Below are 72089 nucleotides of genomic sequence, written 5' to 3' on the forward strand. Positions count from 1 at the left end.
AAAAAAAGTCCAGGACCAGACGGATTCACAGCCGAATTCTACCAGAAGTACAAGGAGGAGCTGGTACCATTCCTTCTGAAACTATTCCAATCAATGGAAAAAGAGGGAATCCTCCCTAACTCATTTTATGAGGCCAACATCATCCTGATACCAAAGTCTGGCAGAGACACAATACAAACAGAGAATTTTAGACCAATATCCTTGATGAACATCGATGCAAAAATCCCCAATAAAATACTGGCAAACCAAATCCAGCAGCACATCAAAAAGCTTATCCACCATGATCAAGTGGGCTTCATCCCTGGGATGCAAGGCTGGTTCAACATACAAAAATCAATACATGTAATCCAGCACATAAACAGAACCAAAGGAAAAAAAACACATGATTATCTCAAGAGATGCAGAAAAGGCCTTTGACAAAATTCAACAGTCCTTCATGCTAAAACCTCTCAATAAATTTGGTATTGATGGAACATATCTCAAATTAATAAGAGCTATTTATGACAAACCCACAGCCAATATCATACTGAATGGAAAAAAAACTGGAAGCATTCCCTTTGAAAACTGAAACAAGACAGGGATGCCCTTTCTCACCACTCCTATCCAACATAGTGTTGGAAGTTCTGACCAGGACAATCAGGCAGGAGAAAGAAATAAAGGGTATTCGATTAGGAAAAGAGGAAGTCAAATTGTCCCTGTTTCCAGATGACACGATTGTATATTTAGAAAACCCCATCGTCTCAGCCCCAAATCTCCTTAAGCTGATAAGCAACTTCAGCAAAATCTCAGGATACAAAATCAATGTGCAAAAATCACAAGCATTCTTATACACCAGTAACAGACAAACAGAGAGCCAAATCATGAGTGAACTCCCATTCACAATAGTTTCAGAGAATAAAATACCTAGGAATCATACTTACAAGGGTTGTGAAGGACCTCTTCATGGAGGAATTTCTAGCACAAATCTCACAACAAAGCAGAAGCAACAGCCTGTGATTACAACCTCCGGCCCAGGAGAGAAGATTAGAATCAGCCAGAGCCAATGAAAAATGATAAATCTATGAAAAAGACAGAGAGAGACATAAAAGAGTAGCTCAAGTAACAAAGCAAAAAGAAACAAGAACAAAAATCTCCCAATCACCCAAAAAGTTAATTCAAAACCCAATTTGCAACTTACAAAGAAATCTAATATCTAATGCTAATAAAGGCAGGTTTCCTTTTTAAAAAGTTAGATTATGACATTAGCACAAATTAAATATTTTTTCAATGTTTATATTATAAATATTCAAGTAGCCAATATAGAAAGTCACCCACATAGCAATCACATAAATTCAACCATTATTAATAATTTGTCATGCTTGTGTGTATCCACACATGTATACATAATACATATACATATATAAACACAGAGATCTATACATGTGCTTTAGTGTATATCTGTGTGTGTGTATGTGCACATATTTTTGAAGTATTTGTGGAAAAAAATTGCACACAAAATTGCTCTTCACTCCTAAGTACTTTAGCATGCATTTCATAAGCACATTTAATTTTTCCTACACAAATGCAATACTTTCATCAAATGTAAAAAAAGAAATAAGAAATCCCTGCTAAGTAACATCTTAAATATTTTTTTAATTCCCTAAATTGTTCTCAAAATATGTCATACATCTTTTCTAAAATATCAAACATCCAATTAAGTCTCTCATGTTGCTTTAGATCTTATAGCTCTTTAACACTTTTAATGTAGAAGCATCACTATTTCCCATCTTCTTTAGTATACATTGACTTTTATATGAAACCTGGCATGCACTCTAAAAAATGTTTTATCTATTTAATTTTCTGTAGACTGAAAATTATAGTTAAAGATAATCAAATTCAAGTATGTTTTCCAATAATATTAAGTAATATTATGTGTATATCTTATTGAATCGCATGTTAACACACATAAGTGAGATTTTCCAAAATTATTGATGCTATTTTGATCTCATATGCAATTTGCAACTCATTTACTAGGTAATAATATGACACTATTAAAATATCCTGTTTTCCATGATGTTATATCTAATATTTTTAACTTTCATTGGTTTCCCTTGACAGGATATATATCTATTGAAGATTATAAAGTGATAATCTATTAATTTTCTTCCTCCTTCTATATTCATTATGTGAGATTCTTCTATAAAATAGACATTCTCGTCATGACTTGGGACGACAAAAATTTCTTATAAAATGTAATGATATATACTTTGAGTGTTTTTCATAATAATAGTCTTCATTTTTCATATAAATGCAGTGAATTGCCTTCATTTATTCTATTTTAGGTAACTCTGAGTTCACTTTAAAAAACTACTTGCATGCTCTAATACAAACAAACTCCTAAAAATTATTTCTGTAATGCAAAGAAATATCCAACTTAAATTGTGGGAAAGTGTAGCAGAATATTCCTGTATTGCAGTCACTTTGGCATTGCCCACATTTCTTAAATACCTAACTTGTCTGATAACACACAATGTAAACAGCAGGTATGAAAAATAAACACTTACATATACTTCTAAAAGTTCCTTGTGGATTTCCTGTTGGCACTGGATAACTAATCAGTGTACAGCTGCAGTGGTAGGATATAAATATGCCTATTGTTTCATACCATTGTGCATATTTCGAGTTTACTTCCCACGTTGCTCCTTGCTATTACATCTATTCCGTTTAATCTCCATTGGATGAAAAACTTGGATCAATGTTCAGATTACAGAATTGGTATACAGTCAGCTAATGACAAATAAATCTGTAAACCCTTTATTTGAATAACGCAGTGAATTTGTAAATTTTACTGATTCAACGTAAACATCATTACATTTGACATGCTAGGACAAAGAGCCTATGTCCATTTGTTTCACCTTCATTCATTTTACTAAACACTTTACTTTTGGCACAAGATTCTCCAAAGTTGCTTCATACTCTTCCTGCTCCAGATTGACTCAACCATTTCTTTCTGAGAAGCCCTGGGTGTTTCATTGGATATGACATTACCAAATCAAAATATGGGTGCTAGCTGTGCTCATTTCAACTTAAGTACCATTGTTGTTAGTCTCATTTGTAAAAAGAATTAGGTGATACTTAATTTGTTACCAATCAGTTTTATTGTGATAAAATACACACATAATTTACCATCTTAACCAATTTTAAGCATATAGATCAGTGGTACTAACACATTCATAATATGCAAGCATTAACATCATCTATCTCCATAACACTTTTTATCTTGTCAAACTGAAACTCTATGCACATTAAACACCTTCTCATTCCCACCTGCCTTTAAGCCCTGGCATCCACCATTCTACTTTCTATTATTTTAACTGCATGAGGTACCTCATGTAAGTGAAATCAAACAGTACTAGTTTGTTTGACTGGCTTGTTTTCCTTAGATTAATGTCGTCAAGATGCATCCGTACTGTGGCATTTGTCAGAACTGCCTTCCTTTTTAAGATTATCTAATATTCTGTTATATTTACATACCACGTTTTGCTTCTCCATTACCCATCAGTGGACACTCAGCTTCTTTACACGTTTTAGTTACTGTGGATAACGCTGCTAAAAACACAGGAACACTTGTAACTCTTTGAGCTCTTTCTTTCAATTGTTTTGGTTATATACCCAGAAGTGAAATTCCAGTGTCATATAGTAATTCCGGTTTTTTGTTTTTTGTTTTTTGTTTTTGTTTTTTTTTTTTTGAGAAACTGCCATACTTGTTTTCCACACAGAGGTAACATTCTAGGTTCCCACCAACAGGACACAGTTTCCAATTGTTTCACATCCTTGCAACACTTGTTATTTTCTGTTGTTGTTGTTGTTTTAATAGTAGCTATCCTAATGACTGTAAGTGGTATCTCCCTGTAGTTTTGATTTGCATTTCCCTTATCACTACTGATGATGAAGTTTTTTTTAGGGGTCAATATATATTCAATTCTGTTACGGTCGGAACGTTTGTGTCCTTCCCAAATATGTACGTTGAAAACCAACCCCCAGCCGGGCGCGGTGGCTCACGCCTGTAATCCCAGCACTTTGGGAGGCGGAGGCAGGTAGATCACGAGGTCAGGAGATCGAGGCCATCCTGGCTAACACGGTGAAACCCCGTCTCTACTAAAAATACAAAAAACTAGCAGGGCGTGGTGGCGGCGCCTGTGGTCCCAGCTCCTTGGGAGGCTGAGGCAGGAGAATGGCGGGAACCCGGGGGGCGGAGCTTGCAGTGAGCCAAGATGAGGCCGCTCACTCCAGCCTGGGCCACAGAGCCAGACTCTGTCTCAAAAAAAAAAAAAAAGAAAAGAAAAAGAAAACCAACCCCCAAGGTGATGACATTAAGAGGTGGGGCCTTTGGGATATGATTAGATCATGAAGACAAAGCCTTTATACATGGGATTAATGCCCTAATAGTAGATGTCCCAGGATGATGCCCTTGCCCCTTCCACTATGTAAGGATGCAGCAAGAAGGCACTATCGACGAAAAACGAGCTAATAACAGACTCCAAATCTGCTGGTGCTTTGATCTGGGACTTTTTAACCTTCCTATCTGTGAGAAATAAGTGTTTACTGTTTATAATCCACCAAGTTTATGGTGTTTTTGTTATAGCATCTTTGTTTGTTTGTTTTTTGAAACAGAGTCTGCTCTGGAATCTGGTGGTACAATCTTGGCTCACTGCAACTTCCACCTCCCAGGTTCAAGAATTCCTGTGCTTCAGACTCCCAAGTAGCTGGTATCACAGGCAGGCACCACCACACTAATTTTTGTATTTTTAGTAGAGATGGGGTTTTGCCATGTCCAGGTTGGTCTTGAACTCCTGGACTCAGGTGATCCACCAACCTCAGCCTCCCAAAGTGCTGGGATTACAGACGTGAACCCCTGTGCCCAGTGTGTTATAGCGTCTTGAATGGACTAATACATAATCCTTTGCTCACTTGTAAATTGTATTGTTTGCTTTTCGCTTGCCAAGTGTTAGGAGTCATAGCTATATTCTGATTATTAATCCTATATCACAGATATGATTTGCAAATATTTTCTTCCATTCTGTGGGTTGTCTTCTTACTCTCTTGGTAGTGTCTTATAGTGCTAGGTTTTACATTTAAGTCTTTCATACATTTAGAGTTAATTTTTGAAAATAGTGTTAGATAATGGTCCAATTTTCTTCTTAATTGGAGGATATCCAGTTTTCCCAATACCATTTTTTTTTAAAAGACTGTCTTTTCCCCATTGAATAATCTTCTAACCCTTGCCCCAAATCATTTTAACATATACGCAGGGTTTATTTTAGGGCCTTCCATTTTGTTCCTTTACTTTCTATGTCTGCTTTTTATGCCAGAACCATGCTGTTTTCATCTGTTTTGTTATTCCCTTTTAAGATTGTTTTGACCACTGAGGGTCCTGTAAGATTCCAAATAAACTTAAGATGAGTTTTTATTTCTTGAAAAATTATTGTTGAAGTTTTGATAGAGATTGTATTGAATCTGTATATTGCTTTGGATAGTATTGAAATCTTAATAATTTTGTGTTTTTGTTCTTTAAGCATGGGATAAGTTTTCATTTAATTAAATGTTTTAAAATTTATTTTAGCAATATTTTATAGTTTTATAGTACAAATCTTTAACACGTTGGTTTAAGCTAATTCCTAATTTTTTTTCTTTTTTATGCAATTATAAATTTGTTTTCATAATTTTATTTTAGATATTTTATTGTCATTGTATAGAAATGCAACTGATTTTTTGCATGCTGACTTTGTTTTCTGCTACTTTGTAGCATTTGTTAGTTCTAATAACATTTTCCAGAAATTTTAGTTTTGTTTTTGTTTTTGTTTGTACAATATTATATCATTTCAAAACAGACATCATTTTACTTTATCATTTCCAAGTTAGATGTATTTTATTTCTTTTCCTTGTCTGGTTTCTCTGGCAGAATTTCTAGTACTGTATTGATTAGAAATTATTTATCAGAAAGCAAGCGTCCTTGCTTTTCACCTAACCTTAGAGGAAAACTTCGTAATATTCATTATTGAATATGATGTTTATTGTAGGTTTTTCAAATATTCACCTTATCAAGTTAAGGTACTTTCCTTCTATTCCTAGTTTGTTGAGTGTGTTTTTTTTGGTTTTGTTTTGTTTTGTTTTGTTTTTTTGAGATAATGCTACATTTTCCCAATGCCTTTTGTGCATCAATTAAGAGGCTCAGGTGTGTTTATTTTCCCATCATTATATAGTGCATTACATTGATTGATATTCCTGTGTTGAAACACTCTTATATCCCATAGATAAGTTCCGCTTGGTCAGGGTGTGTAATCCATTAATATCCTACCGATTTTGTTTTGGTAGTATTTTGTTTAGGATTCTACATCAATAATCATAAAGGATATTGGTTTAAACATTTGCTGTATATATATATGTATGTATGTATGTATGTATATTCCTTATCCGACTTTGCTTTCAAAAAAATGTTGACCTCAGAAATAAGCAAGAAAGTGTTTGTTCTTTTTTAATTTTTTAGAAAAGTATAAGACTGATTTGAGTTAGTTCTTTTAGCATTTGGTAAACTTAATCCATGAAGCCATCAGAGCTATGACTTTTCTTTGGACAGGAGAGTTTCAATTACTGATTCAATCTTTTTACTATTTATACATCTACATATTTAAATATCTCTATATTTAAATTTTCTATTTCTTCATGATTTAATCTTTGTAGATTTTGTGTTTTAGGGATATGTGCATTTCACCTGCGTTATCCAGTTTGCTGCCATACAGTTTTTTATTGTTCTCTCTTATAATCTGTTATTTGGAGAACTGGAAATAATGTACTTACATTCACTTATAATTTTAGTAATTTGAGCCCTCCCTTTTTGTGTTCATGTATCTAAAAGTTTGTCAATTTTGTTGATCTTTTCAAAGAAACAACTTTTGATTTCATTCTCTCTTTTTTTAATACTTCATTTTATAATTTATGTCTGTCCCAATCTTTACTATATCCTTCCTTCTACCTTTGTGTTTAATCATTTATATATTTTTTAGTTCCTTAAATTGCAAAGTTGGGTTCTTGATTTGAGATCTTTCTTGTTTATTTGTTTGTATGTTTTATGTAAGCATTTATAGCTAAAATTTTTTCCCTTAGTATGGCTTTGGCTACATCTCGTGTTTTGACATATTTTCATTTTTATTTATCTTGATGTGTATCTAAGTCCCCTTGTGCTTTCTTCTCTGACTCATTTTGTGAATGTTTCTTCTCTGATTCATTTTGTAAATGTTCTTTTTTTTTTTTTTTAATCTATTGAGATCTAATATGTTCCCTAGCATATGCTCAATCCTCTAAAATATCCATGTGGACTTGAGGAGAATATGTATGCTGTGATGTTGGGTAGAGTGTTTTATAAATGCCTCATAGATCTAGTTGGCTTATTACGTTGTTTCAGTCCTCTATTTCCTTACTTATCTGCAGTCTGGTTGTCCTATACAATAAGGAGAGTGGGGTACTGAAATCTCCAACTATTATTGTATAAGTGTCTATTTCTCTCTTTAATTCTGTCAGTTTTTGCTTCACATATTTTGATGTGTCTTATTAAGTGTATTAATGTTTATAATTATTAGTTATGCTATATTTAAATTTGAATTAGCATATAATAATAGATTATTAGTTATAGTATGTTACGTTGTCTTTTGTAAACTTTATTGATTTAGTCTGTTTTTTTCAGACATTTCAGCCACATCTGTTCTCTTTTGGTAACTACTTGCATAAAACATTTTTTACCAACCTTTTACTTTCAATCTATTTACAAGTTTAGATCTAATGTTAATTTCTTGTAAATAGCACATAATTTGATCTTTTTTTGTCTTTCGATTAAAGATTTTAATTCATTTACTTTTAAAATGATTCCAGGCAAGAGACTTACTTTTGCCATTTTGCTATTTGTTTTCTAGATTCCTTATACCTCTTTTTTTTTTTTTTTTTTTTTCCTTCATTTCTTGTATTACTGCATTACGGTCTTCTTATTTTTATTTTTATACTAAAGCATTTAAATTTTCTTATTTCCTTTGTATGTATCCTATAAATATTTTATTTGTAGTTACCATGAAGTTAAAATTGAATATCCTCAAGTTATAATACTATAATTTGAACGTATAACTTAACTTAAGCAACATGCAAAATTTCGTATTCTTTAATAGCTCCATCCTCACCCCATTACATTGTTGATATCAGAAAATTCATTTTTATATTTTTGTTCAAAACCATAAACTAATAACCTTTTAAAATGCATTAGTCTTTAGATTATGTAGGAAACCAAATGTAGAGTTATAAACCAAAATAAGAATTACAGTAGCTTTTATAAAAATAATTGTTTTATTTTTACATGCATTTTTCTCATAAATCATGTAGAACAAAAATGGAGTTGCAGGTTATTTTTACAGTAATACTAGGTTTTATACTTTCTCATGTGTTTACCTATATTGAAATACTTGTTTCTTTATGCAGCTTCAAGTTACTGTATAATGTCCTTTTATTTCACCCTGCAGGGCTCTCTGAGCACTTTTTTTAGGTCAGGACTACTGATAACTAACTCCCTCATCTTTTATTTATCTATGAATGTCTTAATTTCTCTCTTATTTTTGAAGGATAATTTTACTGGATATAGAATCGTTGTTTTCCAGGTTTCTATTTTACCACTTTTGCTCTGTCAGACCACTTCCTCTGGACTCCAAATTTTCTGAGAAGAAATCTCCTGATCTTATTAAAAACTGCTTGTATATGGTAAGTTGCATGTTGCTTTTTGGTGTCAATGTTCTTTCTTCATGCTAGGCTTTTGAAAGTTGTCTTATAAAGTATCTAGGTGGAGGTCTCTTTGACTTCATCTTACTTGGAGTTTGTTGAGCTTTTTTGGTGTTTACATTCATGTATTTCATCAAACTGGGGAAGTTTTAAGCAATTATTTCTTCAAACATTCTTTATGCTCCCTTCCCTCTCTCCTTCTTCTAGACCTATCACAAGCCATCACTTGGTCTGTTTGATGATGTCACACAGGTCCCTTAGGTTCTGTTCGCTTTTCTTCCATTCTTTTAACATTTTGTGTTCCTCAGACAAGCTAATTTCCACTTCAAGTTCACTGATATTTTCTTCTACCTACTCAAATCTGCTTTTAGTGTCTGTATTCATTTTTTAATTTAAGTTATTCTCCTTTTCAGCCCAAAATTTATTTTTGTTGGTGTTCCATTTCAGCTTTTCTCTTTATTGATATTTGTGTTTGGTTTATGCATTGTTTATTTTATCCTTTCCACATCCTTAGTTTTGAAAGCATCATTAAGGCAGTTGTTTTAAAGTCTGTGTTGTAGACTCATCATCATATCTTTTTTAGGACACTTTCTGCTTTTTTTTTTTCTTCTTGGAACGGGCCATGCTTCCCTGTTTTTTGTATGGCTTGTAATTTTTTGTTGAAAACTGGACACTTAATAATTATGGTAACTCTGGAAATAAGATTCTCTTCCTTTCCCAGGATTTGATTTTTCAGGTCTTTTCCTGAAAAGGTTTTAAGATTTTTCAGGTTTTCCCTAGTCATATTCAGTAACATTTTAATTTTCACTGTGCATACATTTGTTTTTAAATCCTAGGCTTTAATATCAGGATCCCGAAAAGGGTGGGTGGAGGAGAAAAATAAGGGAGAAGTACGGCACCAGTTCTTTCGATATTCTGGAAGTCACTTCTGCTGGAGGGAGAAGGGTTTAAAACAATAAGGGGAGGCACCACCACAGTAGCCATTTGCCTTTCTGTCTGCAACTTTGTGATTAGAAGCAAAAATCAGTGATCAGGATACAAATCCCTGATCTTGGAAAGACAGTGCCTTTTGGCCCACCCTGACTCCCACAAGCTGCATTCCTTGGATTTGAAGAACACTTGTACAGCTGTCTGCCGTAGGGGTGGTGAATGTGGACCTGTTAATGTGCTAAGATATAAACTGACCAAAGCTAACTTTGATTTATCACATAAGCCTCCTCCTAGAAGTTGAAAGTCCCAGAGTTCCAAAATTGTCACATTAAACGATTTCTGTCAACACAATTATTTTCTAGGTGGAAGGACAGATGTCTAATATTTTCTACTCTGTTATCCTCCCAGAATCTCCTCTAGATGGTATATTTTTAAAAGCATATTGATGTTGGCCTTTTTGTGTTTGTGGTTAAAGTAAAGAATTGTTGCCTGAAGTTGTTTGGCTTTACACTTACATCTCTTTTTGCTTAAATAGAAAATATTTTATGTTCTAGCATTAGTATATTTACTTGTTTTGATGCTACTATAAATTAATGAACATTAAAAAGGAATGGAACAGAATAATAATCAAACCATGATTAAGAGTGGGAATTTTAGCAAATTAATCTATGCCCATATGCGTCTCTATTCATACAAATACTATGCATATATATGCATATACAATGTTTGTGTCTTCATTGTACATAATATCAGAAAATTCAAATAAATGTTATAAAATAGATACACCTATTGTATTGTAATAATAAAATACATATAATACAATAGTTTTAATAATATTCATATTTTTCTTATGAGTAGCTCTCAAAAACATAATGTTGAGTTAAAAAAAACAAGTAACAGAATAAAAGGATATAATTTCATTTGAATAAAATAGAAAAAATATAACGTGCTACATATGGTTTGTAAATATAATATTCCTGTCTCAAGTAAGAGTATTAAATTATCTTGATATAATAGTTACCTTTATGTAAGAATGAAAAGGGCTCTACTGGTTATTAGACAAGAATGCGTATTTTTAATATGTAATTTATACACTTATTCAGACATTCATCTAATAATATTTATTGGGAGCTAAAATGCTAGTCTTGAAAGTATAATGGTTTTCAAAGCAATGTCTTACATTTTAATCTTATAGGGCAAATATAGAAATTAATACTATTGATAATAAAACTGATAAATGTCTCAGTAGTGATTGACGTAGAAGATCATCATAGAGAATACCACACATCCTCAAATATTCAAGGAAGGACTAAGAAAATAAAGAACATCTAAATCTATGCTGAAGCCAAGAATTAATAAAATTAATCAAGATGAAGAAACAATTTCCTGTCAGAAAGCAGCATGAACAAAAATCATAATGTCAAAGACAATATCAATTCATGGAGGCAAGCATTTTTATAGAGATTAATTATCAAGCAGGAAAATTTGTGGTGGGATACTTGAACGTACTAATTTAAATAATTAAAGAAAAAGACATAATTTGAGATTGTTGAAAAGGAACTTTGAAAAAAGTACTTTTATGTTGTTGAGGTCATTGATACAATAATTAGTTCTTCAGAAAAACAAATCTGGTATTTACCCAGATAAACAAGAAAAGAAAATGCAATAAAGCACATTAGGATTGAGAAAAATGATTTTAAAACCAGTGTTTTATGTAATTTAAATCTTACATGATGCTTCTCAGATAAAATTTGTATGTTTGAATAGATTTCTGGCATACTATATACTATATTTTTGAAGAATCACAATATGCATTCTCATATTAAGAGCTCTGAAGATACTTGGTGATAAAGTATATATAATAGCACATATTTGTTATGTTTATATGTTCAATTATGAAACATTACATGATTATTTGTCTTTCTGTATGTGTTCAGATAAACTAGGTCATCAGACAACAAATATAGCAGCTACAGATAATATTGTTCCAATTTCCTTACTTCTTAATTTAGCAATGTACAAGTTCTTGTCCCATGACAAAGAAGAATAAGACGCCTAGTAACCAGAGAATGAGTAAGGCAGAGAAGGATTTACTGAGAGAAAACTCTCAGAAGCGAGAGAGGACCCAAAATTGTCAAAAATGATGCTGTGATCTGGGTCTTTTATGTGGCAGAAACAAGGAAGTCTTCTGTGGGTTTTGCCTCAACAGGAGGGATAAAGTTCCCCCCAGGGTGTTACATCTGCGCATGCCTGGGGTTGGCCATAGTGACTCCATCTTGGTTATTACCCCTGATTGCCTAAGCAAAATGCATGGAGGCACTAAAACCACAATGCTAATGGTATTATAATTTCAGGGTCATTTTAGGATGCCCTTGGTCTTTGTCTGAGCCTGTGAAGGTAGCCTGAAATTCCCTTCTGAGAAAGCATCTTGGTATAAGAGGAAGATTTTAACCACATTTCATTCTACTAGCTACATAACAGGGGTGGTGCAAGTGCAGTTTTACAGGCATTGTCCCTCTCCCAAAACCCTCCCTCTCTGTTTGCCTAACCAGTCCCTATCTGCCTCCTCTCTCAGTATTATCTCTACCAATGGGACTTGTAAAAACTATCTTTATGTCAGCATCAGATGTGGTTACAGTGAATTAGAAGCCATATAGGCTTCAGTGGCAAAAATCAGGAAAAGTTCAGTTCAAACTACTTTTTGGCAAAGGTACATATGAATACATACTTAAGAATATGCATCAGAAACATTTATAGACATCTTCTACAGTAAGAAAGAACAAGAGAAGTAAAGAAAAATGAGAATGAGTCAATTAATGAATAAATAAATGTATTAATACAATAGGAGAAATTGAAGAGAATGATGATAGTAATATATGAGCACTGAGGTAGAATTAGCTCATTGCTGCATCTGAGGGCCAAAATAAAGGAGAAAGAGGAAGAAATAAGAAGGAGAAGACCAAGAGCATGAGGAGAAGGAGGAAGAGGAAAAGGAAGAAAAACAAAAAGAAGAAAAAGAAAAATAACATTACCAGTGAGTAAAAGAAATAATAATAATAATAATAATATTGCATATGCATCTTATAGGTTGTCTGCATAGGTAATAAAGAAAAAATTCCTAAGAATATATTTATATTTATATTTATTTATTTTTATGTTTATATTTATAAACATTCATTTTTGTTTATATTTATGAACATAAAAATGAATATAAAAATCTTTATTTATATATGCTTTATTCAATATAAATATGAATTTTTATATCCTAGGAATACATATAGTCTATAAATTTTTATATTTATATTATATATAAAATAAAGATAAAAAGACAAAACTACTTAATTAAAAACTCTGAAAAATAAAGCAACAGAATAATTCTGGGATACAGCATAAGTATATATGAAAATAAGTGATTTATAAAAATGGAATTATTAAATTATAACTAAAAGTAGATATTCGTTTCTTTAGAAACTAAATACATATGCAAAGAGTTAACTGAATTAAAATAAATAAACGAGGTATAAGCCACAATATTATAAGTATGCAGGTCAAAGACGTACATATAATACACATGAATTTGAAGATTTTATGAAATACAAAACATAACACCTTGATCCCAAGGAAGCCAGGAAACTCACAGTATTCAATTACTATGACAGTGAAAGTAAAAATTATCAAAGTGTTGACACTTCCAAAATCAGCTGCCCATCCAGTTCCACATATAAATCCTATCAAACATACAGAATGCAGTCTTTGATAGCTGTTTAAATTGATACAAACCATACAGACATAAATCCTTTATATTAAGTCAGAATAGCATAGATACCAAGATCTGACGAAGTACACAAAGGCAAATGACATAAAAATCTTTTTTTGAATATTGAAGTTAAAAAGGTCAGTAAATTCTAGCAAAATTTAGTACTATATTAAAATAATAATATATTTTGACCAATTATGGTTTATTGTAGGAATTAAAGGATGTATTAATATTTGAAATCCAATTAATGTCATTTAATGTATTGATAGTTTTAAAAATTAAAATTGATATTTATAATGTTAAAGAGACTTTAGATAAAATTAAAGATGCATTGATCACAAGAAAGAAATCACACTGAAAATCCTTCTCTGAAAATCATTATAATACAAATAAAGTGTGTATCTGCACATACATATATAACATATAAGCAGGCACATTACTCTAGAATTGTGGTGTAATGTTTTCCAATATAAGTGAACATTATTAAATTTCAGCACTTTCAGAACAATACAATTATATGCATAAGTTTATGTATGTAGAGTCTGGAAGGATTCACATCAGCTTTTAACAGTTGCTTCCTCTAAGGGAAGAACTGGAGACAGACCATTAAGGCACTATATTAAGTTTTACTTCAGATTGCGGAAAGTACTTCTTGTTTGCTTTTTTTTTTCCTTTCTCAGTTTGATGTTTTTGAGCTTAGATATAAATTTCATTTGGATCTTAAGAGTTAAAAAAGTTAACAAATGATAGAACTTATAACAAAGAAAAATATATTCATATGTATTTGTCTTCATTTATACAACACTAACAGTAAAAGTGTCTGTGTTAAGAGCTTTTAAAAGTTAACAGCTTTTAAAAGTTAACAGAAAGGCATAAGAAAGGTAATTGTATCCCTGACTTCAAAATAATAGTGAAAACAATTTTGGATTTTACTGGACTGTTGACAACTAATATGATGACCAACAGCTTGACAGTTTCATGAGTCGGGCAGTCTTCAATATAAGCTGTCAAAGATGAGTAGCTTCCTTGAACATTCCAGCTAGTGACCCTTCAATTCCAGTGGAATGACTGACATACAACAGTTTGTCTATAATATCTTACAATATGTTTTTTCTATGGTTGTACATTTATCAAAGCTACCTGGCAGCCTTCCTATAATCAAGTCTGCAGTTACATGTTACTTGAAATGTGATGTTGATAGCTAGAAATATAAGCTAAAAATTAATCCCAATTTTCTCATTCATTCTTAGTTGATAAAGCTATATATTTAATAAAAAAAAGTTCTTAGGGGAAATAAAGCACATTAAAATAAGTCTCAAATAGGTTTTTTTTAAACAGAGGTTCTTGGATGGGTTTCAGGTAAGTCCTCAAATCCTCAAATTTTGCATGCATAATGTTAGACATATGTTTATTGTTCTAATAAGGAATTTCATTAATTTCTATCAGATATTAAACCGTGTATCAGAAGGAATGTAAAAATATATGTAAGCAAATCAAAGACTTTAACATAAGCTTTAGATTGCATAATTTGACGTGTGTGTGTGTGTGTGTGTGTACAGACAGAGATAAGGAGACACGTGTATATAATTGACATTGCTGCTGTTCCTTTGAAGTTTTCAACTACCAAATGTATATAGTGAATTAGGTGAATATTTAAAAACTATGTATCTGTTAAGAAGTGGTGTGGGGAGAATCTTAACCATGAATGTTATTTATTAAATTGAGCATTTGTATGAAGATACAACAGGGCAACTGCAAAGATATTTCTGAAGTTGAAAAACGTGAGAGTACTTTCTATACTGATTATTGAGACTTCCTATAAAGACTTTTAAATTAATACAGTGTGGTCCTAAGGTAAAAATGGGACAATACATCCTCTGAACAACAACAACAAACAAAATGGCCAAAAATGGAGCCACACATAAACGGACACTTGATTTATGGCCATGTTGCAGAGCACTGGCGAAAAGAGACTCTTTTTAGTGACCAGTGCTGAGTCAGTCATATATACGTGTTGAAACAATGAAAGAATCTCTAAACACAAATTTACCTTCTATACACAAATTTGATTCCAGATGGATTTTATATCTAATTTTCAAAGGTAAAACCATAAAGATTTTGCAAGGAAACATATGAGCATAACTTCTCGTGTTTTGAATAAGTAAGCTATAATGAACAGGGCACAGTAAGTACAAACCATCAAAGGTAAAGAAAGAAAAGAAAAGCACATTGACCCCATGACCATTTTTCTGTCCAGACAGAAAACTTTCTCAGAAGTCATGTTTATACTTGCAATTTTACATGCTCACTTCTTATTCTCTCTCCAACCTCTTCCCATTGGTTGTTGTCCCACACAACTTCTCTAAAATGACTTTAATCAAAGTGACTATTGACTTTCATCTTCACAATCCAATCTTTATCTCCAGTCCTTACCTTATATTAAGCAGCATTTGATAATTTTGCCACTTACTCCCAGATAAAACATGTAATTCTCTGGGGTTCCAAGACTCTCTACTTGATATTCCTATTACCCCACTGTCAGCTTTTCCCAAGGGTCTTACCTGGATTATTTCACTGCTCCTGCTATAACATTAGAATATATCATGACTAATACCTGGATTTCTTTCTTATATATTTTCTTTGAGTGGTCAATGAAGTCTCATGATTTTAAAATCATCTATAGGCTGTTTATCTTCAAAAATATTTCTCTAGTTTCGGGCTATTCCCTGATATTCAGACTCACGTTTTATCACCTGGACATCACAGTCTACATCCCTAATATGCATCTCAAACCTAACATGATTGAAACAAAACTTCTCATTCACTTTATATGCCAACATGCAAAATTCACTCCTTCCCTAGCTATCTCACCTAAATAATATTTCCCTAGACTGGGAATATTCCTTGATTATTTCTTTTGCTTTAACCCTTATATTAGGTTGGCACAACAGTAATTGCTGTTTTTGCCATTACTTTTAATCCATCTTTGAGCCCTCTCAACATTGCTTCCCAAGTGTAATCGAACTTTAATTTTTCTTATCCGCCACTGAAATATTTGTATCCCAAAACAAACATCTCTGTCTGAATTACTGAGACATCTTCCTACACACTGTCACTATTTAAATGATTGATCTTGAATTTGAATGCTAACCTCTGGAATGAAGCTGGGGAATTTGTGTGGGCAATTTGCTTTCTAACTTGCTTATTCTTTCTATCTCTCTTTAAGGGATGCCAATGAGTCATAGGTTTGTTCTCTCTACATAATACTATAATTCTCAGAGCTTTACTTCACTTTTTCACGTTATTGTTTCCTTATTTTTGCCTGATTCGAATAACCAGTGTTCAGGATCTGAGATTCTTTCCTCAGTTTGGTTTATTCTGGTGTTAATGCCTCTGATTATATTATGAAATTCTTGTAGTGAGTTTTTCAGCTCTATCAGATTAAGTTTGGCTCCTTCTTAAAATGACTATTTCATCTTTCACCTCTTGAATCTTTGTTCTGCATCTTGACAATCTTCATTGCCATCCAGATTCTGAATTCTCTGTCATTTCAGCCATGTATAGGAAGAATCAATATTGTTAAAAATGGCCATACTGCCCAAAGCAATTATAGATGCAATGCCTTTTCTATCAAATTACCAACATCATTTTTCACAGAATTAGAAAAACTTATGCTAAAATTCACATGGCACCAAAAAAGGGCCTGAGTAGCCAAAGCAATCCTAAGTAAAGAGAAAAAGGCTGGACACAACATACTACCTGACTTCAAACTATACTTCAAGGCTACAGTAACAAAAACAGCATGGTACTGGTACAAAAATGGACACATAAATAGAACGGGTTAGAGAAAGCAGAAATTAAGCCATATATCTCCAACCATCTGATGTTCAACACAGTCAACAAACAGTAGCAAGCAATGAAGAAAAGACTACCCTACTGAATAAATAGTGCTGGGAAAACTGGCTAGCCATATGCAGAAGTGGGCCCCTTCCTTTCACCACATACAAAAATCAACTCAATATGGATTAAATACATAAATATAAAACCTGAAACCATAAAAAGTCTGGAAAGAAACCTGTGAAATACCAATCTGGACATTGATCCTGGCAAAGATTTCATGATGAAGACTCCAAAAGCAATTACAAAATTGCAATTACAATTACAATCACAAAAGCAATTACCTAATTAAACTAAAAAATATATGCACAGCAAAAGAAAATATGAACAGATTATACAGACACCCAGAGAATAAAAGAAAATACTTATTTCCAAACTATGCATTCTACAATGGTCTAATATCCAAAATCCACAAGGAACTTAAACCAACAAGCAAAAACCAAACAACTTCATTAAAAAATGTGCAAAGAACATGAACAGGCACTTCTCAAAAGAAGATGTACATATAGATGGCAAATATGAGAAACAGCTCAACATCAGGAATTATTAAAGAAATGTAAATCAAAACCATAAGTTATCATCTCACACCAGTCAGAAGAGTTATTATTAAAAGGTCAAAAAACAACAGGTATTGGTGAAGTTGCAGAGAAAAAGGAATGCTTATATACTGTTTATGGAAATGTAAACTAGTTCAACAACTGTAGAAAGCTGTTTGAGGATTTCTAAAAGAACATAAAACAGACCTGCCATCATTCAATCCAGCAATCACATTACTGAGTATATATCCAAAAAGATGTAAATCAGTCTCCCTAAAGACTCTTGGTAGTGTATGTTCATTGCAGCACTTTTCACAATAGCAAATACATGGAATCATCATTGATGCCCATCAACAGTGGGCCATATAAAAAAAATGTGGTACATATAAGCCATGGAATACTACGTAGTCATAAAAAGAATAAAATCATATCCTTTGCAGCAATGTGGATGCAGCTAAAGGCCACTACCCTAAGCTAATTAATGCAGAAACAGACAACTATATACCACATGTTGTCACTTGTAAGTGTTAACATGTGGTACATATGGTAGTTAAACATTGAGTACACGTAGTCTTATAGGTGGAACAATTGACATGGGGACCTAATTGAGGGCAGAGAGTAGGAGGAAAGTGAGGATTGAAAAACTACCTGTTGGGTGCTATGCTCTCTATCTGGGTGGCAAAATAATTTGTACACCAAACCTCAGCAATACACAATTTGCCCATATAACAAACCTGCACATTGTATATCCTTAGAACCTAAAATAAAATTTGAAAAAAATGCAGTCAAAAGATTTTTTACTTTTTTATCAAAAGATAAACGTAATAAATACTAGGAAGGATGCAGAGAGAGGGTAACTCTTATACCCTGTTATTGAGAATATAAATTAGTACAGCCATATGAAGAACAAAATGAAGCTTCCTCAGAAAATTAAAAACAAAACTACCATATGATCCAACAATCTCAGTACTGGCCAAAAATATAACATCTGTATGTTGAAGATATATCTGTACCCCACAATATTGTAGCAGTAGCCAAGATACAACATCAAATTAAATGTCTATCAATGAATGAAGAAAGAAAATGAAATGTGGTATATATACACAATGAAATACTATTTAGCGATAAAAAAAGAATAAAATTGTGTGAATTGTGACAATATGGATGAACCTAAAACATATTATGTTAAGTGACATAAATCAAGCACAGAAGGATAAATATGGCATAATCTCACTTACAGGTAGAACATAAAAATGTTTATCTGTTAGAAGTAGAGAGTAGAATAGTGATTACCAGAGGCTGGAAAAAGTAGAGAGAGTTGCGGAGACGTTGGTCAACTGGTATAAAGTTAAAATTAGATAGGAGAAAGAAGTTCTGGTGTTGTATTGCACAATAGGATGACTATAGTAAATAATAACACATTGTATACTTCATAATAGTTAGAAGAAATAATTTTGAATGTTCTTACCACAAAGAAATGACACGGGTTTGAAGGCGTCTATTTTTATTATCCTGATTTGATCACTACACAATGTATGTGAACATCCCTCTGTACACCATTTGTGTCAAAATGTCACCTGTACCCATAAATAGATAGGGGAAATTGTCATGTGTTATAAAAACAAAATAAAATTTGTAAAATTGTGGCAAATCCACAGGCTAAATAAATAAATTTAAGTGTCTGTACCTGGAACACTTTGATTCTAGGAATTGGACTTATTATGAATTATGACATGGAATAAAGCCACTTTCCTACTGGACAGTTATGCTATTATTATTTTTAAGTAATAATTATTACTTCTACTATATAAATGTGTGTATATATTTTTTATTTTATTTTATTTTGTATTCTTTGAGACGAAGTCTTGCTCTTGTCCCCCAGGCTGGAGTGCGATGGCGTCATCTCGGCTCACCGCAACCTTTGCCTCCCAGGTTCAAGCGATTCTCCTGACTCAGCCCCCCAAATAGCTGGGATTACAGGTGCCTGCCACCATGCCTGGCTAGTTTTGGTAGAGACAGGGTTTCACCATGTTGGCCAGACTGGTCTCAAACTCTTGACCTCAGTTGATCCACCCACCTCGGCCTCCCAAAGTGCTGGGGTTACAGGCATGAGCCACTGCACCTGGCTTTTTTTTTTTTTTTTTTTTTTTTTTCCAGAAGGAGTTTCATTCTTGTTGCTCAGGCTGGAGTGCAATGGTGCAATCTCAGCTCACTGCAACCTCAGCCTCCCAGGTTCAAGCGATTCTCCTGCCTTAGCCTCCCAAGTAGCTGAGATTACAGGCATGTACCACCATGCCCAGCTAACTTTGTATTTTTAGTAGAGACAGTTTCTCCATGTTGGTCAGGCTGGTCTTGAACTCCCAACCTCAGGTGATCCACTCGCCTCGGCCTCCCAAAGTGCTGGGATTACAGGCCTGAGCCACTGCACCCGGCCCAGTATATTTTAATTTTTATAGCTACATAATAGTTGTACATATTTATGGATTACCTGTGATATTTTGATAAAAGCATATAATTCGTAATGACAAAATTAGAGTAATTGGTATATTCATCATGTGAAACTTTTTTGTGTGTGTGTTAAGAACATTGCAGTTTCACTTATCTAGTTATTTTGAAATATACAATAAATTATTGTTAACTATAGTCACCTTGTTGTACTACCAAACATTAGATCTTATTGCTTCTGCTTAACAGTATTTTTGTATGCATTAGCCAACCCTTGTTTATTCTCCTCTTCCCACTACTCTAGGGTATGCTTTTTTACAAGTAACATAGCTATTTGTTTCCTCTTACAGTAGCTAGTCTACCCTAACCAATACAAAAATGAATACGTTTTAGTATGATTCTATAACAAATACTGGTTACATATGTAGTTCTGGCCTAGTAGCTCGTAGCCAGGTTATGGGCAGTGCAGGGTGGGTGTAGCAGATGCAGCAGGCTGGAAAGCTGGTGTTTCATCCTATGCTATGGAAAACTATTGCTTGTTTTAATTTAGAAGGCAGATCACATGCTTACCAACACTGAAAGTTGAGCCAAAACAATTGAAAAGAGCAAACATATTAGCATGTATATGGTACTTGTTGCCACTTAAAACAAAGTATTATAAGAGTTAAATAATTTACGTATGATAACATCAGTAACATTTGGTTGGCTAACAAAAAGAAATCAGAGAAAATACAGAAAATCCAAAGTAATTTGGTGACTCTATGGCTACTGACACAAGGGAATAAGTGAAATCAAAAAGGATCAGAAGTCTTCAAGTTCTTGAGGAAATTATGCTGCAAACTGACTGCAAATGTAATGAAAGTTTCTGGTACTAATCTGTCTTTGAAACAAACCCCAGGACTGCCAAGTGGCACCAAGAGGAAGCAGGCTTTAAAGTTACAACACCCCATTTAGATTATCAACTGAAATACCCATTTCAGATGTGATTATTGAGGATATAGGACAAGTAAAACTTTGCAGAGGGCAAATCATGAGCCATATAAACAATGATCAAGAAAATTCCTGCCAAGGAGAACTTTGGTCTATTCAAGAAAATTTCTTAACCATTCAGATCAAGGTGTCTTAACTATATGATCCATTTGAGTTTCATTAGTAACTGCTCTGAAAGAGTAAGGCCTGTTTTCCAGCCTTCCCTTTTTGATAGTACTTTTTATTATGTTTAAGTTCTCCTTGTTCTGCCTTTGTATATTGAGTGTTTGACAGAAAGGAGAAACATTATAACGTGCCTTTTCTTTTGTAAGGTCTCTGGCCCACAGGCAACCCACTGGGTCTGATGGAGAGAACTAAGCGTTGCCTACAGGTCCTGAACTTTTAGCTGAATATAGTAATTGAGTGAGCTTTGGATTGTCACTGTTAAGAAAACATTGCATTCATTTTGTGAGACAAAGACTGTTCCTACATATTTCATGATCAAAGGAGAACACATACAGATGGATAGTATCCACAAAAATCTGTTCTCTTCTTAATGGACTCATGGCTAAGAGACATCTGCTAGTCTCTCTCATGTCTAGGTGTAGCCATAACTTATCTTCAGTGGGATATTAACAGAAGGTTTGAGTGCCCTTTCCATGTCAGTCTTTACCTATTCAGCTTGCCCTTTGTATATCTTCTTTATCTTCCACTATCAATGTGCTGAAATTTAACATAGAAACCAGTTGATAAAGCTGGCTGAACCATTTCAAACTGTTCCCATAGCCTATCAACACCCAACCTAGACAATTACTCTGGCTGGGTGCAGTGGCTCACGCCTGTAATCCCAGAACTTTAGAAGGCTGAGGTGGTCAGTGTGCTTGAGCTCAGGAGTTCAAGATCAGTCTGGGCAACATAGTGAAACCCTTCTCTAAAACATATACAAAAATTAGTCAGGCGTGGTGTCAAGTTACTCAGGAGGTTGAAGTGGAAGGTTGGCTTGATCCCAGGAGGTCAAGGTTGCCATGAGCCAAGATTGCACCACTGCACTCCAGTCTGGGCAAGAGAGCCAAAGTTTGTCTGGAAAAAAGAAAGAAAGAGAAAAATAAAAATTACTCTAATTTTTTGTTGAGACCCTTGGCCTACCTCAACTAATATAGAGTACAAAGTCTATTATTAGCAATTTATCATGTTTTCATATAATAAAACTGCAAAGAGAATAAAATCTCTAGCTTCTTATTCCTCCTCTTCCCACTACTTTCCATATGAGGAATAGTAATTTATCTAAATGGTGGGTTTGGAAAAGAAAACCACCTATACTTGCCTCAACTCTCATTATCCTTTTATTAATTTACCTACCTCAGAGAGAACACCTACTGCTGTAATATTTAAATTAGAAAAACACACTCTACTACTTTCTGCAAATTTCAAGTAGAATTAATTCAGGGGAATGTTAGCAAGTTGTGTGGCTGCATACCCAGACGAGTCAAGTTCTCCAAAAATAGCCTTTATTGATAATAAGATGGCATTATAATCTTCATTTATGTGCATCCTTTGGCTACTTTTTAAATAACGTTAGACTTGAATAGAAACACACAGTGAGCTATTTCTCAACGTCTCTAAGAATAGCCTAAAGTTAAAACAAAACAAAATAGAACTTTACTTTTATATTTATTTCCTGAAGTAACCAAGTGCTTTTCCAAATACCTTTTCATTGTTCCTCTTCTGTCTCAGTCTGGCACTTTCACCACCCATTTAAGTAATCTAATTACACCTCCTAAGTAATCTGCAACTTGTACTTAGCATAGTGGAATTTATAAACCAGCTCTATATTTGAAGTACATCGGGACATAAGCATAGGTCTTTATCTTTCACAATATCAAAATGAAATTTCAACTAGGTTATTCTCAGGTGTGTATGATTCTTATCCACTTGTCAATTTGAAAATATATTTAATAAAATGATTCCATTTAGCATTGTAATATCACGATCAGGATGGCACAGTAGTTTATGACAGAAACATCTATAAAAAATACTACAAAGGTAGTGGAGAACTTCTGGCAGTTTGGGAGGGCAAATAAAAATTTTTTTAGACAGGATCAGCCCTATATTTTCAAAATATGATGCCAAAGATATACTAAGTTAATGGTTAAAATATATCTAAAAATATACCTAAATTATTATGATGAATATACCCTCTCTGATCCTATTTACCCTATTTTAATGGGATGTTAAGATTGATGTGGGTTTCATGGAACTGGTAAATTTTACCTAAATAAATTAAGCACAGCAAGAAAAAAATCCAAGAAGGTCAATAAAATGTTTGACATGGACAAATTCCTTTTTAAGTCTTCCCCACAAAACATCTGCAATACTATTTTATAGAGAAAATATAACTAATATTTAAAAGCCAAGTGCTTCAGATATCATGTGTAATTTAATACTTAAAACTCACAGCAAAGCATTATGTCTACATACAGGAAATTTTAAGAATCCAGAGAGAGAGAGAGAGAGAACCAGATTACCAGATTTTCATACCCAGGAGACCTGAGTCTATGGTCCATAATGTAATTCATATGCTACTGTTATCTCCACACTTAAAAGACTTAAGACTTTCCATTTATACTTTAGGAGCACCGTGATGTAAAGCACAGCAGTAGAGTGAAACAAGTTATCTGGGTTTGGAAGCTAACACAATACTTGCTGTCATTATGAGAGCAATAAATAATCTACTCAAGACTTTCCTCTCCTTTGTAAAATGGCAATAATGTCAGTCTATGCATCAAAGAGAGTTGTGAAAATTGTAATTCACTTAGTGGTTCCCAAACTTTACCTTGCATCAGAGTCACCCTGAGTTCTTATGCAATAGGGAAAGTGAGGTCTGAGATTTTGCATTTCTAAGAAGTTCTCATTGATGTTAACGTTGCTAATCTAGAAACCATATTTTGAGAACCACTGTATAAACTAATGTATATAAAGAATTAGCAGACTGACATTATAAGTGTCCAATATGCTTTGGCTGTTAATTTTCTTAGTGTTTTTTTTTTCAATCTTCATTATACTAAAAATGTAATATTTTTATTTCAGGCGATTTTTGATTTATTACCTTATACACTCCAGGAATATATACATTCAATAATTTTTAAATTATAAAGTGTCTGGGTAATAAGACTTTAACAGAGTCTTTTAACAAAAGAAGAACCCTTTATAGAGTGAATTATTCTGTTTTATCATTTTGAAGTTTTATATGTTGGATTTTCTTAGGAATAACATCATTTAAATAGCCTGATATCTTAAAATGGAAATGAATAAGGAAATTTAGTTTGGGATGGTAAGTGTTGCTCTTGGTGAGTGTTTTCTGACCCCAATGCTTTTATTATGATTTTCCTCAATATTGCTTTATTGCCATTATGTATAGGTCTAACGTTTTCCTATATAAGATTGTCATAAGGACTAAACATTTATTTCTTTCTCACTATTATATCCATGCACCAGGTAAGCAACTCTTAAGTATGATAAATGATTTATATAATACATTCTTGAAAATTTCCTGATATTGTGATGTAATATGCAAACAGATGTGTGTGCATACATACACACATGTACAATAATCTAATTCAGGACAGAAAGGGTAAAGAATAATTTACCTGAATTATATTTTCAAAGCTATAAGAGAAGAGAATTGGTGACTTGTACAAAGAGGAAGAAACACACAAAAAATAAGCCAAGTGATACAAAATCCAAATAAAGACAGAAAACAGTCAAGAAGAGGGACTTATTTCTGGTGATGATACTAAATGAATGATTAATGAAGTGACAGAAAAACAAGAAGAAATTTACATTAAAGACTAAAACCATTTCATTTTTTATTTTGTTTGTTTCACTCAAAGAGACTGCTAAGAAATTAATGATATCTACAGAAATGACAGATTACATTTTAGAACTTGAAATAAAAATGGCAGCTTGGTCAGTGCCACTAACAGTCAAAAATTTGAATTATTTGATGAAAAATATATCTTGGAAAAGTTTACCTAACTTAAAACATGTATTTTCTATCTGTGTTCTGAGTATTAATGAATCATATACCTAAATTTTTAATCTAATTTCAAAGAAAATATCTTCCTACCACCAGAAAGAAGGAGGAAAGAAAAATGTTTAGCATACAAATTAAATAATAAATAATAATAACAAATTGTGGATGACATCTACAGTTTTTCACAAGACAAAACAAAATATTTCAACTTATTTTCACTAGTTTTTTCCTACAATTGTGTCAAAGAGAACAGTGACATTTGCATTAAATAGCTTGTGAAAATTGAACAAAGACTCTGCCCTGGTAAATACATTGCCTTCTTCAGTGAGATTATTTACTTCTTTGACAGTTTCACTGTCGATGAGGACATGAGAAATTGCTTTTACTGCAGGCTGTATGATATGTGGAATTTTTATCAGATGGTTGTTATTAAACATTGTTTAAATGAAAAGTGACACAGTCTCTTTTAATGGGCTGAATGTTCAAAAGATTAGCAAACAAAAAAGGCTTCCAGCATGAACTGAATTTTTATGACATTTTTCTTGGCACACTGCCATAATATGAAAGTTTTCGATGATTTTAAAAGCTACCTGGACTGGTCTTAACTCTCAGTCTTCCTAGGAAGCTCCAAAATACTAAGGATTGTCTTTGACTTTTTCTTGGGAAACTTCACTTCTTTCCTTGGCCTTTATGGATCTTAACCATCTCCAGAAACACACAGTTTATACCAACAAATACTTGCAAACACGAAGTAAAAAAGAATGAGTGATAAAAGAAAAGGCAATTAACTATAACCAGATGAAAAATCCAGACTGAGGAAAATGCTGTTTTTCAAGTAAACAAAAACACTGATACTTTATTTATAACTCCAACTATATTTCCATTTCTTGCAGGACCTTAAAAAACACATTCCACTGTGTAAACCGGAATAATTTCATATAATTTTTACTAAAAGATTATATAAATATTAGGATATTAAAAATAAGAGAAACACTTCGTAGTCATATGCTATTATTCTTTAGTGAATATCTATTTTAGGTAGATATCGGTAATTAAATAATTATATTTGCACAAAAGAGGAGGATTAGGTATAGAGTTACGTGTTAGTGAGTAATACGAAGATATTGAAATAGTTACTGTTTCAAATATTTTACACTAAGCCTTTGCAATGCAGCAGGACGAGGGGCAGACAAAACTCCTCAGACACCGAGTTAGAGAAGGAAGGGGTTTATTCGGCTGGGGGCATCAGCAAGACTCCTGTCTCAAAAGCTGAACTCCCCGAGTGAGCAATTCCTGTCCCTTTTAAGGGCCCACAACTCTAAGGGGGTGTGTGTGAGAGGGTCGTGATTGATTGAGCAAGCAGGGGGTATGTGACTGGGGGAGGCAGGCACTGGTAATTAGATGAGAACAAAACAAGATAGGGATTTTCGAACCAGTTAGGTCAGGGGTTGATCTTTAACTACCAGGCCCAGGGTGCGGCGCCGGGCTGTCTGCCTGTGGATTTCATTTCTGCCTTTCAGTTTTTACTTCTTCTTTCTTTGGAGGCAGAAATTGGGCATAAGAAGATATGAGGGGTGGTCTCCTCCCTAAGCAGTATCTGCAGCAAAAAATAAGTACATAAATGTCTTCAGAATCTGGCACATATAGTACTTATTTATATATTTATATTTTCTAGCACAAGTGTGGTAGCTAATTTATTAATAAATTACAGAAACTCCTTATTTTATTTACTTAAGTTACTTACATTTTTTTCTAACTACATTTAATCATAAACTGATGTTATAAATCTAAATTATCTTTTGCAATTCTTCTTCTGCTTGTCTGATTGACTACATTTGACATAATTAATCATGTTTTCTTTGACAAAATCTCTTTACTGTTGTCTTGCATTGTAACACAACTATATATTTATTCGTGTGTGCATATATATTTATTTAATATATATTTATATAAATTATATAGATACAAATTTCTATAGATATAAAATCTTTGTTAGGTTTGTTTGAATAGTCTAGATTACTTTGTATTTTATCTCCAAGTTTTTCTCTGTTTTCTCCTCTATTATCAATTTTAAGTTGTAATTACTCAAAATTCTGCCAAGTTTCTTCTCACTTTTACGTTCTTTCTCTAATTAACATCATCTAATTTATACTGAGGGTCAATGATAAGCCATGAACCAAGTCATCTCAAAATTATCACACCTCTGAGACTACTAACTCAAACTTCCAAATCTCCAATTCTAATTTTTTAATCTGTGAAACCTCTATTGATAAAGAACTGCCACTCAAACTACTATATGATTTCAATGAGATCTCCATTTTGATGCCTTTACTTTTTCCGCATTTTTTGCCTAACAATAGATCAATATAGCAAGCTATATAATTGAGCTTTTGAATTGAAGTTCAATGAATTGAGTGTGTCCAACCCCTATCCCATTACACTTCTCCTGTCACATCAAAATACATGCCACTTCTCAAAGGTTTCTTCTCTCATAAGAGATAATATGCAAGTTCAAGTCAGAATTCCAAAAGGTCATCTAAACTTTCACATGCGTTTGTGTGAAGAGACCACCAAACAGGCTTTGTGTGAGCAATAAAGCTTTTTCATCACCTGGATGCAGGTGGACTGAGTCCAAAAAGAGAGTCAGCAAAGGGAGATGGGGTGGAGCCGTTTTATAGAATTTGGGTGGGTAGTGGAAAATTACAGTCAAAGGGGGTTGTTCTCTGGCTGGCAGGGGTGAGGGTCACCAGGTGCTCAGTGGGGGAGCTTCTGAGCCAGGAGAAGGTATTTCACAAGGTCATGTCATCAGCTAAGGCAGGAACCGGCCATTTTCACTTCTTTGTCATTCTTCAGTTACTTCAGGCCATCTGGATGTATAATGCAGGCTTGGACTCAGAGGCCTGACATTCTTGTCTTCTTATATTAATAAGAAAAATAAAACGAAATAGTAGTAAAGTGTTGGGGCTGTGAAAATTTGTGGTGGTGTATGGAGAGAGAATGGGCGACGTTTCTCAGGGCTGTTTTGAGTGGGATTGGGGGTGGCGTGGGAATCTAGAGTGGGAGACAGTAAGCTGAAGGAAGATTTTGTGGTAAGAGGCAATATTGTGGGGCTGTTAAAAGGAGCATTTGTCATACAGAATGATTGGTGCTGGCCGGGATACGGTCTTGTATAAATTGAGAAACTAAACAGAAGACACAGGGTCCTAATAAGAGAAGGAGAAAAACAGGTATTAAAGGACTAAGAATTGAGAGGACCTAGGACATCCAATCAGAGAATGCCCAAGGGGCTTCAGTGTAATTACTTGCTTGGTTGGTGAGTTTTTAGGCTCTATTCATGTTTTTGGGGCACAGTTCAAGTTGGGCTGGTGTCTGGAATGAGACTAGGGCCTAATAAAAAGGAGTGTCCACACAGGAACTCAAATGGGCTGTAACCTGTAGCAACCCGAGGACAGGCCCGAATTCTGAGAAGGGCAAGTGGTAAATTTCATGCACATCCATGTAAGAGACAAACAAACAGGCTTTGTGTGAGCAATAAAGCTTTTTAATCACCTGGGTGCAGGTGGGCTAAGTTCAAAAAGAGAGTCAGCAATAGAGGTGGGGCCGTTTTATAGGATTTGGGTAGGTAGTGGAAAATTACAGTCAAAGGGGGTTGTTCTTTGGCTGGCAGGGGCAGGGGTCACAAGGTGCTCAGTGGGGGAGCTTTTGAGCCAGGATGAACCAGGAGAAGGAATTTCAGAAAGTAATGTCATCAGTTAAGGCAGGAACTGGCCATTTTCACTTCTTTTGTGATTCTTCAGTTACTTCAGGCCATCTGGATGCATACATGCAGGCTTGGGTCCGGAGACCTGACATAAACAATCTCCATGTTCAGTACTTTTCACATTCCTATAAATTCTACATATTAAATATCTTTAATTCTAGCCACCTTCATTTAGGTCTACTGCAAGAATGTTAATCCAATGTTGATACTCATATTCTACAGAAATTAAATGAGCTTTGGTTATCCACATTTTCTCCTCACCCTTTCATGATTTCAATACATTCTTCTCACAGCAATTAAAGTCTTAAAATATAAACTATATAAAGTCATTTATTCAGATGCTTAATATTCTTTAATACTTTTCAGTTTCTCTTAAAATAAACTTCCAATATTTAAAAGGCCCTATACTCTTTTAAGCAGGCATTATTCATAAGAAACTGAGTTAGTTTGTGAATATTTTCTCCTGTAAAACTGCATTGGAGAAAAGTAAATTACTTCAGTTCAGCAACTACTTTATATGTAAAAGGGTAGTATTTTTAGAAATTATTAAATCAAGTTTGTTTGTTTGTCTTTCCGATTTAGCCTACAGAGGATTTCTAAGTGGTATGAAAGTACTCCTCTTTCCCAGAGATTTCAACAGAAATATTTTTTAAATTATGCTATGTCACACTTAGTACTATGGCTAAATATGGGCACAAAACCTTTTTATTAGCATCATTTATCCCAGATGAGAAAATGCTAAAAAAAATTTTTAAATTTAATAAAATCTCAATACTTTTCTAGCCTTGTGTATAGGAAACTGCCAATTCCATCCCAGCCTAGCTATTTGTTCTTCCTAGGGTAGGAGAAGAAGTGAATTTGAGAAGCACTTATGAAATTCACAGTTCAAAAGCACAGGCTTACTAAAAACTGAGGCTTAATCATAGGATGCTTCCCACTGCCATTCCTTAACACTACATTCCCAAAGACCTAAAAGGAACTTCCTTGTTCTTTTCACTCAGTGCTACAGTTTGGATTTATTGTGTTTCCTCCAGAATTCAGGTTGAAGTTTAATTCCCAGTGCAACAGCAGGAAGAGGTGAGGCCTTTAGGAAGTTATTAGAACAGGATGGCTCCACCCACATGAAGTGACAGGAAACACCTAAGACAAGGAAGGAGAGGAAAGCATGGGAGCTTGGTTAGCTGGGACCTGCTGGGAACCTAGAGAGACTCCCCAGTTTGGGGAAAAAGTAAGTGAGAGGACCCTAGCAGCCTGCATTCGTACCACAGACTCCTCCAATCCTAGGCACAAGAGACCCACTTTACCCTCAAAGCCCCTGAGAGTAACATAGGGAGCTGCCTGGAGACAGATGGCAGTGTCCAGAGAGAAAGCTAACGCTGCTTCTCACCTTTCCCTGAAGTCTTAAGCTACAGTGTGGCACTATGTCGAGAGCCCAGCTCCCACCAGGCAGAATCCTGCTTTGGAGTCCAACTACCCCTACAACTCCACATCCCTTGGGCTCCATAGACATTCCCTACCCCTGGACAAAATGGTGCCTGGCTGCTGCTTTCAGAGCTGAAATGCAAGCTACTGGCAGTGACCCAACTATCCCCAGTAGTGAGGCCATTATGCATTTACAAGCATAATGTAGGTTTCATTATAGGCAGTGGCAGGGTCGTCCTAAGGCCCCTGGTATAATATTTGGGTTAGAGCAACAGTGGCTGCAGCTGTAAGCAGGCAGTTGGGAAGTGTGTAGCTCAGTTATCACCCTGCTTGCAGCTATCACCTGCGTCCAAAATAAGTACTCCTCAACTGCCTGCCTACAGTTGCAGCCACTGCTGCACCAAGTCAAGCATTACACCAGGGGCCTATGCATTACCCTGCCACTGCCTATCATAGCTAGCAGCGACATGCACCACAAAGCGTGCTGAAGAAAGATCTGACTGGCTCAGGTCAGCACCATTTCCACTCAGCACCTGAACTTACCAATCAAGAGTCTGAGAATAGCCCTGCCTCGTCTGTCGCCATTAGTACTTTAATATTCATCCTAGGGGCCAGAGGGCAAGCCCACACAACCTGCCTCTACCACCACAGCTATCATTCATCCATATGTGCCACCTTCAGGCCTGGGGATATGCCCCCACCAAGCCTGTTGCAGCCACTGCCAACACAAACGCATACCACTTGGGAATGAGGTGGTTATCATACCAATGTTCCTACGACTGCTCATGCCATGCTCACTGCCCAGGGACCTGAAGGCCTGCCCAAACAGCCAGCTCTCTGCTGTCATTGCTGTCACCCAAGCAAGCTAGCTGGAGGCCTAAGAATTGGCCTACCTGAATCTGTTAACTTTGGTGCCACCATATGTTGCCCTGTGGCCCAAAGACAGGCTTACTCAGTCCACTACTTCTACCACTGGGATACAGAATGGGTCCACCTGCTGTCGCCTTCCCAAGAAAGGGGACATGGCCTCCACTAATAACCACATTCCAAGCCATTGAGGAAATCACAGGTACCATTAATGTTGTTTACAACCAAATAAATCATATGAATCCTGCACCACTGAATACACCTAGAATGAAAGTGAAAATGCCTTAAACAACGAACACAGTAGGTACATAATCAGGAAAAAGTCCTTCCCTATGAAGGCAAATTTGAAAAATTGAAGGTAGTGTCTGTTATACCAGATGGGACGATATTCATTTAAGGACATTAGAAACATAAAAAGCAAGAAGAGCCGGGCGCGGTGGCTCAAGCCTGTAATCCCAGCACTTTGGGAGGCTGAGAAGGGCGGATCACGAGGTCAGGAGATCGAGACCATCCTGGCTAACTCGGTGAAACCCCGTCTCTACCAAAAAATACAAAAAACTAGCCGGGCGAGGTGGCGGGCGCCTGTAGTCCCAGCTACTCGGGAGGCTGAGGCAGGAGAATGGCGTAAACCCGGGAGGCGGAGCTTGCAGTGAGCTGAGATCCGGCCACTGCACTCCACCCTGGGCGACAAAGCAAGACTCCGTCTCAAAAAAAAAAAAAAAAAAAAAAAAAAAAAGCAAGAAGATATGATGTCTCCAAAATAACACAATAATTATCCAGCTTTAGATAATAACAAAATTTATAAAATTCTGAAACTAAAATTCAAATATTAAAGAATTCAGTGAGATACATAAGAATGAAGATAAAAAATACAAAGAAATCAAAAATGCAATTCAGAATATAAATGAGAAATGTACCAAGGAGATGGATATCATTAAAAAGAACCAAATGTAAATTCTGAAACTGAACAATTCATTGATTGAAATTAAAAAAGAAGGCATTAGAAAATTTCAACAATAGACTGGGCCAAGGAGAAGAAAGAATTTTAGAACTTGAAGACAGGTCTTTTGAAATAATCCAGTCAGATGACGATACAGAAAGAAAACAAAGAATAATGAACAAAGATTATGTGACATATTGGATACCACAAACTGACCAAATATTTGAATTTTAAGTGTGCAGAAGGCAAAGTATAAATAAAAGAGATAGAACATCTTCTTAATGAAATTATAGCTGAGATTCTTTCAAGTCTAGCAAGAGATTAGATAACCAATACAGGAAGCTCACAGATCTCTGAATAGTTACAATTCCAAAAGGTCTTCTCTATACATTACAGTCAAACTGTCAAAAGTCAAATAGAAATTCTAAAAACAGCAAGAAAAACTGTCTAATCACTTATAAGGGAAGCCCTATAAGACTAACAGCAAATTTCTTGACAGAAACATTATAAGCTTGGAGAGAATGGAATGGTATATACAGAGTGCTGAAGGAAAAATTAAAAATGTCAGCCAAGGATATTATAACAAGCAAAGTTATGCTTCATTAAAAAAAAAAAAAAAGGAAACAAATATAGACTTGACTTGCTGAATGGGTAAAAAACCATGACCCAACTATATGCTGCAAGAAATTCTTCTCACCTTTAAAGGCACTTACAAATTGAAAGTAAAACAACAAAAAATGACATTCCATGCAAACAGAAACAAGCAGAAGTAGTTGTACTTATATCTGATAAAACAAGCCTTATATCAAAAACAGTAAAAAGAGAAAGATAAGCTTATTACATAATAATAAAGCAGTAAATCTACAAGGCAATGTAATCATTCTAAATATATACGAACCCACCACTGAAACACCCAGACATACAAAATGAGTAATATTAGACCTAAAGGGAGACTTAGAGTTCAAGGCAATACTTGACGAGGACTTCAAAGCCCCATGCTCAGCACTACAAAGATTATCTAGACAGAAAATTAACAAAGAAGCATTGAATTTAAAAAGCAATTTAGACCAAATGGACTTAATAGACATTCACAGAATATTTCATTCAACAGCTACAGAATATATCGCCTTCTCATCAGCACATGGAAGATTCTCCAGGATAGACCATAAGTTAGGAGACAAAACAATGCTTAACAAATTTTTAAAAATCGAAACATACCAAGCATCTTCTCAGAATACAATGTAAAAACATTAAAATCTACTAACAAGAGGAAATTTGGAAACTTCACAAACATATGGAAATTAAACAATATGCTCCTGAATGACCATTGTGTCAAGGAGGAAATAAAGAGGAAATCAAAAAAATTATTGGAACAAAAATATACATAAATACAACTTACAAAAACCTATGAGATACAGCAAAAATTGCACTAAGAGGGAATTTTATAGCAATAAATGTCTGCATCAAAAATGTAGAAATATTTCACACAAACGACCTAATGGTGAACCACAAGGAACTAGAAAAGCGAAAGCAAATCAAACACAAAATTAGTGAAGGACAAGAAATAATCATTCTCCATACATATTTATGTACATTTCACAACTTAAAATGTGAGCTCTAAAACTGAAAAGAAAAAAAACCTATAGGTAGTTGTAGCCTGAATGGAGACGACACTGATAGCATTATCTCTAATTTATTCACTTATCCATGTATTTATTTATTCAACCAGTCTGAACTGAGTGCTCACTATATGGTAAGCACTGACATAGGAGTAAAGGTAAAAAGATTTATTAGAATGAACCACCCTTCATCTGGAGAGGCCACTGTATGAATGAAAATGTTTCAGATAACCCCTGTATTTTCAAAAAAGAGAAAGAATAAACCTTGGCCAATATAGTGGTTGGAGTCCAGACTTAGAAGAAAAGCATGCCTTAGGAACCAGCAATCTCAAAGAGGGAAGATGATGTTCAACAAGGCAAAAGGGAACCCTAAGGTATTTCTCTTGAAGTTGATATTGAACTTAAATTGGCTTCTACAACTGTGGATGATAGCCACTAACATGAGACTAAAGTTTTCCATGATAAATGTGCTTTCAAGTGGAGGCTGGTTAGTTTCCTAGGACAATTTATTTTGTTTGAATATTCCATTTCTTATTCTGGTCAGGGGAATAGATTATCCTTTTTTCCCATATTGAAATGGCTTGAGGAAAGAAGGTAAATATTATTTCAATACAATAGGAAGATGTTGATTATTAATGTCACATCACATTCATCCATTACGTTTATGGGGTCAACAGCAAGAGGACAAATTATGTGTAAGAGTTATATATATATGTGCATGTATGTAAAACCAATTATTAAAATATGTTCTCTCATCCTCCTGTTGTAATTATACCTTCACACAAGTAAAATAAGGAAATTATGTAAAAAGCTATAATATTTATTTGAACAAAACTCAGCAAAATACCAGAGATCACTTAATTTATTATTTATGTTGCATGTTTGTTTCACTGAAAAGGCAGCAATACTTGAATGAATAATAAAATAAAAATAATATATTATATAACAATTTAATAATATGTTTTGTCCTCACAGTAGTAAACTCTTTGTTATAGTAAGAATGTTTACAGTTTGTATCCTACTAAAAGTGAATTTCTAAGAAATAAAAATAAATTTACATAAAAAGTGTACAAATTTGTATAGTTTTTTAATAAAATTATAGATTAAAGGAAGTGTAAAATTCAAACTTCAAAATTCTACTGGTCAATATTTATCTTGTTACTGATATAAATAATTGATATCATGAGATCAAAATTTCACCTAGAACTATACATATACATTTACAGTAGGAGGGATTGTTTAATATTACAATAGAGTTTCAATCACCTTGTGCGATTATTCTGAATACGGTGTAATTCTGGAGTATCACTGGAACCATGAATTAAAATAAAAGTGAAGAAAGAAAAAGGTTGCTCAATGCTGCTTGGTAATGATACTTGGTTATGCAGGAATCTGTGGTATTCATGCTGTGAAGAAGAATTTGACAAGTTAATTAATTTGTCTTTTCTCTTACCTAAAAGCTTGTGCTGCTCAGATTGTCTCCACACTCTGTCACAGTGCATTCTGTAGTGTAGGCAGCAGCACAATGTACAATTTTTTTTTTTTTTTAAATATTGAGACATCCTTTATTTCAAGGACAGGGGCAAGCGATGCAGTAAAGCATTACCCCGCTTCCAGAAAGGCATTTCTCACAGTGGCAGGCATTTAGGGTTGTGGTCCCACCATACCAACACTAACCATTGATTCCCAAGTGACAGAAGTACCCAAGTATACTTTATAAAATTGTGTGTGTGTGTGTGTGTGTGTGTGTGTGTGTGTGTGTCTGGGCGTCTGTGTGTAGTTATAAACAGTGGGTCCTCTAATGTACCAGCCAAGATCAGAGGCCTCTTATGCCCTGGTCTAAAGGAGATATTCATTGAGTTATATGTAAAGTGCATTAAAATCACATAAATGATATAATATTCTGGTTTGGGGAAAAGAGAGAAAGATACATAATTATTTCTTAGAAGTAAGGTAACTTCAGATGAATTTGGAGCATGGGAGTGAAGTATTGTTATTGAACCAAACTGGAGTCTGCTCCTCTGGCATAGCAATGCCAGACACTGACATCAGAATCGCAGTCACAGAAAGTTTTTGCAGGCACAAAGCAAGGAGAATGGTGAAGCTAATGCTTAAGACCTGAACTCCCCGTGAAGCTAATGCTTAAGACCTGAACAGGTTATAGGCAAAATCATAAATCAATACTTGTGAGATATCTGAAATGGGGACCCATGGGTTATAGGTGGATTCAAAGGTTTTCTGATTTGCAACTGGTTCACGAGGTGAAGTTTTGTTTAAAAAAATTGAGATGATCAGAAAAAAAAAAAAGTTGTTTCTGGGGTATGACCTCCTCTAGGCCCCCGAGGAGGGAATTTAGTATTCAGGAAAGAATGACAATCTGAGTTCAGTCCTCAGCTCCCCCTTATCTGAGGTTGACATGCCAGTGGATTCATTTTCTGGGGGTTCAGCTTTCTGAAAAAAAAAAAAGAAAAAAATCTGAGGGATTGATTTTAAAATGTTACCTTTAGTTTCTGCAGAAGAACCAAACACCCTGTGATTCTACCTTCTTTGGCTATACTTTTAAGCAACTTTTACCTTATTACTTATTTCACAGCTTATTTGCTCTTCAGGCATGCTAGGTGCCTGAAATTTCTCTTAAAGGAACTCAAGGTTTTCATTATTTCCATGTTTGGAGGGCCTCCAGGTCCCTAAGAGGTGTCCCTGCTCCATCTCATTATCTACAGAACTGAACAAGCAATATATAAAATATTTACTAAACCACTGCCCCCAACTTTTTTGGCACCAGGGACCAGTTTCATTGAAGACAATTTTTCCACCGACTGAATGGAGGGGATGTTTTCAGGATGAAACTGTTCCACCTCAGATCATCAGGCATTAGATTCTCATAAGTAGCACACAATCTAGATCCCTCGCATACACCATTTACAATAGTGTTTTTGCTCCTATGAGAATCTAATGCTGCCACTGATCTTTCAGAGGGCAGAGCTCATGTGGCAATGTCCACTCACCCACCCCTCACCTCATGCAGTGTGACCCAGTTCCTAATAGGCCTCAAAACAGTAAAGATCTGTGGCCTGGGGTTGGAGATCCCTCTACTAGACAATCTTTGCCTCTGAGGATTTCATTAGCTCTTTTCAGAGCCACATGACAGTATTTACTTAGATAATTTATCTTATAGTAAATCAAACTTTAAATTTTTTATCCATGTAAGAAATTCGTAGATGCTATATTTGAATGGTTATAAATATATATACATACACACACAGACACACACACACACACTGGCTATATGTAAATACAAAGAAAAAATAAAGATTTAGTCCAATGCTATGGTTTGAATGTGTCCTCTGAAGTTCATAGGTTGGAAATTTTATCTTCAATGCAGCAACGTTGAGTGGTGGATGCTTTAAGAGATGATTAGGTCATGGGTGCCCCACCCTCATGCATGGATTAATACTGTTATTGCAGTAATTGGTTAATTATTGCAAGAGTGCAGGAGTGGGTTTCTGAAAAAAGGATAAATTTGGTTGTCCCCCCTTCTCTCTTTCTGTCTCTCTCTCTCCTCCTTAATCTCTCTGTCTGCCATACATCATCTTTTTCTATTCCACCTCTCTAACTTCAGATAATGCTGCAAGAAGATCCCACAAGGTGTGACTCCTTAATCTTAGACTTCTCAGCCTCCAAAACCATGAATCAAATTAATTTCTCTTTATTATAAATTACTTGACTTCAGGCATTCTGTTACAGTAGCATAAGACAGACTAGGATGTTTAACTTATATAGTTTAAAGATTAGAACATTGAATTTTAGATAAATGAATAGATTCACACAAGAATATCCAGAAAATTAATGCTACAACAATGGCAAAATCTGGATCATCTTAACCCTTAAGTCTAAAATCTCTATTGAATTCACAACTATATTATGCTTTAAAGAACACTAATATCTGGGAAAGCTATTTTTACAGGCATAGAGTAATTAATATGCTACCTGTCCTATGTAGGTGACATCTGTGAAATATTTTCCTCATTTCTAATAAGTTGATATGTTGCATATAATTATTATACAATAAATTATTTGTGATCAAACACCATAAGGAACAATGACAAGAGCTAACCAAAAAAAAAAAAGAAAACTGCAACAAGGCAAAACTGCTAAAAGCAGTGCTATGAGCAGATCTCAAAAGAAACCAAGAGAGTAAATGAAAATCAGGAAAAAACTGAAGAGCTAGAAATACTGCAATACACAGAGAAGATGCAGTTATAAACTGGAGAGATGTAATTCCTTAGTGTACCTTTGAAAATGTACATTGAATTATGAAGAATAATGTATACATTTTTCAAGAAAATATAGCTAAAACTTTTAAACAGTTAAAATTTTTCTTCAACATTTCCATGTCAAAATTATGAGCTAATCAAAGCTAATGTAAAGCAAAAATAGAATCAAACTCTGTCATTGATTTGAAGCCAAGACGGCAAACTAGACATGGAAAGGAAGAGCTTTTTCCATCAATAGGCTAGACTATCAAAAAGACTAGAACACCACTAAGAGATCTTCAGAAAAATGGCATTGATAGTGGACTGAGGGAGAACTCAGAAATGACTGAAAGGGGAGGATGCTGGGAGTCCTGCACAGGGATGTCAAGCACCAGGATTCATTTTTGTCCTTGAGTGGCTCCTGGTGAATGGTTGAATAAAACAGGTGTGGGGTGGCCAACTCTTGACATAGACTTGGGAATCTTAGCTGCAGGAAATCACACTTAGCTGAATGTTTGAGCTGGCAGCAAGAGCTTCCAGGAGAGCTGGCAGAGATAGAATCCCAGGCTATATGGATCCCAGAGAATTTGGTGCAGGAACAGTGTTTTTTAATCAACTCAGCTAAACAAAAATAAAGAAAAAAAATCTTAATGAAGAAAACCTCTGAGAAATATGGGATTATGTCAAATGACCAAACCTAAGACTTACTGGCATCCCAGAAAGGGAGGGAGAAAGAGGAAGCAATCTGGAAAAGATATTTGAAGATGTTGTTCAAGAAAATTTTCTCAACCTCACTGGAGAGGTTGACATGCAAATTCAGGAAATGTATAGAACTCCAGTAAGATACGATACAAGACAATTATCCCCAAGACACAAAGTAATAAGATTCTCCAAGGCTAATTCAAAACAAAAAGTATTGAAAGCAGTAAGAGAGAAGGAGCAGAACATATACAAAGGAAACCCCATCAGACTAAGAGTGGACTTTTAGCAGAAACCTTACCAGCCAGAAGAGACTGGGGGCCTATATTCAGCATCCTTAAAGAAAAGAAACTCCAATGAAGAATTTCATCTCCACCCAAATGAAGTGTCATAAGAAAAAGAGAAATAAAATCATTTTAAGACAAGCAAATGCTAAGGGAATTATTTAACACCAGACCTGCCTTATAAGAGATCGTGAAGGGAGTGCTAAACATGGAAGTGAAAGGCTATTACCTGCCAAAACAAAAACACACTTAAGTACATAGTCCACTGATGCTATAAAACAATTATGCAATGCAGTCAACATAACAATCAGCTAACAACATGATGATAGGATCAAATTCTCACATATCAAGAATAACCTTGAATGTAAACAGGGTAAATATCCCACTTAAAAGACAGAGTGGCAAGTTGGATAAAGAAGCAAGACCCAACTGTTTGCTGTCTTTGAAAGACCCATCTCACATGCAGTGGCACCCACAGGCCTAAGAAAAGTGATAGAGAAAAATCTATCAAGCAAACAGAAAATAAAATAGAGGAGTGATTGCTACTCTTATTGGACACAAAAGAGACTTTAAATCAATAACCATCAGTAAGGACAAAGAAGAGAATTACATAATAATAAAGAATTCAATATCACAAGAAGACTTAACTGTCCTAACTATATGTACCCAACAGTGGAGCATATAGATTCATAAAACAATATTTAGAGGTCTATAAAGAAACTTATATATAGCTACACAATAATAGTGAAAGACTTTAAAATTCCATTAACAGGATTTATTAAGGTAGAAAACTAACAAAGATATTCAGGAACTAAATCCAACTCTTGTATTACTCTGTTTTCATGCTGCTGATAAAGACGTACCTGAGACTGGGAAGAAAAAGAGGTTTAATTGGACTTACAGTTCTACATGGATGGGGAGGCCTCAGAATCATGGCACGAGGCAAAAGGCACTTCTTACATGGCAACCACAAGACAAAAATTAGGAAGAATCAAAAGTGGAAATCCTGGTAAAGCCATCAGATGTCGTGAGACTTATTTGCTGTCACAAGAAAAGCACAGGAAAGACAGGCCCCCAGGATTCAATTACCTCCCCCTGGTCCCTACCACAACATGTGGGAATTCTGGGGAATACAATTCAAGTTCAGATTTGGGTGGCGATACAGATAAACTACATCATTCCACCCCTGGCTCCTCCAAATCTCATGTTCTTACATTTCAAAATCAATCATGCCTTCCCAACAGTCCCTCAAACTATTAACTTATTTCAGCATTAACCTGGAAGTCCACAGTTCAAAGTCTCATCTGACAAACGCCAAGTCCCTCCCGCCTATGAGCCTGTAAAATCAAAAGCAAGTTTGTTACTTCCAAGATACAATGGGGTTATAGGTATTGGGTAAATACAACTGTTCCAAATTGGATAAATTGGCCAAAAAAAATGGGTACAGGGCCCATGTAAGTCCGAAATCCAGCAGGGTAGTCAAATATTAAAGCCCCAAAATGAGCTCCTTTGATTCCAGGTTTCATATCTAGGTTACACTGATGCACGAGGTGGGTTCCCATGGTCTTGGGAAGCTCCACCGCTGTGGCTTTGCAGGGTACAGCCTCCCTCCTAGCTGCTTTCTTGGGCTGGTGTTGAGTGTCTGTGGCTTTTCCAGGAAAACTGTGCAAACTTTCAGTGGATCTACCATTCTGGGGTCTGGAGGATGGTGGCATTCTTCTCACAGATCCAAAGGTAGTGCCAGAGTGGGGACCCTGTGTGGGGGCTCCAACCTGACATTTGCCTTCTACACTGTCCTAGCAGAGGTTCTCCACGAAGGCCTCACCCCTGCAGTGAAATTTTGCCTGCATGACCAAGCATTTCCATACATCTTCTGAAATCTAGATGGAGGTTCCCAAACCTCATTTCTTGACTTCTGTGCACCCAAAGGCTCAACACCACATGGAAGCTGCCAAGGCTTGGGGCTTCCACCCTCTGAAGCCACAGCCTGAGCTGTATTTTGGCCCCTTTCAGCCATGGCTGGTGCAACTGGGACACAGGGAACCAGTCCTTAGGCTTCATACAGCACAGGGACTTCAGGCCCGGCTCACAAAATCACTTTTTCCTCCTGGGCCTCTAGGCCTGTGATGGGAGGGGCTGTGGTGAAGGTCTCTGACATGGCCTGGAGATGTTTTCCCCATGATCTTGGGGATTAACATTAGGGGCCTTCCTACTTATGCAAATTTCTGCAGCCCACTTAAATTTCTCCACAGAAAATGGGTTTTTCTTTTCTATCACATAGTCAGGCTGCAAGTTTTACAAATTTTTATGCTCTGCTTCCCTTATAGAACTGAATGCCTTTAACAGTACCCAACTCACCTCTTGAATGCTTTGCTGCTTAGAAATTATTTCCAATAGGATCGGGTGCAGTGGCTCACTCCTGTAATTCCAGCACTTTGGGAGGCCAAGGCAGGCAGATCATGAGGTCAGGAGATCGAGACCATCTTGGCCAACATGATGAAACCCTGTCTCTACTAAAATACAAAAAGTTTTCAGGGTATGATGGTGGGCACTTGTAGTCCCAGCTACTCAGGAGGCTGAGGCAGGGGAATCGCTTGAACCAGGGAGTCAGAGGTTGCAGTGAGTTGAGATTGTGCCACTGCACTGAAGCCTGGCAACAGAGATTACATCTCAAAAAAAAAAAAAAAAAGAGAGAGAGAAAGAAAAATTATTTCCACCAGATACTCTAAATCATCTTTCTCATATTCAAAGTTCCGCAAATCTTTAAGGCAGGGGCAAAATGCTGCCAATCTCTTTGCTAAAACATTATCCATCACCTCTACTCCAGTTCCCAACAAGTTTCTCATCTGCAATTGAGACTACCTGGGCCTAGATCTTATTGTCCATATTGCTGTCAGCATTTTCAGCAAAGTCATTCAACAAATCTCTAGTAAGTTCCAAACTTTCCCACATTTTCCTATCTTCTTCTGAACCCTCCAAACTGTTCCCACCTCTGCCTATACCCAGTTCCAAAGTTGCTTCCACATTTTGGGGTATCTTTTCAGCAACACTCCACTCTGCGGGTACTGATTTACTGTATCAGTTCATTTTCACACTGGTAATAAAGACATACACAAGACCAGGAAGAAAAAGAGGTTTAATTGGACTTAAAATTTCACGTGGCTTGGGAGGCCTCAGAATCATGATGGAAGATGAAAGGCACATCTTACATGGCGGTGACAAGAGAAAATAAGGAAGATGCAAAAGCAGAAACCCCTGATAAACCCATCAGATCTCTTGAGACTTATTCATTATCACAAGAATAGCATGGGAAAGACCCCCATGATTCAATTACCTCTCCCCCTGGGTGGCTTCAACAACACTTGGGAATTCTAGGAGGTACAATTTACGTTGTGATTTGGATGGGACCACATCCAAACCATATCAACACTTCACCAAATGGACTGAACAGCCATCTGCAGAACACTCCACCCAACAACAGAATAGATGTTGTTCTCATCTGCATATGGCACATATTCTAAGATTGACCACACAATCAGGCATAAGGAAATTCTCAACACACTACAAAAGAAAATTCAAAATTATACCAACCACACTCTTGGAATACAGCACAATCAAAATAGAACTCAATATCAATAAGATATTTGAAAACCATACAATTGTATGGAAATGAAGCAACCCACTACTGAATGAGTTTTGGGTCAACAACAAAATTAAGACAAAAATCAACAAATTCTTTGAAACTAATAAAAGCAAAACTACAACCTACAAGAATCTCTGGGGCATATCGAAAGCAATGCTAAGGAGAATGTTTACAGTGCTAAATGACCCTATCAAAAAGTTATAAAGATCTCAGATTAAACACCTAACATTAACCATAGAAGAACTAGAGAATCAAGAGCAAACCAACCCCAAAGCTAGCAGAAGAAAATAAATACCCAAAATTAGAACTTAATGGAATGAATATTGAGACATGGAAATTCATACAGAAGATCAACCAAAACAAAAGTTGATTTTTGAAAGAATAAATAAGATTGTTAGACCACTAGCTAAACTAATGCAGAAAAAAGATATAACATACAAATAAAAAGAATCAGAAATTTAAAAGGGGACATTACCACTGACCCCACAGAAATACAAAGAACCCTCACAGACTATTATGAACACCTCTGTGCACACAAACTGGAAAGTCTAGTAAAAATGGACAGATTCCTGGAAACATACAGCCTCTCAATGTTGAACTGTGAAGAAATTTAATTCTTGACCAGACCAACTGGCTCTGAAATTGAATCACCAGTAAAAACCTAACAACCAGAAAAAGCCCTGGACCAAATGTATTCACAGCCAAATTCTATCAGACATATAAAGAAGAACTGATACCAATCCTACTAAAACCATTCACCAAAAAACAAGCGGGGGTGGGGGGAACTCCTCCCTGATTCATTCTATGTGGCCAGCATCATTCTGATATCAAAACCTGGCAGAAGCACAATGAAAAAAGAAAACTACAGGCCAATGGTCCCCATGAACACAGACGCAAAAATCGTCAACAAAGTACTAGCAAATAGAATTCAGCAGCACTTCAAAAAGTTAATCCACCACAATCTAGTAGGCTTTATTTGTAGGATGCAAGGTTGGTTCAAAATACACAAATTAACAAATGCGATTAATCACATAAACAGAACTTTTAGTTTAGTTTAGTTTTTGTTTGTAAAAAATGTGACATGATCATCTCAATAGAGCATAAAAGGCTCTGGACAAAATTCAACATCCCTTTGTATTAGAAACCCTCAACAAAACAGGCATCAAAGGAACACACCTAGAAAAGGAAGGACTATCTATGACAAACCACAGCCATATCATACCAAATAAACAAAAGCTGGAAGCATTCCCTTTGAGAACCAGAAAGGACAAAGAGTCATACTTTCATTCCTATTCAACATAGTACTGGAAGTTCTAGCCAGAGCAATCAGACAAAAAAAACTTAAAGGCATCCAAATAGGAAGAGAGGAATTCAAACTATCTCTCTTGATGATGAAATGATCTGCACCTAGAAAACCCTACAGTTTCTGCTCAAAGACTCCTAGAGCTGATAAACACTTCATAAATTTTCTAGATACAAAATCAATGTACAAAAATTGCAGTGTATCTATACACCAATAACGTCCAAGCTGACAGCCAAATCAAGAACACAGTCCCGTTCACAATAGCCCCCAAAAATAAAATAAAATACTTAGGAATACATTTAAACAGGCAGACAAAAGACCTCTACAATGAGAATTCCAAAATACTGCTGAAAGAAATCAGAGACAACACAAATAAAAATATGTTTATGCTGATGGATAGAAAGAATTAATATTGCTAAAATTACCACATTGCCAAAAAGCAAATTATAAATTCAATATTATTCCTACCAGAGTATCAATCATTTATTTACAGAATCAGAAAAAAATCATTTTGAAATTCATATGAAACTAAAAGTATTCCAAATAGCCAAAGCAATTTTAAGGAAAAAATAATAAAGCCTAAGTCGTAACACTATCCAAGTTCAAACAATACTGCAAGGTTACAGTAAAAAAAACAACATGGTACTACTACAAAAACAGACATATAAACCAATAGAACATGTTAGAGAAGACAGAAATAAAGCTGCACACCTACAACCATATGGTCTTCAATAAAGTTAGCAATAACCAGCAATGGGGAATGGAATCCCTTTTCAATAAATGGTACTGGGATAATTGGCTAGCCATATGCAGAAGATTGAAACTAGACCCCTTTCTTTCACGACATATAAAAATCAATCCACCATGGATTAAAGATATAAAATATAAAACTATAAAAATCCAAGAAGAAAACCCAGGTAATATTTACCCTGGACATAAACCATGGAAAATATTTCATGATTAAGACTCCAAAAGCAATTACAAAAAAAAAATGGAAAATATATACCTATCAACAGTGGACTAAATTAAAAAAAAAATGTAGTACATACACACAATTGAATAATATGTAACCACTAAAAAAAGAAATAATGTCCTTTGCAGCAGTATCAATGCAGCTGGGGCGGATAATCCTAAGCAAATGAACACAGGAATAGAAAACTAAACACCATGTGTTCTTACTTATAAGTAGGAGCTAAACTTTGAGTACACATGGACACAGAGGAATAATGTACACAAGGACTTACTTGAGGGTGGGGTGTAGAACGGGGTTAGCAGTGAAAAACTATCTATTGGCTACTATGCTCAGTGTTGGGGTAACAAAATAATATGTATACCAAATGTCAGTAACATGTGATTTACCCCTGTAACAAGCCTGTACATGTACCCAAAAACCAAAAATAAAAGTTGGAAGGAAAACAAAACGCCCGTGGACAAAATGATGTTTTTTAAGAAAAGACAAAACACTGTCACTTTTAACTTTGTAGTTTTTTAAAAAAAGATGTTTATTAGTATCATGTAAATTCATAAAACAGTAATATTAGTAAAATGTGATTTAAGATAATTGTAGATATTTTCCAAAACAGTTATTATACCTGGTGTCATTTATACTGGACAAATATTTACAGACAAATCTTTTAAATAAGCAAGTTATGTACGATATCAGTTCCTATGAATTTCTCAGTGAGAATATTAACAAATGTTACTAAAGCTATTTTACACTGTCCAATGTCCTAATACCTTGAAATTAAATTATGTGTATTAATATCTTCCAACAGTGAAAATGTATACTTAGGAGAAATATGTTACAATGAATGTCTATATAATTCAAAATGTGAACTGCTAAAAAATTTACTCAAATTCAGAAATATGATTGAATTTTTGTTGTCAACTATGCTTATAACACGTTCCCTGGTATTTAATGAATAGGGTCATTGTAACTACTCAATTAGTATGCTATATGAATACATAATATTTTAATAATTACAGTGATTAGACAATAAGCAATTACTCTCTACCTGTCTTAAAAACTAAGAAATTCTAACTGACTAACTGCATTTTATCTATTAACTTAGATCTTTCTTTCTCAAATTTTAATGTAGAGGTCAAATAGTTCATATGTATATGTAGTTTACATTAACTTTAGATACTATTATATTTGTGATTTTTGAGTTTATGTATAGACAAATTGTATTGTTCTTCAGTGCAGATACTAGTAATAGCAATCATCTTGAAAAAAACTCAAATGCTCTGTTGAATAAGAAATTTCTTTCTTGTAATGCATGGTATGCAATCGAAAAGCTGTTATAACATTATACCATCAGAGCAAGAAGAACCTTAGAGACCAGGTAGTCCAACCCCCTCATTTTACACATGCAGCTGCGGGACCTCCGAGAGGGCAAGTGACTTGCCAGAGGTGACGGTACCAACAGTTAGTGACTGAGCTAGAAACAGGGCTCTGTATTCCCAGTGTTATGTCAATGCTCTCTTTGCAAATGTTTCTTAACGAACTTTATAGCCTCCAGTCATGCTCACAACCTATCCATTCCTGACACTGCTGCCAGAATGATCTTTCATGAATACAAATCTGACCAACTTATTCCCCTGCTTAAAAGCCTTTAATCGGCCTTATCATTCACAGAAGAGACTTCAAGTTTCTTAGAACTGACTAGAGGATTCTGACATCTGTTTGATTTTCTACTTTATTCTCTCACTAATTCTTAGAATCTAGAACCTGACGCCTGCAAATGCATCATACTTTCTTTATCCCAAAATGATTTTGAATTTCTGTGAAGCTAAGAGCAAACTGTTTTTTTCCTTCTCTATTTTCTCTGATTCATCGAACATCTGTGACACCAGATGTGTGGGTGCTAACTAGCTGGACATTCTCAAGTTCAATTCAATTCTGTAACTATTTACCTGGAGATATCATCAGATTCCACAGGTTAATGGCTCAATCCCACAAGACTGCTCCCAATTCAGATACCAGTCACAAGCAGAAGGTTGTAGCCTGTGCTTCTGAACAATCAGCTGTAAACCACATTTTTCACAATGTCTTGCGTGGATTTGATTATTTTGATAGAATGGCTCACAGAGCTTAGGGCACCGTTTTAGTTACATTTACCAGTTTATTCGAAAGTATATTACAAAGAATACAGATAAATGGCCAGATGGAAGAGATACACTGGGTGAGGTTATGTGGGAAGAGGCCTGTAGCTTCTGTGCCTTCTTCAGTACACCACCCTCAAAGCATGTCCACATGTTAAGCTATCTGGATGCCCTCTGAACTTCATCTTTTTGTGATTTGGAGGAAGCTTAATTAACTAGGAATGGCTGATATATTATGGGCAATTGGTCAACTCAACCTTCAGCTTATTCCCTTGTGGATGTTGAGGGTTGATTCTTAATGTCTCAAACCCCTAATCATGCCTTGTTCTTTCTGGTGACCAGCCCCCATCCTGAAGTTCTTTAGGGGCCTCAGCCACCAGGCATGTCATTAGCATATGAAAGACACTCTTATAACTCCAGACTTTCCAAGGGTTTAAGGAGATATATATTAGTAAACAGGGAAGACCAAACAAGTATTTCAAAATATCACAATTTTAAAGGGCCATCTCCTTATTATCTCATTTTATTGTTAGATAGCAACCTTCAGAAACAGATTTTTGATTTTGTAAAATAGAAGATATTTGGGCAGGGTGCAGTGGCTCAAGCCTGTAATCCCAGCACTTTGGGAGGCCGAGACAGGCAGATCACGAGGTCAGGAGATCGAGACCATCCTGACTAACACGGTGAAACCCTGTCTCTACTAAAAAATACAAAAAACTAGCCAGGCAAGGTGACGGGCACCTGTAGTCCCAGCTACTCGGGAGGCTGAGGCAGGAGAATGGTGTAAACGCAGGAGGCAGAGCTTGCAGTGAGCTGAGATCTGGCCACTGCAGTCCAGCCTGGGAGACAGAGCGAGACTCCATCTCAAAAAAAAAAAAAAAGAAGATATTTGTGTTGCTCAAATATATATAACTGATTATTGACTGCTTGAAAAGGAAAACCTACATCATTTTTCTCTTGGTATCTTCACAATGATTACCATAATTACTAACAGAAAAATCAAAAACATTAATTTATTAATATAATAAACTTCACATTTAAAGTAGTTATACATAAATTTAGATTTCACTAAGAACTTGATTCTTAAGTAAAATCAATGTATATCATTTTTTTAATTAAAAAAAAAAAAAACGTTTACTTTCACAGGTCAGACACCCTGTATGGGTACTGTGTAAGCAAGGTATGAGGCCAGTTTTACAAGAAGCTCTTGTTGACTCTGTAAGTCAAATTTGATTCCTTAAAGAAACTCACCTCATTCCAGTAAAAGCCTTGGTAAAATAACCAGTGTCTCCAATTATGTCCTGTTACAAAAGAAAATTAATTCTTATTGCTCTTATGCAAATAAGTATATTGCCATAAATCGGTAATACTCATAAATAGTTTTCAAATTTGGAGGAAATCTGACAAAGAGAAATATGCTCCAAATTTTATTCATAGGAGTGTACTTTACTCATCTGTTAAAAGCTGTGAATAGAAGGATTATTTCATTTAGTTCATTCCCACAGTTAATTCCTGTTCTGCTTGATATTCACAAAAATTTCAGCTCTCCATGAGAATCCTGAAAGTTTTTTCTCCATTCTAATGGAGAAATTTCTGAACTTATCAGAAATGGGCAATTCAGAGCAGTAGTTAGTGTCCTATCATTGATTATATAACCATCTCTTAAGGATGATTAAAACAAGACAACAATTGTCTGTGGATAACAAGAAGTCTTAAGAAAGTAACAGTCAAAGACACAATTGACAAGGAAATTTGTTACCTCTTTGGCACACAATAATTTAACATAACAACTATAATTATTACTGATAACATATACTAAGTTATATTAGAATCACAGGAGTTTTGTATAATTTGGGGACATGTACCATTAACACATTTATAAAGAGCAGATAATTTTGTAATAAAAATCTGTTGTGCTTTTATTCTAATGTTTGATTTATGGAAAAACTGAAAATACCCCTTTAACATTAGCCAATATACATACAAATCTCTTTACAAGGTTAATTTTCAGTAACATTCCAAAACTTGCTTAAACCTTCAGGTTTATCGTATCTAACCTAACACAATCCTTTAGACTACTAAACTAGGCAAAAAATACTCACATTCCTAAGATTTATTATAAACTTTTACCAAAAGCATATTTTAATTTTCTTACATGGCTTGCATGTAAAACTATTTTTCCAGTAGTCTCAAGTACATGTTACACTGTTAACTCTTAGAATTTTACTTTTGGTGAAAAACTTGACCAGCGAGTGATTCTAATTATGTACTAGCTTTGGAGTCTCGGACACCAGACAGAAGTGCAGATAAGATTTGACTCTTTCTAGCATAGCTAGGGGGCATGATTAACTTTGTATGCCCCCAGGTCTTACCAAGCTTTAAAGCATGCAAGTTTTACAGTTCAGAGCCATAATAGTTTATGACCTTAAAGCATTTACTAGACCTAATACCCTTTAAAAGTACATTTTTATAAATTATCTTTCACAAATCTTTGTATAACTTACACATACCATCTGTGACATGCTTGGACTTTCTAATTTCCCCTAAACAGCTCTTTTTTTAAACAGTCATTTTACTTTAGGAAAATAATTTACCATACATGATTCTTTCTCACATAACATCTTTTTTCCTTTATAATGTTTTTTACAAAAATACCTCTTTACCTTTATAACCCTTGAATTAGACAAAAGTCATTTTCCTTCTGTTAGGAAGCTATGGTTTGTATTGCATGTTGCTGTGTGAGTTTTGTGAAGGGGGAGCAGATAAGGAGGTTATCTATGTATTGTAGAAGTTATCACCCCTCAAGAAATTGCTTAATTAGGTTTTTGTTTGGGCTTGTCTGGATAAGAGTGGGCTATTTCTAAACACCTGAGGTAGAATTGTCCAGGTAAAAGTCATTGGTTAAAGATTTAGGTAGCTTTCCCAGGTGTAAATAAAAAATGAAATTCTAAGACCTCCCCTCCTCCTCCACGTCTCAACCATCTGAATGGACTTTCTCCTCAGCCAGGGCTGTTTTATAATTTAACCTGAAAGACTGTTTCAGGCCATGACAGGAAGTGGCAATTGAACATGCCTCATTATACCTTTCTGGCATTAACATCAACACAGACTTTAAGTCTGATAAGAAACATTTTACAACCTATTCTCTCTGTTGCCTACTATCTTCATGAAGACTTTGTCTGCAAATAAAAACTTCAGTCTCCACAACCTCTTCTCTTAACCCAGATATTACTTTCTATTGATCCCAGTGATGAGAGATATTTCTCAGTCCCTGTGCTAAGTGAGGACCTCCACGGCCAGTGACACACCCTTGCCCCAGCCCTGTTGGGCCCCAAGACTGCTGCTGGAGGTGCCTCGCCCACTAGGCCTACCTGTGTTATAGATTGTACCTGTGTTTGCCAGTTCCCAAGCCCTTGTCCTGCACCCGAGAAGAATGAGGTTACACTGACAATTAGAAGAGTGAGGATGGGTGGTGAAGAATTTTATTGAATGATGAAGAGCTGTCAGCAAAGAGGGGATGTAATGGGTGGTCCCCCATCCCAGCAGTTGGGTGGGTTTCTTTCTCAGTGTGGCTAGGTGTGGGGCTTTTTATGGACTTGGAATGGGGGGTGTACGACAATTGGTTTGTGAGTAGGAAAAAAAGGTTAAGCAAAGACACTACTCAAAGGTGGGCACAACAGTGTAGAAAACCATTTAGGACAGGGTAGGTAAATGTAAAATAGGTGAAGAGTGGGGATCAATCAGAAGAAAGCATGCCAAATGGGAAGTCAGGTTCTCAGTCCAGTCTGTAGATTTGACTTATAGCTTGGCTTTCAGGCTTTAAACTGTCTTTGGATTGGAGGTGGGGATTCATCAGGGACTCACTCCTATGTGCCTAGGCATTTGTCTGCCTCTTGTGCTATCACCGGGTCTTTAGATAAATTCAACAAATTGTCAAGTATAAAATTTTTAAATCTACCTATAAGCTGAAGCCCCCCCCCCCTTGTTCAGAGTTGTCCCAGCTTTCTGGACCAAACCAATGTATTTCTTACATGTATTTGATTGAATTCTCATTGTCTCCCTAAAATGTATAAAACCAAGCTGCACCCTGACCACATTGGACACATGTTCTCACAACTTCTTGAGGGCCGTGTCACAGGCCATGGTCATTCAAATATTTTAGAGTTTGATTTTTCATTGACAGAGGAGAAATAAGGATATTAAAGAAAAAGACAATTTAGAGGTTGGATACACATTGAGCAATCACCCTTGTTGAAAAGTATATTTTTGCCCCAAGGGGTGTAAATATTTTCTTTTGGAAGGAGTAAGTGCCATTTGTTCCCATTACCCAAAAAGATTTGGAGGAGCTGCTTAGAGAAGGATATGAACACAGACTATGCAGCTCTTGAACCCAAAAGGTGAACTTATAATTTTACTTGCTGCTTCCAGAGTTGATCTTGACTTTGTTCTGTTGATGAAGATGTCCAATCTGGGAACAGGCTGGAGCCAAGAGTCCCTTCCGCTTAAGGCTATCAAGTTTTGGTATTCTGTCCTGAGGGTCCTTCAGCCCTCAGGGCAGTCCCGTTCCAAAGACAAAGCTTGTGGCAGAGGGAGGGTATTTTCCCGTTTATCCCATTGATACAGTTTGCCTTCTAGTGGCCTGCTTCTGGCACAAATGGCAGATACTTGGAGAGTGTCCTTAGGACAGCCTGAAGCGGGTGGGTGGACTTACATGGCAGCCAATAGTTAAGCCTGCCTCTCACCTTTTTTCCCTTTTCCTTAGCCCTTCACTCCTTATTCAACTCTCGGTTATAAAAGACCGAGGAGGCTAATCTGAGGACCTCATTCACAGGGGCACTGGATTCCAAAGCTGACTGTTGTAATTTCCTTCTGATTCACTTTTTAGGTCAAACAGTATTACAAAGTAAAACTAATTTTTGTGTATTAAAGTTTGGGGGAATCAAGCTTTCCTAGTTTGGGGTGATGTCTCTGAGGGGCATGTCCTGTGGTATATGCAATCACCAGCTGAGAAGAGAAAACAGAAGAGAAAAAAATGAAAAAAGATGGTCTCCTCTCAGCCTGGGACCAACCTTCACCTCTGTCCTATGGGTCTTTTTCACCTGTGGCCTTGGGCTGGCCTATATCCTTGTCTCTGTGACCTTATAGTGACTCTTGCTTGGAGCATTCTAGCAACAAAATGATTATCGCTTTTCTCAGATTCTCATTTCCTATGTTCTTTAAGTAGATGAGAAGCCTGTTTTTCAGCTAATTGCTACAAGGGGCTGGACCACCTTTCTTCTGAACATAAACTGAAAGTCTTAATGCATATTGAGAAGGGTGTGGAAGTGATTAGAGAAATGGAGGCTACAGAATGAAGTGGGAGGAAGCTAGAGGAACACTCATGGAAAGCCTTCATATGCTCACAAAAGCAGCAGCCCTTATATTGGAGAGGGCAATGTTTATGTGTCCTCTTGGCATAAAGTAGTAACCTCAGGAGGAGGATGTAGGGCTTCCCATAAGAACATGCAAACGACAAAAGAAGAATTTTCCTTTCTCTCAAAGGGCGGGGGGGGCTAACTACAAAAAAATAAAGAAAAACCAACCAACCAACCAAACAAACAAAAAAAACAAGAAGCTGGAGTCCTTAAAGGACCACTGAGTGCACTATTGCAGGCAGACAAACTCTTTCAAAAGCTACCACAAAACAGAGCCCTGGGGCATGTCAGGAATGAAAAAACTTGCTCCTTTTTGTGGTAAGTCATAAGGATCTGGCAGAGCCAGGGTTCTGATCTCTCCAGGCCATGTGCCAGCAGACAGAGGAAGGATTGGAAAGGCATCTGAGCTGGTAGCGTAAAAGAGGTATAAACCTCAGGGGATATCCACAAGGGAGCCCACGTCTTTGCCGCCAAGCACACTAAGGGCTGCAGGTGCATAAATAACGGGGAGCATGTATATTTAAGCCAGAGAACAAAGTCATGTCTCATGCAAAGTAAAACCAGAGAAAAGGCAAACTTGCCCCCAAGGCAAAAGTCTGGCAGGTACATGAGGCAATTTCAGAATACACACAGATAAAACAGAAGAATAGGCAGTGAAGGTTTTTAGGAAAGAGCCAATTTTAGTCAAAAAAGTAGAGGAAACCCCAGACATTGAACAGTCTCAGACTATTTTTATTTTTTATTTTTTTTGAGATGGATTTTTGCTCTGTAGCCCAGACTGAAGTGCAGTGGCAAGATCCTGGGTCACCGCAGCCTCTGCTTCCCAGGTTCAAGCAATTCTCCTGCCTCGGCCTCCCAAGTAGCTGGGATTACAGGCACACACCACCACGCCCAGCTAAATTTTGTATTATTAGTTGAGATGGAGTTTCACCCTGTTGGCCAGGCTGGTCTTAAACTCCTGGCCTCAAATGACCCACCAACCTTGGCCTCCTAAAGTGCTGGGATTACAGATGTGAGCCACCTCACCCAGCCGTCAGTCTCAGACTTTATCCCTACCACTCTTGCAAATCTCCTGTCAAGGAGAGTCATTAGTGTCTCAGTTCTACTCAGCAAAGACCTCAAGATCCTTCTTACCCCTGGGAGCCAGTCATCAGGGTGAACTGAGAGATCAGCCAAAGGAAGCAGAGTCACTGCATCCAAAAGGAATCACTCTGGGGGTTGGTTAATAAGCAGGAGAGTGAAAGGAGAAGGAAAGCACATAAGGGAGTTGAATATCTCCAGTCGAAGAAGGCAAGATGTAGACATGTCTTACCACCAGGTAACATATCTGAGTCAGCAGCAGAACATATCCAACTCACGTGGTACCAAAGTGCCTTAGCAATAGGGAATGTATCCAAGTCACACAGCACCCAAGTATGTTACTGGTGGCAAATCTATACAGTTCTGCAGCAACCTCAGTTCTTGCCTCCTCAGAAGAAACTATTCAACCAAGGGACATACGGCAGAGAGACGGAGGCAAGTTTTAGAGCAGGAGTGTAATATTATGAAAAAGCTTTAGAGCAGGAACAAAAAGAAATAAAGGACATTTGGTAGAGGTACAAGCTGGCAACTTGAGAGATCAAGAGCATGGTTTGACCTTTGACATGGGGGTTGTATATGTTGACATGTTTCTGGGGAGTTGTGTTTTTTTCTCCCCTGATTCTTCCCTTGAAGTGAGCTGTCCATATGGGCAGTGGCTTTTCAGCACTTGGGAGGAGTGGGACGTGCAGTATGTTTACTGGGTTTGTACACACGCTCACTTGGGGCATTTTTCCATCACCAGTCGAGTGTTCCTTTGAGGTCACATACCAGTAAAACTGCCATTTTGCCTCTTAGTTCACATGCATGAGCACACTTGCACAGTCTCGAGAATCCTATTTGGAAGCTACTGATTGCAAGCTTTAGATTTTTCCTATCTATTGGGAGACTGTCTTTCCCTGGTGCCTGCTGAGACCATTTATTTTAGAGAGACAGTTAACAGCCACCTGACCATCAACTGATGGTCTCCCCACATTCCTGACTGGGAGGGCCCTCTCCTGCCCTGCTCATGTCTGACTGGCTACATATTGTAATATTTGTAACAATAGGAGACATCTAGATAAAGCATCACAAGTAAACAGCTAAATTGAATTGATTGTGACCACAGTTAGAATTACAGTTGGTTACTATAAAAAGGATTTTCTTCAGGACACCAATTCAAGTATGTTAATGTGAAAATGTTTATATTCAATTTTAAGAAAGTTAAGAGAAATATTTGTTAAATAAATTTGCTGGATAACTATTTGATATCTGATTTATGTATGTGGAATTTTTTGTAAACAGTTTTATTTCTTTCGCATATTCTGTCTAAAGCTCTAGTACTCAAATGATTTTTAAAAAGAAATGAAAAAACTTATTTATCAAATTCATTAGAAAGTAAATGAGTAATAAATATTTGATTTCGTTAAGTGGTACACTAAAAGATACATTCAAAATGAAAGTTATGTTTGTTATTTTTTAATAGCATGGATCTCTGAAGAATCAATAAATTACCCTGTTTACAAAAATGTTTAAAACAATTCTGTACTTGTAAATAAGCCAAGAAATAAAACTAATAATATATGAGAAGACAGTTTTGAAAATTAAGTATTATAAAGATAAGACACATAGAATTGAAAGATAATGGATCTACAAAAGATTCTTTAAAATAATAAAGTATTTCATAGGTATAATACTACTTTATTTCTATTTTATTTTAAATATATTTATTGCTGTGATTAGTTGAGTTTTATAAAAGCAGATTTTTTTTTAATTTTTATTTTACCACCCTACTAACTAACCAAGGTAATGTAAACTTAAACAAAGCAATGATTATTTCAGACATTTATCATTGTGACCAAAATCAGAGGAATATTGTGAAATAAATTATTCGTTGGATCCTGTGAGAGATATACTGCAATATTATGCAAGATTGTGATACATTTTTGAAAATACATTTAAAAAATTTAAATTCAGGATTTTAAAATAATTTAAGTAAAAATTAAAATTTGATTTTAACACATTTCATCAGTGGATGTGTCAATGCTTTTTCCAATAATTTTAAAGTATTTAAAACATTGGCTTAAGTTTGTGTTAGAGTTACTACTGTCAACACATAAGAAGAAAAGCTGACTAACAAAAAGTTTCTTAAGCAAAGCATCTTCTTTAAAGAATTACATTTAATTTTACAAATGTAGTCTTTTAATATTTACTTGGTATATAACTATCTCCTAGATTAAACATATAAAAGGCATTTGAAGAAAATAGTGAAGACTTGTTCCATTAAGCTTCTCTACTGTATGACAATCTACTATTCAAAAATTCAGACTTCTAAAATAATGTTTTAGGTCCTTTGGATTCTTCACTGTACATTACATACTCTACTTTTTTTATATATATGACAGAGGAATGCAAAGAATTATAGATAAATAAAAATACAGCAGTACAACTCAGAACCTGAGAATGTACATATATTTATGATTTTAAGAAAGTCTTAGTTTCTTAATCTCCCTCATTGTTACTTCATTATTTTATGAAACACTTAGGGCAAATTACTTCTAAGGCCACTTGCCAGCTCCCATTATGACATGAGTTTACAATTATTCTTTTACAAAACAATTTTCTCCATAATTTCCACTAATAATGCAGTTATTAACTATTGATTTAGAGAAGTTTAACTGTTTACAAAATGATTATTGAAGATTCCTGGCTTTAAATCTTAAGAGTCACATACAATAAAATAGAGAACTACAAAAAGAAATATTCAGTATAAAGTTATTAAAAGCAAAAGCACTTTTTGTAAAAATTAATTTTGAAAGTAACTTTTTTGTATATAAAACTCTTATAAAATCTCAATAATTTCTTTAATAAGAAGGCAAGCTTTTGAAAATAAAATATTTTAATAAATGTCTCCAATATTTTGGTCTAACATATTTCCATAATGTTACAATTTTACTAACATTGAAAACAGAGAAAATTTAAATGTAGTTGAAGGTAATATACATGTAATTCAAAAACCTGTATATTATTGTATTAGCCCATTCTCAAGCTGCTAATAAAGATACCAAAGACTGGATAATTTATAAAGGAAATTTATTTAATGGGCTCAGAGTTCCAAAGAGCTGAGTAGACCTCACAATCATGTTGGAAGATGAAGGAAGAGCTAAGCGACCTCTGACATGGTGGCAGGAAAGAGAGCTTATTCTGGGGAACTCCCCTTTATAAAACCATCAGATCTCATGAGATTTATTCACTATCACAAAAACAGCACCCACTCCCATAATTCAATTTCCTCCTACTGGTTTCCTCCCAAACACATGGGAATTTTGGGAGATATAATTCAAGATGAGATTTGGGTGGGGACACAGACAAACCATATCATTCTGCACCCAGCCCCTCCCAAATATCATGTCCTCACATTTCAAAACCAATCATGCCTTCCCAACAATCTCCCAAAGTCTTAACTCATTAAACATTAACTCAAAAGACCACATTCTAAAGTCTCATCTGAGACAAGGCAAGTCCCTTCTACCTATGAGCTGTAAAATCAAAAGCAAGTGAGTTACTTCTTAGACACAATGGAGGTACAGGCATTGGGAAAACACACTCATTCAAAATGGGATAATTTGTCCAAAACAAAAGGCTACAGGCCTCATGCAAGTCTGAAATCTAATAGGGCAGTTATTAAACCTTAAAGTTCAAAAATAATCTCTTTGAAGTCCATGTCTCACATCCACATCACGCTGATGCAAGAAGTGGGCTCCCATAGCTTTAAGCAGCTCCTCCCCTGTGGTTTTGTAGCATACAGCCCCTTCCTGACTGCTTTCACAGGTTGGCATTGAGTGTGGTTTTTCCAGATGCACAGTATAAGCTGTCGGTGGATCTATCATTTTGGGATCTGGAGGATGGTGGCCCTCTTCTTACAGCTCCACTAGGCAGTGCTCCAGTGGGAACCCTGTGTGGGGTCTACAACCCCACATTTTGCTTCCCCATTGCTCTACCAGAGGTTCTCCATGAGGGTCCTTCCCCTGTTGTCAACATTTGCCTGGACGTCCAAGCATTTCTATACATCCTCTGAAATATAGGCAGAGGTTTCCAAACCTCAATTCTTCACTTCTGTGCATCAGCAGGCTCAACACCATGTGGAAGCTGCCAAGACTTGGGGCTTGCACTCTCTGAAGTCACTGTCCAACCTGTGCCTCGGTCCCTTTTATCAGTGGCTAGAGCTGCTGGAGAGCAGGGCACCATAGCCTGAGATTGTACACAGCAGGGGGGCCCTAGGCCCAGCTCACAAAACCATTTTTTTCTCCTAGGCTTCTGGGCTTGTAATGGATGGGCTGCCATGATGGTCTCTGACATGCCCTAGAGACATTTCCCCCGTTGTCTTGGCAATTAACATTTGGCTCCTTGTTACGCAAATTTTTGCAGCAGGCTTGAATTTCTCCCCAGAAAATGGGTTTTTCTGTCCTACTGCATCATCTGGTTTCAAATGTTCTAAACTTTTATGCTCTGTCACCTCTTAAACTCTTTGCTGCTCAGAAATTCCTTCTACCAGTTACCTCAAATCATCTCTCTCAAGTTTAAAGTTCCACAGATCTCTAGGGCAGGGCCAAATGCTGCTAGTCTCTTTGCATAACAAGAACGACGTTTAAAAAAGCTCCTCTTTGCCATCTGAGACCACCATAGCCTGGATTTTATTTTCCATATCACTATCAGCATTTTGGTCAAAGCCATTCAACACATCTTTAGGAAGTTCCATGCTTTCCCAGATTTTTCTATCTTCTTCTGAGCCCTCCAACCTGTTCTAACCTCTCTGCCTGTTACCCAGTTCTAAAGTCACTTCCACATTTTCAGGTATTTTTATAGCAGCACCCCACTCTACAAATACCAATTTAGTGTATTAGTCTGTTCTCATGCTGCTAATAAAAAATACCCAAGACTGGGAAATTTATGTAGGAAAGAGGTTTAACAGACTCACAGTTCCACGTGGCTGGGGAAGACTCGCAATCATGGCAGAAGATGAAGAAAGAGCAAAGGGATGTCTTACATGGTGTCAGGCAAGAGAGCTTGTGCAGGGGAACTGCCCTTTATCAAACCAACAGATCTCGTGAGACTTATTCACTGTCATGAGAACAGCACTGAAAAGACCTGTCCCCATGATTCAATTACTTCCCACTGGGTTCCTCTGATAACACATGGAAATTATTACAATTCAAGATAAGATTTGGGTGGGAACACAGCCAAACCATATCAACTACCTAAGCTATCCTTTCTTATACTAATATGGCAAAAGAGCATGTATTTTATAAAAATTCAGAGCAAAGCTTATTTTATGATTCTGGCACTTGGCTGCCTATGTAAACTATACCTCTTAGGGCCTCAGGGTCCTTGGTTGGGAAAGCAGGACAATAATACTCACCTCTGATTTATTTTCTTTTTTGTTTAAATTAGAAATTGCAAATGATGAAGTATTTGACCCATTTCTATTTCTACCTTTGCTTTTTGGTTACAATTCCAATTATATGTGCCTGTACTATTTGATTATCTCACAGCTACTATGTCTGCTTTTGATCTCCTACCTTTTCTTCTAATTAATTTTGTAAACTAGTATCTAATTATTATCCCACAGACACAAGTTAGACTAAGTTACATTTTTTATCAAATATTGATGCCTGAAGGCCCTCCAATATATATAAAACATTCTTATCCTAAGAGTTAAGATTCTTTACAATCTATAGTTACTTTACAGTTAATTTCTTTTGATCACTAGAGGTACAATAAAATTCAACAATTGGTTGTTGTGAAAATGGGACAAAGACTAGTCTTCAGTCTTTGTTCCCATCATTACTTCAAATAATTTCTGCCAACTTTTTATGTCATATTCATTAAGGCTTGCTTCAAAAACGGCATATTTTGGTATAAAGCCTTCCTACTTCAAATAATTAGTGAGTCGCCTGTTACCTTAGAATATTTTTTGCACTCAATTATAAAATATCACTTTTTATCTTTTATCACAATTATTTATTAAGAAACCTTAACATTTATACCAGATTGAAAGACACAAAATGCTTAATTCGATTTCATACTTTCTTCTTTTTTATGACACAATACTATAAAAATATACTTGTCTTAAATCTTGCATGACTTTAATACCAAAAAGAAAATAGTGTGGAGAAAATGTATAAAATGTAATGCACCAAAAAACCTTTCTCATGGTAGAAACTCTTTATAAATTTATTTTAGTTAAACAGTGATTTTCAAATATAAGGTATATGACCAATAAAAATACTTTAAAGTATATAATTTTAAACATTAAGTATTTATATTATTGGTAATCTACCCAATAGAAAACTCAAATAGTTAGCTATATCTTCACTTTCATTTTCTCAGAGAAAAAAGTTTGTAATGAAATTGTTACAAAGTCTTACCAGACTATAAATTTTGCATGCACAAGATGTTTGGCTCTTCACTCTGAAAAATGTACGATCAAGTACATTTTCTAGCATAATTGTTCATTTGTTATCCATTCAAATTCTTAGGTCTTGTATACAGAGGAAATTATATGACATGAAGTGTCCTTGAAAATTGTTGTTCCTTCCTTCCTTCCTGTAAGTTTATGTGTATTAGTTTCTTGACTCTGGTCTTTGGTTCTAACACGCTGAGAATATCAATAGTACCCAATAAAGATTACATTTGAAAACTAGGAAAGGAAAACTCTATATGAGAGAAATGCAAGAAGAATAAAAGAAAACTTAGAATGAGTAAAACTGCATGTCTGAGAAATGCTGTAGAACTGAATTAGAATTATAAGTGTGAGTAAAAATCTGTGGTCTTAATACTCAGAAGTGTCATGGTCCAAAGCAATAATGATAAGAGAAATAAACGTTCTGAAATATCTCCCTACAAATGAATGGTGACATTACTCAACACAAGTTCATAACCAAAACCACTTTATTGGGGCTACAAACATGAGAAATAATACTCAACTATATCTGAGCTTGGGGTTCTTTGCCAAAGATACATGACAGCAATAGTGGCTCACCACGGGAGAGGGGAGGGTGGGAACCAATTCTGGGGCAATGTTTATTTGCCATAAAAAATAATGCCTGAAATCGTGGAAATCCACCAATAAGTATCCCTTAAAAATTAACTAACAATTGAGAATTATAAGTATGTGGAAAAAACCCACATCATGAAATATCAAAAATAAAATAATAGAATAATTTATTCATAAGTGGAGTTAAAAGAGTAATATGAAAACTATTTAAGTAAATTTAGCATATTCAAGGAATTGAAGGAGGCTAGCAGTTACAAAATAAAATTTAAAAAATTATCAAATGCAAAATTTAGAATAAGAAGAAAAGTAATTATATCTCAAATGGAAAAAATATGTTTGTTGAGAGAAATATTAATAAAAGGAAAACCATATACTAAATAGAGATAAATTGTGAACTGAAAAATTATACAAAGAAATCACCTAGTGGAGAACATTTACCATATTATAACAAATAGTCATACAACAGGAAATATTATTTTAAAACAAGCATAATAAATGAAAAGACAAATATTATTTTAATCTTCTTTTCAGAAAAATGACAAAGATGATGTCAGGTAGTCAATATTTAAAGAGCTAATATCTGAGAAATTTCTAACACTGTTATGAAAATATAAATTTTCAGATTGAAAATTTATTGAATATACAGCAGAAAAAAATAATGTCTTCAAATATTTTGATAAAATTTCAGAACATCAAGAAGAAAGTAAAAAATAAGAATGCTAAAATGTGCCAACAAGAATAGACAGATTAAACACCATGGTATGGCAATCACATTGACATTATTGACATTAGATTTTTGTCATTATAATTGAAACTAGATTACAATGGAGTACTATCTTCAAATAATGAGATAGTTTATAACCTAGAATTCTATATTTAGCCAAACTATATTTTAGTAATGAGTTTGAAATATTCTTAAGACATACAAGATTTCAGAAAACTAATTTGCTGTATAATTTTGCAGCAAAAACTCCTTTAGCAAGGAAAAGTATAAAATTATAAGAAAAAAAAATTGGCTAAATCTCAGATGGTGTTCTGGTTCTCACCAAAATGCTGAATTCATACACGATTCTTATCTACCTTCTTCAAGATTAACCCAGAAGAACAAAGAAAGAACATGCCAAGGAAAGAAAATACGCCTCTCCCCCAACCATACACACACATAGGAGGTAGCAAGAAATATTTCAACATCAGCATCTGAGTAAGTGGCTTTGGCTTGAGACAGGAGGAATCTTTGGAAAACAAAGCATGTTCAGATTTCTCCTTCTCACATTGCTTGCCTCCCCACCAGTAATAATTTGAGACTGTGTTAAAATTTCTTCATAAAAAAATCTGGGCCACACAGAAACCCAGTGACTATGTAAAGATTTAAGAAAAATACCTGAAGATTGTTCACTTTAAATAATTTCCCACTCCTTCCTTTCCAATTTCAAAGAAGTGGGAAATTACAGTATCAGGATTATCTTCTAATTATTTCTCCCTTGTAGTTCATTGAGCCTGAAACTCACTATTAACTGTCTTGATCTCACACACATTTCTTGCATTTCCATCTATTGTCTCATGCCCTCAACCCAAGAGAAAACTAGTTGGGGGGGCTCATTTAAAGTATATTATAAAAATTAAATTATTTAAGAAGAAAAACCAACTTTATGATTGCAATTCTACCAGAAGCAAAATCATTATAATAGAAAAAAAAGCAATAATTAAAAATGAGGCCAATGTATGTACTAAAAATAGAAAGTATTAGAAACATGCAACAAGAAAACTCAGCAGAAATATTAAGTATGAAGAGATAATAGTTGAAGTAAAAAAAAGTAGATGAAATATAGTGAATAGACACAGTTGAGGAAGTAGATAATTGGAAGTCGATATTGCAGAAAACTCTCTGAAGGAAGAGATAGAGAAAACGTAAAAGAAAGGCAAAGACATACATAATGAAGATAAAAATAAAAATAGAGGTGCTAACAGCTATGAAATAGGAGTCAGAGAAAAATAAATGATTACGGGAATAAATATTTGAAAACAAATGAAGATAGTTTCTCAAATAAAAAATTGATCAATTGTATATTGACAAATTCTGCAGTGTGAACACCACATATATAAAAGAAAACAAAGTAGGTACTCTACATTATAGCTTTGAACTGCACTTTTATTTTTACCTTAATATCCAGGATACATATGCAGAATGTGCAGATTTGTTACATAGGTATATATGTGCCATGGTGGTTTGCTGCACCTATCAACCTGTCACTTAAGTTTTAAGCCCCACATACATTAGCTACTTGTCCTGATGCTCCTCCTCCACTTCCCCCTGTCCTGACAGGCCCCAGTGTTTGTTGTTCTCCTCCCAGTGTCCATGTGAAGAATACATTTTTTTTTATAGGAAACTATAAAACTGTACATAGTAGAAAACATACAAAGCATATGCATTTAAAAAGAAACAAAGATGATATTGAGATCTAATTTTTCAATGGCAATATTGCATGTAAATCAATCAAATAATGTATTTCATCAAATAAAGAACAAGTACATATGAAGTACAATCTGATTACAGTAATTCGAATATAAGAGAATTATCAAAGTATTTTTGGCACACTAAATCTCATAATATTTCACTCTCAAAAAATCATATTTTGAAGCAGGCTTTGATCACATGTTTGAAGTGGAGGAGAGGTGACATTCAAGGTGTGACATGAGATAGAGTACTTTCCCATTATCCACAGGGGATACATTCTGAGACCCCCACTGGATGTATGAAACCATGGGTAGTACTGAACCCTACATATTATTAAGGTTTTTTTTCTCTACATACATAGAGTTTAACTTATAAATTCAGCAGAATAAAATTTAATTTATAAACTCAGCAGAATAAGAGATTAACAATAACAAATTAGAAATAAAATAATTATAAGAATATACTATACTGAAGGTTATGTAAATGTAGTACTTCTTTCTCTGTCTTCTAAATTATCTTTCTATACCTATTTTCAGGTGGCTGTTGACCAAGGGTGACTGAAATGAGTAAAATTAAACCATGAATAAGGGAAGACTGCTGTATGTAAAATAGTTACATATAATAGCAAAATTTTGTTGCTTATGAAACAACTAAAATGAAAGGGGAGGGAGAGAGGGAGAGAAAGAGAAAGAGGGAGAGAGTGCAACCTCAAATTTTAAAGCAAGATATTATCAGATAAGGTTTGGAGAGTGAGGGACCAAGTAATAAAATGGTGGGCTAAAGTTATTGTCTAATTATGGAAGACAAGACAATAGCATTCAATTTTAATAACATATGAGAACAGTTTTAAGAACTATTTAAAAAGTGGGACAACCTGAAAATTAGGGTAGAAATGACCAAACATACCACAAATTAAACTTAATAGACAAAACATTAGATAAAAGATAAAATCCAGGTATGCACTGTTTATAACAGAAACATATAAAGTATAAGGACTCCTAAAGATTGAAAATAAAACTAATAGAAAAAAATTACACACAAGATAGTAACTAACAGTAGTGCAACAGTATAGCTATATTGGTAAGAATAAAATATACTGAAAGAAAAATATTAAAATTATAAATTAAGTGTCTTACTGAACAGTATTAAATATTGAAAGTTTTAATTTGTCACAAAGATGTAACTCTTTCAAATATATGTGCACCAGATGAAAGTTAACGATATTAAAAAATTAAATATTAGAATCTTATATAAATGTAGATTTTTATAAAATATAAAATCCAAAGAAAAGAAAATTAATATAATCATAGAGAAAATAGTCTATAACATAAGAATTTTCTATGTACATCACTTGATTGTTGATAGGATAAAATTAAATATTAGCAATGATGTGAGAGAAGTAACTAACACAATTTGCAAGTTTGCCTTTTAGATAAAAAGAGAGTTCTCACTCATGACTTAGATAATATAGATTTTTCTTTTGTAAGTAGAAATAATATAAAATAGTCATAAATTAGGCTAAAAAAAGCTCAGCAAATTTCAACAATGTTCATCACATATATCTGAGATAAAATTAAACAAACTCAATATATATCTTTTGGTTTAAGAGGAAATAATATAATTTTGTTTAAATGACTAGTTCTGAATGCTTTAAGAAAAAAATAAGAAAATGTCAGAAACGAAATACAAGATATAAAAAAACTAATGTATATACAAAATTGAAAATGCAATAACTTAAATAAACATCTTCATTGAATGAACTCAATCAATAGTGGAGTAAAAACAACAGAAGAGAAAATAGATAAAACTTCCCAAATTTGGTAAAAGATCTAAACTAGGTTAAATAAGTCTAGCAAACCCCAGACAGGATGGAACCAAATAATCTACTTCAAAACACATAATTAAATTCCTGAAAACTAATGACAAAAAGAAAACTTGCAAGGAGCCCGAGAGAAATGAAGCACTATTTTCTAAGGAAAGACCAATGTGAATAACTATGATTTTTTCATCTGAAACCATAGAGGCTAGAAGGAAGCAGCATAACATTTTTGTAGCAGTTAGTGAAAGTATTTGCAAATCATGAATTTTATATCCAGCTAAAGTATTCTTCAGAAGTGAAAACCACATAAAGATAATCTCAAATGAAAGAAAACTGAGAGAATTTGTTGTTAGCAAATTCCCTTAAGGAACGGCTGGCAGGGCACAGTGTCTCACGCCTGTAATCCCAGCACTTAGGGAGGCTGAGATGGGCGGATCACAAGGTCAGGATTTTGAGACCAGCCAGCCCAACATGGCGAAACCCATCTCTACTAAAAATACAAAATATTAGTCAGGTGTGGTGGCGGGCACCTGTAATCCCAGCTACTCAGGAGGCTGAGTCAGGAGAATTGCTTGAACCCAGGAGGCAGAGGTTGCAGTGAGCCGAGATCCTGCCACTGCAATCTAGCCTAGGTGAAAAGAGTGAAACTCCATCAAAAAAAAAAAAAAGAAAAAAAAAAAAAGGCAAAACAGATTACTTAAAAGGTAAAAATATAGTAACAGAAAAAATGGGACTTCACAAAGGAAAGGAGAATATAAGGATGGGAGGAAATGGAGAACATGTAACAGACTCTCTTACTTTTTATGAGTATTGTACATTATATTTGATAATTGAAACAAACATAACACCATCTGAAATGACACTCAATGTGTATAGAGAAAATATTTAAGGGAATTGTGTTTTAACAGTGTAAAATAGTGTAGGCCATTATGGATTTTCATCATATAGTCAGTTATGCCAGCATATCTCTTAAAGAGAATTTTGTCTCAGTAAATTGAACTACTGCATTGTTAAAGATTAGCTTCTCCTATGCATGAGGATTCACTCTGGCTTCTCTTCTCTATGAGTTTGATCTACAACAAAATTATATTTATGGCATTTGATTCTGAACTGATATAAGGGAATCTTTCATTATTGCTGCTTTATAGCTATCTTCTTAAGTATTTTTCCTTCATTTAAATGTTAAAAATCACTGCATCCAAATTACAAAACAAAAACAAAAACAAAAAACAAAAAACAAACCCTCATATTAGTATGCTCATATTAGCAAGGGAAATCAAATGTTTAGTGTATTGTTTATTAAATCTCCTCATCCAGAAGATTTTATGCATTTCAATTCACTCAGCTCCTCTATCAAATGACTTGAAGTGGGTGATATCCTTATAACCAGATTGTGCCTTTACAATATAGTGTGGAATTAGACAATTGTATGAATTGTGGTGCCGTTAAGCAAACCGGTAATATGGAGAGAATGGAAAATTTATCTTCAAACATAACACTTGTCTAATATAATAGAAGTGGTAAATGACACAAGGAGAATTGATGGCTCATTTTCCAAATATCTTGAATTATAAAATAGCATTTTGGTAATTTAAATGATTTAACACGAACTAATGTAAAGTCTTTGCATATAAATTAAAAACGTAATTAAATGGGATAGAGTACATTTTGTTTGACAGCAGTTTATATAAAAGATGTGGATTCTAATTGACCCCTAGCCTCTTATGAGATAAAGAGTTTGCTCTGCTGTTGTCTGCTGATGTTATCATCAGAGCATATTAGTACAGAGTATCCTAGTAAAGACAGAATGAGCCTGTGAAGGGTTGTTTGGTGATATTTGGAGAATTACTTCCAGTTATGGATATTTCAGAAGGTCTCAGTCATACTAGAATGGAATACTTTCACAAGGGGAGAAAAGGATGAAGAGGGATGTGAAAGTCCTAGCATATAGAGGGAGTCTCAGGAAACAGATGTTAAATAGGAGAAGGAAAAGTACACTGGAGCAGTTGGGGTGTGAAAAACGTGAAAGCTGGTTTTATACACTTGAAAACATTATGAGACAGTAAAAGCATTGATTTTTCCCATATATTTAGATTTCAAAGGGAACATTTTAGCTGAATAGAAAACAACAACAAGAAAATTACCACTGTTTCCAGTCTTGGGGTAGAGCTGATTAATATTTTTTAAAGAAAGCTGGTAGCAAATGCAATTTAAAACATTTCTTTATTGTATTAGTTGAAAGCTGTTAAAAGTAGTTCAATTCTAGCCAGGCGCGGTGGCTAACGCCTGTAATCCCAGCACTTTGGGCGGCTGAGGCGGGCGGATCACCAGGTCAGGAGATCGTGACCATCTTGGCTAACACGGTGAAACCCCGTCTCTACTAAAAATACAAAAAGTTGGTCAGGCGCGGTGGGGGGCGCCTGTAGTCCCAGCTGCTCCAGAGACTGAGGCACGAGAATGGCCGGAACCAGGAGGCGGAGCTTGCAGTGAGCGGAGATCCCTGCCAGCTGAAACTGGATCCTTTCCTTACTCCTTATATGAAAATTAATTCAAGATGGATTAGAGACTTAAATGTTAGACCTAATACCATAAAAATCCTAGAAGAAAACCTAGGGAATACCATTCAGGACATAGGCATGGTCAAGGACTTCATGTCTAAAACACCAAAAGCAATGGCAACAAAAGCCAAAATTGACAAATGGGATCTAATTAAACTAAAGAGCTTCTGCACAGCAAAAGAAACTACCATCAGAGTGAATGGGCAACCTACAGAATGGGAGAAAATTTTTGCAATCTACTCGTCTGACAAAGGGCTAATATCCAGAACCTACAAAGAACTCAAACAAATTTACAAGAAAAAAACAGCCCCATCAAAAAGTGGGCAAAGTATATGAACAGACATTTCTCAAAAGAAGACATTCATACAGCCAACAGACACATGAAAAAATGCTCATCATCACTGGTCATTAGAGAAATGCAAATCAAAGCCACAATGAGACACCATCTCACACCAGTTAGAATGGCGATCATTAAAAAGTCAGGAAACAACAGGTGCTGGAGAGGATGTGGAGAAATAGGAACACTTTTACACTGTTGGTGGGATTGTAAACTAGTTCAACCATTGTGGAAAACAGTGTGGCGATTCCTCAAGGATCTAGAACTAGAAATACCATTTGACCCAGCATCCCATTACTGGGCATATACCCAAAGGATTATAAATCATGCTGCTATGAAGACACATGCACATGTATGTTTATTGCAGCACTATTCACAATAGCAAAGACTTGGATTGAACCCAAATGTCCATAAGTGACAGACTGGAGTAAGAAAATGTGGCACATATACACCATGGAATACTATGCAGCCATAAAAAAGGATGAGTTTGTGTCCTTTATAGGGACATGGATGCAGCTGGAAACCATCATTCTCAGCAAACTATCACAAGAACAGAAAACCAAACACAGCATGTTCTCACTCATAGGTGGGAACTGAACAATGAGATCACTTGTACTCGGGAAGGGGAACATCACACACTGGGAGTGGGGAGGGGCGAGGGATTGCATTGGGAGTTAAACCTGATGTAAATGATGAGTTGATGGGTGCTGACGAGTTGATGGGTGCAGCACACCAACATGGCACAAGTATACATATGTAACAAACCTGCACGTTATGCATATGTACCCTAGAACTTAAAGTATAATAATAATTTAAAAAAAGAAAAAAAGTAGTTCAATTCATTTTTCTCAGTAACAGTTCAAATACCCTTTTCTTTAATTTCCAATTACCTACACCTAGCAGCTGCTCTGGAGATTCTCACTCTTTATTCTCCCAACATTCTTTTAGGCAATGCTAGCCGTACCTTCTTCCCCCTCTTGTCTCAGCTCTTCATTAGGTAAATGAACTTATTTACTTTGCTCTTGGTTATACTCGAAGGAATAGGGCAGTCCACGAGCTGATCATGCAAACAAAAAACTTGCTCCATGTTTGCAGTGAGAGGTTATTGCAGGGAATGGGATATGTTTAATAATATTCATACATCATTGTCCATGGTATATGAAAAATATAACTCTTTATAAAAGGTATAGAATCTTTATGATAAATTGTACCCTGTGTTATTCTACGTTTTAAGAAAAGTTCTAGAATAACATTTAGTGGAAATACTATAGAAATGACTATTCTATGCACAGTAAATGATACATTTTCTTCAAACTTTTTCCCCTATACAGGAAACAGCATAATTGCCACATATATATATGTGTGTGTGTGTGTGTATTCACATATATACACACATACACATACCTTAAAAATTGAATGAACGCATTTTACTGCATACTTCAAAGCAGAGCTAGTGCCATGAAGATGTTATGTTTTTTTATCGTTTTAAAAGTGTTAATAAAGGGTATCCATATTGTTCCATTTGTTTGTTTCTAAAACATTAGAATTGCATTTTGAATTTTTTTTAATGCCATGGTAAACTTAGTTTCTTCTGACGTAGGTTTCAACATAAATGTAAGATATAAATTATGATAGTATTTATCTGGTAACTAGCATAAGCATAGCAAACAAGTTTTTACTTTATTTTGTTTTTACATTTTAAATAAATAAGTCATTTTGTTGCTTTATGACTTTGGTAAAGACAAGTTTTGATTCTAAATTTTTCTGGATAATTCCTTTAGCTATGTGGCATATATGTGCCAGAAATCTAAGTATATATGCATGTATGCATGTATAATGAAGGTATTGATTAATTCTGTAATTAATATATTGATACTAGTAACTAAAATGGAGCATCTCATTGCCAGTCTAGTTCGTTCCAACATCTTGTCCACTGTATCTGATAGTGATAACCTCCACTACATGGCAATTTATACAAATATTGATCACAGTGAGTGAAATATATACATGTTCAACTATGGCACTTTTACATTTAAAGATCACAGACTAGGTTATGGATAGGAGGCAAGAAATATATTGCAGGCTCTTCAAACTAACGTTTAGTATATTTGATCTATGTGAAATAGTTAAGATAATTTGAAATCTTAAAATATTTTACTTTATTGGGAGAGATATTTTTAAACTACTTACTAATATTTCTATTTTATTTTTCTCACTTCCGCTAATTAAGTCTGAAATTTAAAAATACATTACATATTTCAAAATACTCTTGAAATCACTTCAGGCTTTTGTAAATTGTGTGCAACAGACTATTTGAGATAAGTCTAGTAAAATTTAGAATTTCATTTATTTTTTTTTAAATTTATACTGTATAGCATTCCATACAGTAATTTAGGTAGTAAGGTGAATCCTTAACTCACAGTTTTGAAACACTAAATATATGAAACCACATGAAGTTTTGAAATAATGCTACATTTTCTATCTTTAGGTCTATCTTTTTAATTTAACTTACACTTTTACACAATTTTCTTAGGAAAAGTAAAAATCAAATAAAAGCTGACATGAAGAAAATATTTCAATGTCTCATAAAAATAAAGCATAGTTGGCACTAGTGGGAGGATATGTCCCTATTTATAGATCTGCTACAATCATTTAACAAGGAAAATAGATGATAAGCATTGCCCGATGAAATTTTCCAAAAAGAAAATAATTTTCCTTAGTGATTAAGCTTATTCTGTCAAATTATGATATCAGTGTAATTCAATCTGTTTTAAAAATGCATATCCCATTCCTCCCACTCTTCTCTCATTTTAAGCAGGTGATTTTCCAGCTTTATAAAATAGCAGATTATTTGATGCATAGCTAATACGTATATATACACATTTCATAAGAATTTAACATGTAAATAAAAGTGATTTGTTCATCCAGAATTTACAATTTTAGAGGAAAATTCCAGCTGGTAGTTGGAGAGGAGAGGAAGCCTGTCTAATAAGGACAAACTAAACTATGAAATATGCGGTATTGCCTTTTCTTATTCTATCCTCCATAAGTGTTCTAATATAGCCACAGGCAGGACTCAGTGCCTGGCTCAGGGGTCAAAGAGAAACGCAGTGACTGCCTTTCCAAAGTTGCTGTTGCTCAAATTAGTCTGCCTCATGGGGAACCTAAGTACCTTTTCCAGGGGATCTGCTTGAATTCTAAATTTTTTGGTACTTCAGGCATAACTTCAATGTAACCAGACAGAAAAAACTTTAAAGATATTTGAGATAATTTTTATGTAATTTTTTGTAATAATTTTCATAATTAAAACATACTTGTAAGGTTTCTTAAAATATATAATCATCCCTACCATATTTAAAGATCTTATAATTAAAGACAATAAAGTACCTATAAGACAAAGAAAGAAATATACTTCATGGGAGACATAAAATTAGAATATTAGGATTCTAATATTCTAGAATATTTCCTCCTCTGGGAACAAATACTTTATCTTTTGCTTTAAATTTCTCACCAAGCAGAGCAACTTATAGTAAGATAATAGGAAAAAAACACATGTGTAACTATTACATACATGTATCTCGGTTATGTGCATGGGTTCAGGCTGACCCTACTGTTGTCCACAACCCAGAAACTTTCGTTATAGTATTCTTTCTTAATTCAAAGAGCCAGACACCAACTCAGGATAGTTTAAGAAAGTGCACATGTAAGGGCTGGCTTAGCCAAAAAGCAATTCAGAAGGTGACAAGAAGCAGAAATTAAAATCATATTGTGAATATTGTGGCCTATCTCAGGGCCATGAAAGTTGAATGCTGCACATTTGAGGAATATCACTGAAAGCTGTTTTTGAATGTTTATAAAAGTGTTGCTTCGTTATTGAGATTCAATCATCCATTTTTGTTTCCTGCTTCCGGTCATTCTCTCATCTTTGAAATCTTTTTCCCTTGCTGGTATTCTATACAGCTTATCCTTTCATAACATTTTCTAAATCACTGATTCTGTCATTTTACACTTTGATTTACTCATAGCCCATGACTAAACTATGTTCTCAATCCATCCATCCATTACTTGGTAACTGTACAGTTTTTAAATTTTTATTATTTTTATTTTCTAAAACTGTGTTCCCAAAAGTGAGATT

This window comes from Chlorocebus sabaeus, chromosome 22 (assembly GCF_047675955.1).
Source record: "Chlorocebus sabaeus isolate Y175 chromosome 22, mChlSab1.0.hap1, whole genome shotgun sequence".
Classification (NCBI taxonomy): domain Eukaryota; kingdom Metazoa; phylum Chordata; class Mammalia; order Primates; family Cercopithecidae; genus Chlorocebus; species Chlorocebus sabaeus.